Raw genomic sequence first — 72,089 nt, 5'->3', positions numbered from 1 at the left:
TTCAATAAGGGAAAAGCTTATTTATTCTTATAAAATAGTATTAAAGATTAGAGAAATAAGAATATTGAATCCATATTTAAAGTTATTTGATTTAAAATTATATCAATATTAATAATAATTAATAAATTAATATTAATAATAATTAATAAATTAATTAATTGTTATAAACTAATAAATATATTAAATTAATCAATAAAAGTTAATAGATATTAATAGGGTTAAAATATTAATAATACTTAATTAATAAAGTTAGTAAAAATTAATACTTATTTAATAAAGTTAGTAAATATTAATACTTAATTAATAAAGATTTAATAATGAATTAACACTGTTAACATTAATAATAATTAATATATTAATTAATTGTTATATTAATTAATATATTAAGCTAATTAATATAAAAGTAAATGTTAAAATTGTTACTAAATCAAAATTAATGATGATAAAAGATATTGGTAGAGTTAAAAATATTAATAATACCTAATTAATGATGTTAATATATTAAATTAGTAATCACTTAATAATTAATTGACATTAATTAATATTAATAATAAATAATATATTAATTAATTGCTATATAAATGAATTAATATATTAAACTAATTAATATTAATAAATGTTAATAAATCAATATTATTAATGATAATGGAAATTAATAGCGCTAATAAATATCTAATTAATTACTTAATTAAAATTCTCCCAAACACATTGAGCGAATCTAGCCATCTATCATCTTGGATATTAACTCCTGGGTGTATTAGACCCTCTAACACTCCATTCCACCCATCACACACCTTTCCTAAGCCTCCCATTACCTCCAAAACATCACATTTAGCTCTTGGTTGTATTTTGTAGGTTTCTTGTAATTCCTTCAGGATCATCCTGTAGGTTTTGTTGGCATTATGATGTATGTGTTGTACTTGATGGCAACCCACTTGTAGCAGAATAACTCACTTGTATATGGTAACTAGATGAATCTACAAAAGAGATATCAGATGTGACAGAATGCATAACAATAGTGTTTACAGATGTGATGAAATGCAGGGCAGCTTCAAGGAATCATTTAAGAAGGCAGCTCACTCAGATGAAAGATCACAATATAGCAGGTAAACAAAAAAGAATTATAGATCAGTCTTCATAGAATGAAGAAAGAAAGGTATATGCATGTTCACCATTGACCAAGCTGTGTATACATGTAGGTTCATTGTATACAAGTCACATATACATAGACACACACTTTCACAAAAGGAAAAGCAAGTATACCTTGGAAAACTAAGTTTTGGTCCGAAGTATTTGGTGCGTGGTATTTTGATCCATGGTATTGGTCGATGGTATTTGGTCTGAGGTATTGACCCTAGGTATTTGATCCAAGGTATTGGTCCTAAGTGGTTTTGGTCCATGGTATTGAGAAAGGCCTAGAACTATATAAGGAGGACAAGATCATTAGCCCAATGTAGACAAGCATTGAATATTTGATAAAGTGTGAGATCCAGTATGTAGGTTATGGGTTTATGATGCTCTGCTTCATCTGATCCAAGGAGGAACCTTAGAGGTTGATGGATTACAAGATCTAATTGTTAGTGTCGGTATCTTCATCCCTCCATCAGTGATCAAATTCTCTTGTTTCATTGCATGTTAGGTGTCTCATCCGATCAAATGCATTCCATTAGGGTCATGGATCATATAATGGTAGTGGCATATTATAAATTTTCCCTCATGATCTTTACCTGCTGGCCCATTTTCATCATTTAGGTCATTTGCAGTCATTTTTGCCTTTACATCTGTAAAAGTCATTTTTAGGGTTTTAGGTCTCATTAGGTCTAGGGCTTTGTCAATAAAGTCTTGCAAAATCTCAATAATGGTCAATAGGCACATGAGGAAGTCAAATAAAGTCTCAGCAACAAAAATTTTAATAATCACATGCTCAATGATTGATTTTTCCTCAAAACCCTGTTTTGAGGAAAAACAGAGTTTTTATATTTTATGTACAAAATTTCATGTAATTTCATTTTTCCTATATGTAATAATTTCAAGAGGCAGCCCTAGTCACCTTGCCAAGCTCCTGCACTCTAGTTCCTACAAAAGAAACAAAATTTCAAAGCATTTAGTCCATCAAAGGCAAAAAGTAAGACAAACTGCCCAAAACAGAGTTTGAAAAAGCAAGTGAAAGACAAACATTAGGAAAGTGGGGTTTCATAAGTGAAAAATCAAAATCATTTCTATATAAAGTGTTTTCATGTCAATGGAAGCTCATTTGTATGCCAAAGGAGAAGAGAGCAAGTGCAATTTGTGTTTTCGAAGTAAAGGAGCGATTTTGCATTCAAACAGTGAAAATTTGAAGGCACGACGCACCTAGGTTAAGGCGTGGCGCACACAGAGCACAATTTACATTGAAATTTCTAACTGGCACGACACACCAGAGAGGTGCGGTGCACCTGTGAGTGGGCGCAGTGCACCAGTCTTCAAGGCCTGAAATTCATCCAAATATTTCTCTAAAGCTTCAAAATCATAAATTCCTCATTTCAAAAGTAAGTCAACACCTCCATATGGTCAACTTATGAGTTTCCTTTAGTGTTTATGGTGTTTCGATAAGGAAAAAAATAAACCCTAGTTCCTTGCATAGTTAGTTGAAAAAAGTTGCCTAGGGTTTGCAAATTACTATTTTTGTTGTCTAAATCCCACCCCTACCATTTTCACTCCCTCACTACATTTCATTAACCTCTTTTATCCTTCCATTTTCCACTTACACTTACATATTCCCCCTATCCCTAAAAATAATAACCATAATCCCTACCTTCACTTATCCAAAACCCTAATTAATATCCCTAAACCCTAAATATCATTCCCCAAACCCTTCCATTTCCACTAACCCTATAAGCAGCATCCCCAACCCCTCATTCACAATCCCTTCACAGTCCTTATCATCAAATCCTTATTGTTTAGCAACAAATACCTATTGACACTATAAAATCTCTTCATACTCATCTAAGAAAATAAAGCATTTGGCAAACATGAAGTCAGATTCTTCCTATGACAGAAATAAGGAAACAATGAGTGACTCCTCCAAAGAAATTCATGCACCAAGGAGACCTCATAAGAGTGGAAAACATAACCGGGAGGAGCCTACTACACTTATTGACCTGCTGACTTGCCCTCTTGCTGTAACATTCTTCCAACATCAATCTTGTTACCAATTTTATGAGATGGTGGAAAGAGTCAAATACCACCATGAGCTTGCCAGAATTTTTGTCCTTCATCTTCACAATGGCCAGGTCAATTTGGCAAGTGTGACATTCATCTTGACAGCTAAGACTATAGCTCAAGCAACCGGTATTCTGAATGTAGGTGAACAGTGGAATAAGGGGTAGCTGGTGGATAGAGATCATTATGAGCCTTATATCAAGGCTAGTTTTCAGAGGCATATCAGTAGGGTCTTCCATTTCAGGTACCTACAAGACACATATGCTCCACTTATGAAACTCAAAATCAAATATTTCAGCTGTGAAGGCAGATTTTCTCACCTATACACCTATCATATCATATTGCTGATGCATTTTACTAGGGTGAGCATGATGAACCTCCGCTATTTCATTTGTCGGAATATTGAGAAAATGACCACATTGGTTCAAAGAAAGCCTCCTCATAAACATTATAACAGCATCTATCACTTTGCATTATTCAAGATTGTGGTTTTGCACCAGCTTAGTTTACTGAATGTTTCATGGGAAGATTTCATTTCACATGATCTCTTCACACATCCTCAAGTGCCCCCATCAGTTTTTCATGAGGTAGGAGAGCCTTCACATCAGCAAGAGGTGCATGAGACTCAAACCACTAGTGTGCCAATGTTTGTCACTTACCAAAAGGGCACAAGAAGATTATTTGCAGCAACAAAACAAGTACTATCTCCACCTCGGGTGGAAGGGGTCTCGTTTCCTTCAATAGAAAAGTAGGTATAGGACAAGGGTAAGCAACGATTACATGATGAGGGGCCTTAAGAAGGTCAAGTGGCAGATTTCATTCGCATTCAAGATGATGACATTGATTTGGGCTCAAAGCTCAAGGAGATCATTCAGGAGCAGCAAGATGACGTTCATGACTTGTCTCTCAACCTAGAAAGAGCCAAGTGGATAATCAAGTATCTGGAGCAGAGAAACAAATAGTTAGAGGATCAGCAAACCGTCATGGAGCTCCAAAACATAAGGGAAAACCAGCAAGCTACCAAGAGGAGGAAAGTCAAGTTGACACCACTTGAACACGAAAATGAAGTTGATCATGAGTCTTGGCTTGAAAAGGAAAATATGCATTTGGAGAAGCTACTAGAGAAGTCCAATAAAGATAAAAATATGTTGAGGCACATGGCCTATCATTATTTGGCAAGAAACAAAGTTTGCAAAGTGACAATCAGGACTTTGAAGGCCAAGTTGAGGAAAGCTTTGAAGAAGAAGAAAGGGAAAGACAAGCTCAAGATTTTGGTTGAGGCTTCCTTAGCCCAACCTAGCACTTGATGCAGGACACTTAGCCCAAATTTCAAGAAATTTGGGATACTTTTTTTCGATTTTGAATTTTTGAAGCAAAACACAGGTTTTATTCCTGGTGTGCTGTGCCATCTAGCGTGTTTTTGCTAGGGACCTCCTTTGGAGGAAAACTTAGAATTTTTGGATTCCGCATGAAAAAATATGAATCTCTACAAATGGCCAAGAAATTTTGTCAAGTTTTGAGCTTCCAAAAGGGTCAAAAATGCCCTTTCTGCCCCATTATGGCAACATAGGAAGCAGTGTTGGGACAACTCACTTTTGGAGGGGAAAATGGACACCAAATTCAGAAATTCCACCTGTTATGGCAAGTAGATAGACAAACCTTTCTAAAAATCCCACTTGGAGCAAAATTGGTTCACGAGAAGGCCTCAAAAATCAGCTGTAAAAATCCACTACGCACAGGGACAGAGGTGCGGCGCATAGGATGGAAAATTGACTTTTTTGCCAAAAAACTCTTTTTTTGCCTAGTTTTTTCTCAGTTTGACTTTTCTCTCTCATAGTCAAACTCATGATGTAATTTGATGTAACTTGATGGAATTTGATGTAAATATGCTAAAATTTCACTCATGGAGCTAGATACATCATGGAAAGGTAGTTTGAAACTGAATGAATCAGTTTCCTAGGTTTTAGAGGCAAGTTGTTCCACTGCCTACTTTTCAGTTCTTAGTTTAGATCTTGTTGAAATAGCTCCTAAACTCAGGAATTCAACCCCTAAAGCCTAGAATGAGTTTTTTTTGGCCTATATCTAGTAGTTTTTCAGTCATTTGTAAAGGTTGGACTCTAGTGAATGCTTTGAGCGTTATTGTACATTAATCTCTGCAGTTTGGCAAAGGAATAGACCAGGGTTTGCAGCATTTTGTGGGATTCTTGTCACAAGTTTGATTTGGTATTGTTTTTCCTTCTGTAATTTAGAGTTTACATGTGTTTATGTATGCCATCATCTCTCCCTTTTCAACTGAACTAAATGAATCAAGGATAAAGGTAGAATTCATTGATGTTGTAGTGCTCTACCTAGGGTTTGTTTAGTTTTCTATGTTTTCAAAAGTTTGAAGAGGATCCCTAAGACTTTCATGCCCTCTCCAACTCCTCACCAATCTTAAGACTCTCCATCTCATTCAATTTCAAAGTACTAAACCATTTTCCTACCTTGCCCCACAGAAACCTCTGCAAGACTGAGTCCAATCCCCGGAACCAAATCCACCTTTCACATTTGAGCCAGCAAAACATTATAAAATTCAATCGAACTCCTCTGAGCATATACCTAGCCTAAAATTAGTCTTTATATCAATCATCTCAAGCTTTATTAGCCATATTTTTATGAGATTGACCAGGAGAGAGCCCTCTCCCGACTTGATAGGGCTAGCTACCAGGTTAATCATGGTTTGATATTACCCTAGATCTTGCCTTTCTCAGCCTGAGGTAGATTTAGGCCCTAACATAGTGGTGACCATACTAGGGAAAACAATTTTGTTTTCTTGTTATTTTTGTTTGCTTTATGAACTACAAACGTAGCCTGAAGTTAGCCAAGTAGCCTTCAAACTACTCTTGCTTTGCAAGTGCATAAGTAGATGAACGCTGCTTCAGTCAATCTTCGGTTTCATTTATGAACTAAACATCTGACTTGCAAATTTGCCCAATACATGTATCAAGATAGATCTGATTGTTGATGGTGGACAATGATCAGACACCGAAAGGCTGAAATCATTCACCTGGAAACTCTAAATCAATTTCGAGATTAGATCCAAGGAATCCACTGGAGGATGAACCTGACTAGAAGAAACATGAAAGGACAATATGGAAATATCAAGTATTCAAGTTGGAATTTCATCCAAGACATTTTTTTCTTTGTTCTATATTATTTCTTCTCTTTTCCCGAGAATGTCAAGAAGGCTTTGCAAAGTATATTGTATTTGAGAAAATATTCTCGGCTTGCATTTGATTCCTTCCCTTTGAAGATTGTGAATACCAAAGATTTGCATGCCTTTGAGCTTGATCAAGACCCTTTTCCCAAATCTTGTGATGACTGTATTCAAACTGATGAGCCTCAAGATACCAAGACTAATTCTATACTTTCTGTACATGCCCCTATACCTTGTAAAATTCCAGTTCAATACAAGCCTTTGATTTTACCTCCTATATCCCATGCTTTCCCTAAAAATCATGACCTATATCTACCAAGATTTGATGGTGAACGCGAGAACATCACTACTGAGAGACATGTATTGAATTTTGAGTCTTTTCTTGACCTTTTTGAAGTTGATGAAGAAGATGTCACTATTAGGATTTTTGCTCTTTTTTTGCAAGGCAAAGTCAAGATTTGGTTGAAAACCCTGCCTAATGTGAACATCTCAGATTTCCAACAGTTCGTCAATGTTTTCCTCGATAGGTGGGTGGTAAGACAAAACCCTTTCTTGATTATAGAAGAGTATAACTAGCTGAAAAGATTGCTAGGGGAGATAGTACAACAATTTTCCACTAGATTTAACAAAGTTTATTATTCGATGCTAGTTAATATAAGACATCCTCTTGGATCCGCTCTCTTGCATTACCTGGGTGCCTTTGATACAGAAATGGAGTTTCAGCTGAGAGAAAGGAATCTCGCAACACTTGAAGAGATGCATAACAGTGCAGTAGATGTAGAGGGTCATTTTCTGATCCGAAGGGCAAATTTGAAGGAAGAAGAGATGAAAAGCATAGATCCAGATGAATCAACATCTCTAGAGGTAAAGCTTAACATTTTGGTAAGTGCAGTGGAAGAGATGATGGAAATGATCATCACAAGGAATGAGTATAATGTTCAAGCCCATGGCTTGCTGATTGAAGAAGAACAAGTTCTTGATCCAAAACTTCTTCTTTCTTATCCCAGTTGTCATAGATTTGATAATGATTGTTTTATAGATCATCTTGGAGAAGAGAGATCAGTTGATATGACATGTATGCTTGATGATGTGTTTTATACTAATGATTTGCCTCAGTTTGATCAGTATGATGATGATTATGTTCTCCAAATAGAAGCTAATCTTGCAGACAAATCAGCAACTAGTTTGTGGAAGGAGGAAGTTCACTTTCAACAGCTCAAATACATTGATCAACTGATGCATATTAGCTATGGAAATGATGAGGAAAGTGCAGAAAATTTTGAAGTAAGTGAAGGATATTTGCCTTTTTGTTTTGCTTCGTTTTAGTTCATCGAAGACAACATTCATGCAATCAGAAATCAACTGTCGACAAGTCTTGATCCAGACCGTCTTGAGGGTAATGAAAACCTTATTCAAGACTTTTCATATCCAGAGTTGCAGCCTCCAAATGCCATTGATTGTCAAGTTGCAAATGAAGACTTGGAAGCTGGACCATATGATCAAATGATGCAAGATGATTCTGTACCATTTTGATTTGAATCATTTTAGTTTTTGAAGGGAAAATTGCATAGTATATCTTCAAATGAGTAGCTTGTAGGAAGTCATGTAATCTCATCGGAACCAATAGAAAATGAGTTGCAACAGTATTTTTAAGTTTTCATGATCCAATAGCTGATGTTTTGGATGAGATCTATAGTCAAAGTCCTTCTCCATTAGCTACCTATGAGATTGAAACATGTACTGATACAAACTTGATCCGACAGCCAGTTTCTTTTTCATTTTCAACAGGAGTCTTGTCACAAATCTCAGATCAAAGTTTGCATTCATGGTACGAGGAGAAGAAAATTAATCCATTGGATGAGCTAAGTCCCAGTGTGCTTGAATTCTGAGATCCTTATGCAGTGTTTTTGGAGACAAATAGAGAATCCATAGTATTCAATGGATCTGTTCACAAGTTTTCATGGGAGTTCCTTTTTAGTAGTTCTCTCTTGTTGTTCATAAGCAAGCACTTATGGATAATTCAAACAGTAGCTGGAATACTTACTTGGTTGCATTGGTTGTTTTATTTCACTTTATCAGGTGATGAATGGAACAACTAGAGTACATTGTATTGAATAAGCTCCATTCTGAGCATATTTTCCAATTTGTAAGTTGTGTTTTTGTATTGAGTCAGTTTCAAGTCAGTTTGTGTCGTCAAGTCATCAGTTTTTAGTCATGTAATTTTAGCTTGAGTTTCTGACTCCATGCCCAATGGATAAGGAACTGGTCTACTCTTCCAGAGGTCTATAGTTCTGGGCATCTCCAAGGAGCTACCATCCCCATTAGAGCCAATGTTAGTGTCGGTATCTTCATCCCTCCATCAGTGATCAAATCCTCTTGTTGCATTGCATGTTGGGTGTCTCATCCGAACAGCTGCATTCCATTAGGGTCATGGATCATCTGATGGTAGTGGCATATTATAAATTTTCCCTCATGATCTTTACCTGTTGGCCCATTTTCATACATTTAGGTCATTTGCATTCATTTTTGCCTTTACATCTGTAAAAGACATTTTTAGGGTTTTAGGTGTCATTAGGTCTAGGGTTTTGTCAATAAAGTCTTGCAAAAGCTCAATAATGGTCAGCAGGCACATGAGGAAGTAAAATAAAGTCTCAACAACAAAAATTTTAATAATCACATGCTCAGTGATTGATTTTTCCTCAAAACCCTGTTTTGAGGAAAAACATAGTTTTTATATTTTATGTACAAAATTTCATGTAATTTCATTTTTCCTATATGTAATAATTTCAAGAGGAAGCCCTGGTCACCTTGCCAAACTCCTGCACTCCAATTCCTACAAAATAAACAAAATTTCAAAGAATTTAGTCCATCAAAGGCAAAAAGTAAGACAAACTGCCCAAAGCAGAGTTTGAAAAAGAAAGTGAAAGACAAACATTAGGAAAGTGGGTTTTCATATGTGAAAAATCAAAATCATTGGTATATAAAGTGTTTTCATGTCAAAGGAAGCTCACTTGTATGCCAAAGGAGAAGAGAGCAACTGCAATTTGTGTTTTAGAAGTAAAGGAGAAATTTTGCATTCAAACAGTGAAAATTTGAAGGTGCGACGCGCCTGGGTTAAGGCGCGGTGCACCTGGCCTATGTGGTGCACAGAGAGCACAGTTTACATTGAAATTTCTAACTGGCGCGACACACCAGAGAGGCATGATGCACCTATGAGTGGGCGCGACACACCAATCTTCAAGGCCCAAAATTCATCTAGATCTTCCTCTAAAGCTTCAAAATTGTAAATTCCTCATTTCACAACTAAGTCAACATCTCCATATGGCTAGTGTATGAGTTTCCTTTACTGTTTATATTGTTTCAATAAGGAAAAAATTAAACCCTATTTCCTTGCACAGTTAGTTGAAAATAGCTACCTAGGGTTTGCAAATTACTATTTTTGCTATCTAAATCCCACCCCTACCATTTTCACTCCCTCACTACTGTTGGAGAGGTAAATCCCCTCTACGGATAGAGGCGATCCCTACTAGCCCAGTAGGGGTCTAGAAACAATCACACAATGCTGCTATGCATGTTCCTAATTACGATTAAACAAGAGGTAAAGAGCACCTACTTGGATTCCTGCGCTGTCGTTTGACGAAGAGATGTTGCCTTCGCTCCTTCGCTTCGGCTGGTCACAATCCTCCGCGATCTCCGCGAATAGATACCTGCACATACGAAGAGGAAACAAACGCAAGCGTGAAATCTAGTAAAAGCAACCATACATCGGTCAGAAAAGATGTAATTCACATTTAACCATGGCATAGACAAATGAGAATGGAACAATAATAGTAGTCATCTATTATTAATCAGAATAGAGAAGAGTACAACCAAATGTTCTGACGTCGGTAACCTTCTCAGGAGGGGCCAGTCAGCATGTATCTCAAGCATTCACCTTTGAGGATGATTCTCCCAAGACAAACAACTCTCTCTCACAAGACAAGCAACACAAAACAACCTTCCCTAAGCAATCAATCACTTCCACACCTAGCACACCAAACCTATAGTAGCAGCAATCTGAGCACTACAAGCTCTGTACAATCCAAGCTATTCCAAGCTATGTCTAACTAGCTGCTCATGGTAATGGTGAGAGTTTATATAGGAGAAGGAGTCTCCTAAAAGGGTGGAAGGATGAGCTTATCTTCAAGGGAAGTTGTTGGAAAGGGTCGAACAGACATGCCATAGAAGGGAGTCGACATTCACAAAGCTAACAACCAAGCCTGGAATTATCTAGAAGGCTGGTTGTTTGAACAAATTCGCCCAAACTGGATCAGCGCAGATTATTAGGCAACTGTCGTGCTGTCGCCGCGCCTCAATAGCTGGGACAGTCATGTCAGCGCGGAAGCACACGGAAAGGGCGCGCTGTCGACCAGCGCGGAAAAGGGATCTCCTTCCGAGCTGGCAGCACATGGAATACACTACAGGGCGCCAGTCATCACGGATATTTTAGGAACAGATGCGCTGATGAACAAAACTTTTAGAAAAAATGGGTTTTTGGGCCAGTTCAGGAAGCAGGAACTTGGTGATTGTGAATTCTGGGCACAGCAGGGTGACTGACAGGAAGGCAGTGACAAATTACTGTGTAACAGATGCCCCCTAAAGCATGAAGACCGAGAGAGTGGGAGGGGTGAAATGCTTTACAACACACGCCGAACTGGAACACCACCAGGAAGGACCGAAAATCTCTGACAATCAAGTACATGCAGTCTAGGCATGGGCGCAGCCATCCGAAGGACATGTGAAAATGGTCTGTGGAATGGACGCAGCCACCCAGCTAAAGAGACCAAAAGAATGATAAGGTATGGTCGCAGCCATCCATGAAGACTCAGGTATGGACGCAGCCATCCATCAATGAGTCATGTAATGATCATCCACAAAATCGCAGCCTGGACCGTAACAGACAGGGATCCAGGGTCTTGTGCTCCATCTCGACCCGAACAAAGTACAAGTTCAAACATGTGAATACAGGAGTTGAAGTCGAACATGCATGAACATCGTCTAATTACCAATCAATGATGGAAACTATTAACAGACGCGAGAGGTACCACCAATAATGACAATGGCCCTCAAGGTACTATAGGTACAATCCGTGGCGTGTGAGTCAATGAGCTGGGGTCGAACACCCACGGAATCATTCGATCGAAGGCCAGTGATGTAAGCCTTATGTCGAACACGAAGAACCTGCCATTGAGGCATGCAGGCTCCAAGGCACCTGAAGGGAGTCTCTAAGTCACCTTCTCGGATGATGAGTTGGAGTCGACGGGAAAGGACCTTGATCGAAGGTGGGCCATAATTTTTCCCACATCATCGACATGAGATAGAGGTAAAAATATTTGTGTGAGATATAAGGGAAGGTTGTACTAATGCAGAGGTCAACTGCTCTTGAACATATTGGCGGCACGACGGTGGATTTGGAAGTGTTTGACATCAAATGAGCAGAGGTCATGGTGACAGGGCAATGAGCAAATGAGAGGTCAAAACAGGGTAACCCAAACCCACGGAGGCTAATGTGAAACGAGATGAGATATCCCCACCCAGACATGAATGCAGACTAGTGCCATGTTCAAGAGCGACATACTACTGACACGACTATCACAGTTCTATTTTCCCCACCATTTCTGGCAGGTACCCTGGTTATTTTTGGATGACAAGCTTGACGGGGATAGCATATGCTTGAAGAGTGTCATTTCGACGATGCCCGATGTCATCAAGTGTTTAATGAGCCTGACAAAGGAAAAACTCGGCGTCTTTTCTTGTTTAGAGAGTCTGAAAAGACAGCGGAAAAGGAAACTCCAGGGGGTCCTTTTTCGTAAAGTTGTGTCTCTCGAGCCCGAAAAAGTATAAAACAATGCTCAAAAGAACCGCCCGACCATTACGACCGAGGAGTACTTTTCGTGGATAGTGCCTTCGACCCGAAAAAGTAAAAAAGCGGTCGAAAACACGTCGTTTCAGAGCCGATATTGGGTGTGAAACGACAAACACCCGACAATTGTTTTTAGTTCAACGATCGAAAAAAGAGCTTAAAATGACCGCCTTTCGTTCCTTTTAATGAGCTGAAAGGAGGCTCGGCTATCTTCTCTCGTTTAATGTCGGAAAAGAGCTTAGAGACGACATATTTGGGGATCACATGCACGGAGAACCGTCACGACCAAGCTGTTTTATCTGAACCTGCACAAGAGCACTACCCGCATAAACCCATTCGATATGTGCAAAAAACATATTAAAACATGCATTCGACAAATTTAGGGCTAAAGTTATGGCAAAAATGGTAGAAAACCCAAAAATATGGCCATTTTATGAGTTTTTACTATAAATAGGGGGGGTAAGAAATCATTTTTACCATTTTACCATTTTGGGACGTGAAGGACGTGGAGAAGCCAGAAAGTTGACGGAGTGATTTCCAGCCCGTATGGACACCATTTCTCGAACCGTTTCTTCCAAGTATGTTCTCTCTTCCTTGCCCTACATTTTGATCATGTTTAGTAGGTTTTTAGCGGTCGGATTTGCCCAATTGGGCAAATTCTTGGCGCATGGATGCGCTCTCGGTCAGCGTGGATATCCCATGCGGGTCCGCGCTGGCCGAATTAGGACAAAACGCGGCCAACTTCGGGTCAGCGCGGAAAACCCGTGTTCTTCCGCGCTGACCTTGAAAAATAACAAAGGGTTGCCATGGCCAGCGTGACTGTTTTTAAAACAGCCGCGCTGGCGCGGAAAATTTTTTTGTTTCAATATTGAACGTGAAAAACTCCATGCCAGCACTTCTAATTTATTTTCATGGCTTGTGTAGGACGTAATGGCTTTCCAATGGCAGGAAAGAGTGCACGATGTTGAAGATATAGCTGCTTGGGCAAATGTGGATTGCTGCAATGCCATGCGAGCTTGAGATTTTATGAAATTTTTCCTCACACCTCGCCTAAGAGCTTAGCATGATCTTCTCGAGCTACTGATCAGGGCATGGAACCCGGTGGATATGAAATTCACTATCCGGGGCCAGGATATCGAATTTGACCATATGGATATCTTCTTCCTGACTGGGTTGTCACACCGGGGTGCGAGGCCCATCATAGAGGGACAACGACCTGGCGGCGGTCCTCTAGATGATCTCATGGCTCGAGTATGCCCGGAGGCTGAGAAGACGCGAAGTGGGAAAGTAGCAATCCCCACAGTGGGAAACATAGTCCTTCGCACCATCCTGTTCATGGTGACCCGGGCAACGGGAAGCATGGCTAACCACGAGGCTTCAAAGACCCACCTCATGCTAGCTCTCGATTGCCTTGAGCCTACAGTGTTTGATTGGTGCACATCAGTGACCAACAACATGAAGAGGCAGCTGAGCAACTGTCATCGCGGAGAGACGAAACAGTTCAGCTACGGGTCTATCCTGGTCCCGCTCATTCTGGAGTGAGTGCCAGCCATGCGGCTGCAGACGATGGCCGTGGATGCCCCTAGGGATCCTCGGGAGACGAGGGCCTCACGATGGGCTCGCATCATGCCACGTGGTGGTGGTGGCAGGCCACATAGCTGGGGAGCATTCTTCCGGGACTGGCTAGATCAGCAGGTTATCTTCGTGGAGGACTGGCCATACGCGGGCATGGATTACCGCAATGACCCTGATATGGTGCTGCCCCGAGGTGAACAGTGGGACGATGCAGGTATAACACTTTGACTTTTGAGTTTTGCAATGTTTTTGAATTTTTTATGTACATGTCTTAATAAATGTCCTGGTATGCAGATGTGGGGCCCACTAGACCGATTGGCCTGGCTGCCACGGCACGGAGAGAAGGACAGGGAGTTGGGGCTTTGGCCTTAGTCCCTCCAGGGGTTAACACGTCGGAGACTGTGGCTCGCAACCTTGAGGGGTTGCTGGAAGGGGTGCCCGACTACCAGGGGGTTGAAGAGGTCCCCTTAGAGCATCAGATCAATACAGTGGGGGTGGAACCCAGGGTGCACTACCTTCTGAGGCGGGTAGCACGAGCAGCTGTGTACTACAAAGAGCATCATCCAGCTCCATAGTTACTTAGGTTTTATTTCCACTGTTATTTTGAGACACATGACTCAGATGTACTGAGATTTTGGACATGTACACTTATTTTTGAGCGCCTTAGTGCGCCACACGATATATATATATATATATATATACATACCGGTTTTTTAGATGGATCATTGTTACATGTGATGATGTCTTGTTTATGTTATGCAATTGTTCAGTACAATTGTGATCTTATGTATGAATTTGCATGACACATGACCCATGGATTTTATATTTTTTAATGCAAGCTTAAAAGCACACATAGTACGTATGCAAACTATGCTTGAGAAAGTTAACGTATGCTTATTCTTAGATGGATCTTTTACATATGATGATGTGTTTTATATGCTATGCGACTGTTCGACACACATGTGATCTGATGTATCTACTTGCATAACAAACGACCCATCGTGAAATATGCACATATTTTATTTTTATGAAAGCTTGAAAACACACATGATAATCACGTATGCAAACTATGCTTTGAACAATGGATTTTATTTTTGATGCAAGCTTAAAGGCACGTATATACATGCAAACTATGCTTGATGGGAAAGGAACGGGCATGCCCCCAGCGTCGTGTCTCAATTCGAGGTACATGCCCCCCAAGCTTCAAGCCATTGAAAATGGGTTGAAGGTTGACAAAACAGTTATTGCGCTCGAATTGCACGAGCTCATGTTTCATTGTTTTAACGAGGTTGACACAAGTAAAAGAACTATCCTCGGAACGTCGTGTTTCATTTTTTAGCGAGCTTGACACAAGACAAGGAACTGTGCTCCATGCAGACTTCATCATAATGAACGGGAAGTGGAGACCTCCGAGAAAGTGGCTCCGGAGGGAAGGCCAACATCTTGGAAATCAGGACCTAATGCCCCCAGGACACTATGCACGATGGTGTCATCACTAGGTATGGGCATGGGGTGGGTGGCCACGTAGTTGATTTGCGGCGAGGCAGATGCAACTTGTGGATGAAAGCCAGGAGGGAAAGACGAATGCGCTGGAGGGGCTTGTGGACGAACGAACGATAATTGATCGAATGTCACGATTCTTCCGTCGTGTGGAAAGCAGACCACACGGAAAATTGAAGAAACAAGTGTTATAGCTCCAAATCTCACTCTTATGGTTTGTGATGCTACACTTATGGCCTAGGGCAACCCCTCCTTCCAGACCTGGTCCAAAAATTTAAAAAACAGTGTTTTATTCCCTGTACGCGACTTTGCCCTGTGTTAAACGCGTGTACACGCGGGTCTGTCATACCCAACCCGCGTGTATCTATTAAAACACTTAAAAAAATATAATTTCCTCTTTTTCAGGCGGTGATCGCGGGTTTACCTGCTGGATCACCTGTTAGTGCCCGTTGCCCAACTGTTCCCAACCAACTCCTAACTAAAAAACTACTTTGGAGAGGGTATAAAAAGACATCAAAGGGAAGGCCAAGGAGAGAGAAAGGAGAGCAAGATTATTATGCTGAGATTTTTCCCTTAGACCAGGTCTGAAGTCCTTGGTGCATCCTGCACTTCCCCCATTTTGCATAGGAAACCCTTGTTTCCATGTGTATTGGTGATCATTCATCCTTGACATCATCATTGAGTAAGACTTGGAAGGAGCTCTTGTTGAAGGCTGGAGGCTGGAACGAATCCGGGAGGAAGCTTGCTTGGAGCCTGCTGAAGGCGTTCAGGTGATATCTTTCCGATATATGTACTTTATTTGCCTTTATATATAAAGAAACACGTCTTTGTTCCGGAATAATCTTTCTTTATGCTTATGAGATTCTTGTGTTGAATTCTTATGAAAGTGGTTACTTAAAGATTTTTTTTTTATAACTAACTTTATAGCATAAAGATGATTTATACATAAACTTCTATACATGTACTGTTGATTTCTTTGATTTGTTTGTCTTGCAGGTCAGAGAAAGAAGAAGGGAACTCCAAGAAGGGTTTGCACCCTAACGGTCTTCTCGGACGTAGGACCTTAGGTATGTACCCTAAAACATTAGAATTTGCTTAAAAGTAAAAAGATGGCTGTGTGTGTGTGTTTCTTTGTATAAGCAATTTTCAGTCTGGTAGAGTCTCAGCCCAAAGGACTCTAGGGGTACTTTCCCTTCAACCAGAATTGGCGACTCCGCTGGGGACAACACTCTTGTTGTTCCTAGTTTGGGTAGTCCTCAAGCCAATCTAGGCTCAGTCCCTCTGTTTGTTGGTTCTGACTGTTTGATATTTTCTTGAACTCCAAGCTGTTCCAGTTTTTCAGTTTGTGTTTTTTATTTTTCTTGAAACACTTCATATACGCACTTTTTCTGGATTACAGAAGCATATATACGCAAGTTGCACTAAGCAAACCCGCGTATACGCAGGTTTCCTTAGTTACAGTCGCGTGTACACGCATTCTGCAAATAATTGCAGGCGCGTATATCACATAATTTTCAAGATTTATAATTTTTCTTTTGGCTGAATGTCTGTCTGGTGGTTTGGGTCAGTTTAAAGCAGTCAATTCCCAGTGACAGTTCTTTGTTTAACAGGGGGTATCTTGTTTCGAACTCTCTCTAGTTATAAGGAGTGCTAGTCTTGTTTTTCGTTGATTGCAAGCGTCATTGATTTTTGACACACAAGGTTTCTGTTTAAGAATCTTGATTGCTCTGTTTCGGCGGAGTGGGAAGATTGTCTTAAAATCTTTGTGTCCATTTTGTTTTCATGACATTTGTGTTTGCTTAACGAAATCATTTTTATGACCATTTGCTCCTTCGTTTCGGGAAAGTTGTTTGTTACCATTTCCTTGAAACTTGTCTTTTGATTTCTTGGACTTTCATTGCTGCTTTTGATTGTCAAAAAGCAACTTCGAACACATTTTATTTTTGTTGAGTTCTCATCATTTCATTGGTGTCAATTCACAAAAGTGTTTGGTTGCTTGTTTATCAATCATTGGTGTCAGTATTTTTGAGAGTTTTTCCTTTGAAAAAGACTTTTTGGTTTGATTGAAAGAAAATCTTTTGAAAGTTTTTGAGTTTCGCTTTCTTAAAACTTGCTTCTCATCTGATTTCCTTTTTTGCGAAGTGAAAGTGCTTTGTTTTTTATCTTAAAACTTGTTTTTATTGTTTGGACGAAATGATTAGTAACAAATCATCTTCTATCTAAGCATTTCAGTGGCAAGACAAAATTTGGTAAAGCAGCAACTTTCCTTCTTTGTTTTTAGAGTAGTCTTTGAATCGTGCATCCACATTTAGTTCTTGCATTAGCATAGCTTTGCATCCTCTCTTAGGCATGCATAGTTTTGTTAGCTTTTGTGAGTGTGGAGTTTGAAAAGAAAGCAAAAAACTTTGTTTAATTTGAAGTACCTCTGAACCTCATAGAAATTGCTCTTCATCGAAACGAAAAGTGCATGTGCATGTAGTTAGGATAGTTTCTTTTGCGTCCTAAAAACACCACAAGTTTCACTTTCGTTACCTTTGACTTAAAGAACAGCCTAATAAAATCAAGCGCTTAATTAAAATCCACTAGAACTTTTTGTTTTAGTTATTACACCAACAAGTTTAGGATTTTAGGGCCTTGGATTAGGCGAGTGGAGAGTTAACTCTCCAAGGCCACACAAAACGTCAAACATAAGAGTCTGATTAAAGAGAGTAAATCCAACAGCGTTAGGAAGACCAGGAAAGCTCCGGATCTAGGAGTTAAGCACGAGGGTCTGTGAAGACAGGGAAGAGAGATACCCCCTCTCCTACTTGTCCGAACTCACCTCACGACTGTTCCGCCTGGCTTCTGCGACGAGTTGGTACCCATAGTTGCCTCTCCTAGGGATCTGCATAGGTGGCTGCGGAGGGGAATCCCGTGGCACCTGAGGTCGACGTTGTATCACTCTCGACAGTACTTCTGGAGGGCACCCTTGCGAAGCTTGGGGGCTTGCACCGGCGCAGGCTGTTGTTAGGAGGTCAGCGTAACTTCCTCTGATACCTTCGCTGATAGGACTGGGCCCTCATCATCCCAGACTATCTTCAGAAGGCCCTTTGACTCCACTTTCTTGTATTTTGGTGTCCGGTCCTCACCACCCGGAGCGGAAATACTTGGAAGTTGTTTGACTGGCTGTTTCTTTAGGGACTTTATAGTGAGTGCTCTTTGCTCCTTGTATATAGTTGGCTTTAGGTATTTTTGTCTAGTCACATTTGGACTTTGTGTTCTGAGTGACTGGCTTGCCACTCTACCGATCTTGAAAGGCTTTTGGTCGTTCTTTCGGAAGTTGTGGAGTTGCCTCCTCAAGGGCAAAGGTTTTGATTGCTTATCCATATTCTTTGAAGAGTTATTTCTATATTCCCACAAGGGAAGGGTCTTTGGATCAGTTAGATATGGCCAATATTCATGTGGAAACCAACCAAGGTGCCCTCCCAAAAGGGGATCCTTGTGCTTTTCCTTTCTTAGGAAACGTTGGTACTCCCTTGATGGCTACTTTGAATATTCCTGGGTTGAATGTTAGACTACCCGTTTGGCTGTGGTCCACTCCGAATATTCCGAATGCTCTTGAAGCTTCTCAGTTGAATGCTTTATTTCAGGGGCATCATATGGGTGCTAATTGTTCATCTGCTCTCAAAGAGAAATCTGGGATTCCTTCTTCTCCTCCTTCTTGTAACAAGAAATCTAAAAAGAGGAGAAAACGGAAGTCAAAGAAGAAGAATAATTTTAGCACTTCATCTTCAACCTCTGCGAGTCATGTTGGAGATGAGTCTTCAACCTCTGCAAGTCATGTTGGAGATGAGCCTTCAGCCACTGCTAGTCATGCTGGGGGCACAAGTCTAGTCACTGCGAGTCACACTGGCACTTCATCTTCAACCTCTGCGAGTCATGTTGGAGATGAGTCTTCAGCCGCTGCAAGTCATGCTGGGGGCATGAGTCTAGTCACTGCAAGTCATACTAGCAAAGTGTCACCGACCTCTGCAAGTCATGTTCAGGACTCTCCGCAAACCACTGCTAGTTATGTTGGTGGAATGGAGGTTGATAAGAAACCTGGACGTAGAAGTTTTAAACCTAAGTTCCCCTGTAAGATATGCAAGGGAGACCATCTTACTCATTTATGCCCTGGTATTCCAGAGGTTCAAAGGATATGGTCCGAGTCTGAAAGTACTTCTACTCCTACACTTGATATGGTTTCTCATCAATCCCATCAACCATCGGTTGAAAATGTGGTAAAGCCAGTGCAATCGCTGGCCGATTACACTCCTCTTTTGGGGGGTGAAGTGCCTAACAAAAGAGTCTGTTTGATCTCTAGTACAGAGTCTTCTAGTATAGGGGGCATTCCGGTTTCTTCGAACGTCCCCCCTCCAAGTTCTAAGAGTGTTTCCTTTGATTGGGATAGTCTTGTTGAGCCTCGTCTTCCTTCCACTGCACCTTTCCAAATAAAGGTCAGGGTTAATTCCACAAATGTCTATCGATGTATGGTGGATGAAGGGTCCTCTACAAGTATTATATCCTCTTTGACTTGGAAAGCTTTGGGTTCTCCAAAGTTGTTGACAGCTCAGAGTCAGTTGTTAGCCTATGATAGAAGGCCTGGTGAATCTATGGGTGTTCTTCCTCAAGTGCCTATCACTTTAGGTGGGAAGACTGTCTTAATCGATATGATGGTGGTTGATAGCCCTTTAGACTTTAATATGCTACTTGGGCGTGATTATGTCTATGCTATGAATGCTGTGGTGTCTTCACTCTTTCGAGTAATGTGCTTTCCTCATAATGGGAATATTGTCACTGTTGATCAGCTTGCATCTGACAATCACCACCCTAATTCGACTTTACTGCAGGATGCCCCTTGGTTTGTTCCAAGTGTTCAAGTAGACTCTACCCCGCCACAGGTGAATTATGTGGCATTGAGTCCTCAATGTTCAATCGCTTCTAAGAAGGATCCTTTGACTTATTATTTTCCTTCTTGGGACTTGGTCCCGGCAGTTGACCGAGAGATTCTTCCTATAAGGACATGGGACCCTTTAATTCCCTCTTTTGATCCTTGTAGTTCTCATGATTTCTTAGAACTTGTTTTGCCTTCACAGGAGGAACTCTTTGAAGCCATGAGTTATGACTACCAAAGGAGCACTTGGCCTGAGCCCTGCAAGGGGTTTGTTCAGCAGAACTGTTATGCGTAAGCCGCAAGGCTGCGTGGTTCCCTGTACCATATTGTATATATGAGGTATGCATTTTCAAGTTTTGTATTCTATAACACAAAGATCTTATATGAAGTTTATATGTGGGATGTATTAACTTCGTGTCTAGTGTTCCTATTTATGTCTACAGAACTTGGAAGATTTCTCCTTTGGAAGTTTATGGTTGGTCCGTTCTGACAGGTATTGGTTCTCGAACTTGGCATATAGGTTAGGTTTTTCCGCCTGCATTGTGCATTTATCAGTTTCCTTTTCCATTTTGGCCTTAGGATCGACCCCACCAAGTTATGATGCGGAACCTTCTCATTGCTTAGAAGTATCATGACTTGTGTGGTAGAGCCTACCTTATCATGGGTGCCCTAGTTAGTACCTGATTGTCACTTGGCACTCATGCTGATTTTTTGTCACTAGGCTCGGGAGTCCTCTGTAGTCCCGCCATGACTTGTGCGTTGAAGACTCATTCTTCCTTGCTTCTTCGCTTCGTTCTGGCCTTATACCCTAGAGGCTCCTATGTGTGTTGAGTTGTACTTCTGCATTGCATGTTGACCATTTGCACCTTTTGGCCTATAACCGGCTTCACTTGGACTCGTGTTTAAGCCCACTTTTGACCATGACGTCTGCAAAAAATCAACCTTGCATACCCTTGACCTCTGCAGCTTGACATACCCAGATCCGTGGAAGGGACATACCTCTGAGTGTCACTCACCAGTTTTTCACCTCCCTGCATTGAGCATAGGAACGTTCCTTTCCCAGGAACTAGAGCATCTGTTTCACCGACACTCGTTCTTTCCACTGTACCATAGCATTCTTTTATTCTTTTTCCGGCTTATCAGAAAAAGACAAAAAAATTAAATATTCCAAAAAGAGCGGGAACAGGGACATTATTTCCATTTATTGTTGGCAGCTAGAGTCAGTCGTGTCGCCCTTGAACAAAGCACTCAAAACAAAGTCTCCTCCGCATGGGTGGGATTTAGTTTGACTTAGGTAAGCCATAACCTTGTTATCGAGTCAGTTCTCCCCCGATTGGTTATCTCTTCCAATCATATGGAGGGTTCGTTCGTGCCTCCTGCATGACGAACTTATACAGATTCATTATATGCTGCCACATAGTCACATTGAGTCGTGCTTTTGTTCAAGGGAAGTTAGCCTGAGTCGGCCTTTCTGCGGTGTCTCTTGACTCATTTTTCAGTCGGCCATCCCTGGTTGTCAGTGTCATGTCTATCATCACATCAGTTATATTGGTCCTTCACTCGTGCCGGTTTGAGAAGGTCCCCATTGACTTCTTGCTGGCGGGTCTTGTCCTTATCGACGACGACACATTGCTCTGAGGGCAGACCTAGAGACTGCACCCTGGCCCTATTTTCATTATTGATAGGTCACCTTGTGCTCAGCATCGATCAGTATCATGGGTCTTTGACTGAGTGGTTTCCCTTGTGTTCGACATCAGCATACATTATCACACATTGGGATTCGTGCAGTACCTTGGTTTCCATTTGACCCTATTGGTGGATACCTCGCCTCTGTGTCAGCTTTCATTATTGGTTGGTTCAGAGGGTTTCTGCCGTGCGCTAGCCACATCTTGTGTACGCCGGAAACGTACTTTCGGTTGGGTTACTACATCTTTTTCGTCCGATTCCTTCCACATTATTGGCCTACGGGTTACACTCGCGCTAGATTGATGGAGGATGCCTTAATGCCTTCCTTCTAGCGGATCTTTCCCTATCGACTCCGACTCATTGCTCTGGGGCAAAGATCTAGAGTCCATTTGGCAGTACCTTGGGGTTTGCAGTCATTAGTGGCAGATTCCTCGCTATCGACAGTGGGAAACCATCATTGTCTCCTGATTGATAGATTCTTACAGGTGTTCGACTTCAGCTCATCTATTCACACTTGTTAGATTGTACTGGGTACCTTGACGCTCATTATCATTATCGGTGGGTAGTCTCGCGTTTGTTAACGGTATACATCAATGACCGGTAATCAAACGATTTCTCACATGGTCGACTTCAGATCATTTATTCCCATGGTGTAGAAATGTACCACGGCGGTCGGTGAAGACCTCAGGTTGTATCAGCATTCATTGGTTCACTTGACAGTTGCTCCTGTTACTGCTAGTTGATACCATTCCACCTTATATGTTGCAGTCAGTCATGGCGACATTCTATATGCTGGCACCTGAGTTTGCAGTGTAGTACCATCCTATTCCATCATGTTCAGTTGGTACCTTATGGGATCAGTCTTTGATTTCAGTGATCCGTTGCATCTTTCAGCATCATTGACAGTTTTATATGTGATATTCAGACATGTACTTACTCATTATGATCAGATGATCCATTATGTATTTTTACAGTCATTTATACTTGTATACTTAGTGGATCCGCTTGTACTTGATATGCGGACATGCTTTACTTTTCCTGAGCATGGGTATGCCCGCCTCAGACAGTGTTTCTTTCTGATCTCCTTTCGGTGGCTTGGTAGGCTGAATTCCGGTGAAGTCCTCCTCGGTTTTTTCGGCAGAGTTCTTTTCCTTGTACTTACTTAATGTATTTCGGCCATCATGTTCCCCTTCTGACCTCATACATTAGGGGGCATCTGTTATAGCTCCAAATCTCACTCTTATGGTTTGTGATGCTACACTTATGGCCTAGGGCAACCCCTCCTTCCAGACCTGGTCCAAAAATTTAAAAAACAGTGTTTTATTCCCTGTACGCGACTTTGCCCTGTGTTAAACGCGTGTACACGCGGGTCTGTCATACCCAACCCGCGTGTATCTATTAAAACACTTAAAAAAATATAATTTCCTCTTTTTCGGGCGGTGATCGCGGGTTTACCTGCTGGATCACCTGTTAGTGCCCGTGGCCCAACTGTTCCCAACCAACTCCTAACTAAAAAACTACTTTGGAGAGGGTATAAAAAGACATCAAAGGGAAGGCCAAGGAGAGAGAAAGGAGAGCAAGATTATTATGCTGAGATTTTTCCCTTAGACCAGGTCTGAAGTCCTTGGTGCATCCTGCACTTCCCCATTTTGCATAGGAAACCCTTGTTTCCATGTGTATTGGTGATCATTCATCCTTGACATCATCATTGAGTAAGACTTGGAAGGAGCTCTTGTTGAAGGCTGGAGGCTGGAACGAATCCGGGAGGAAGCTTGCTTGGAGCCTGCTGAAGGCGTTCAGGTGATATCTTTCCGATATATGTACTTTATTTGCCTTTATATATAAAGAAACACGTCTTTGTTCCCGAATAATCTTTCTTTATGCTTATGAGATTCTTGTGTTGAATTCTTATGAAAGTGGTTACTTAAAGATTTTTTTTTTATAACTAACTTTATAGCATAAAGATGATTTATACATAAACTTCTATACATGTACTGTTGATTTCTTTGATTTGTTTGTCTTGCAGGTCAGAGAAAGAAGAAGGGAACTCCAAGAAGGGTTTGCACCCTAACGGTCTTCTCGGACGTAGGACCTTAGGTATGTACCCTAAAACATTAGAATTTGCTTAAAAGTAAAAAGATGGCTGTGTGTGTGTGTTTCTTTGTATAAGCAATTTTCAGTCTGGTAGAGTCTCAGCCCAAAGGACTCTAGGGGTACTTTCCCTTCAACCAACAAGGGCTCCCATGGCATAAAAATAATCACGACCAAGGAGAAGACTGAAGTCTAAAGAACCTTGGGTAACTGAGATGTCTATATAGACAGTCTTGCCCCCCAAAGTAATAGGAAACTTCGGGAGGATCCCTAATGGCTGACTTGTTCCTCCATCAAACGAGGTGAGATGCGGCGCGACAGGTACGAGCGATGGGGAACCCAAAGCTCGCCAAGTAGTAACGGGCATGAGACTAACCGATGCTCCTTCGTCTAACACAGTGCCAGGCAGCGCCTTATTGCAAGCATAGGCGGTGACCCAGAAAGGCACATGGGACGGAAGGGGAGGGGCAGTCAAACGACTCCAATCAAAGGAGATGACCGAACTACTTGGTGGGGGAACCATATGGTTGCCCCCCTGCTCGGAAAGAACCGAATCTAAATTCTCTGGAGAGGTTTCAGGAGAACCTTTATCAAACTCGGGAGAATCTGAGGAGACGAGAAGAACATGAGAATTTTGCTCTTCCGAAACAGAGTGGTTGAGAGGAGGTGAACTCGAATCAACACCCTTTCCGACCAACGGCGGGTCTGGAACAGGCTGGGAATAGCCAGGTTCGGGAAGAGGGGCCTGGATGAAAGGAGAATCTGAAGCGATCTCTTCGTGAACAGGGGCGCGATCTACAACTGCAGAAAGGCGCTGATAACCAGCGGGAAATGGATTCGGAGGAGCAGCAAGACTTTCCAACACAGCAGAGGCTTTGTTCATGAGTGGACAAAGGTGAAGGGGATGTTTGCCTTCACAAAGTCAGCAGGGGATTCGAAGCTTCCCTTTCTCCTTACCATTCCCAACTGATGAGGTATCATCGCCATGATCATCAATGGACGATGGAGGGTGGGCTGGATTGTGAGACCAAACTTATAATACCCTGGGAATGCCGGGGCAATCACGAAGGAGATGGTCCTCCTTGCATAATCGATAAGGAAACTTAACCTTCCGCGGAGGAGCAGAAGGTGATCCGACTTCAGGTGTATTGGAGTGGATAGCTGGACTTGAGAGGGGGACTGTGTGTGTAGGCTCTCCCTTAGGGGACTTCTTCTTCTTGGTCTTCTTCTTCTTCTTCTTAGCCACCTGGTTAGTCGAGTCAATACTTTCACCAGGTGAAGTAGAAGATGAGGACGTAGAAGTAGGCGTCGAAGGGGAGAGGTCCACCTTTGGATCAACATGATGTTGTTCAGGTGGAGGGACTGATGGACTAACAGCCGATACGGTGGAGACCAAAGAGGTTGAAAACAACCACACAGGCAACCCGACAGTTAACCCTGGCAGGGACAACGTCGCCATGTACGGAGCGCCAACATTCCCAAGAGGAGGGAATTGTCCTGGATTCCCATGAGAGGGGGAACCTGGGTTAGTGAAACCTAGGAAAGTTGCCATAGCAAATGAAAACAAAACCTACTCAAGCTAACGCACACAAGATCTAACCAGGTGATGTTATCGTGGCCGAATAAATTTTAAGACACAAGAACCAAACTTGACCTTTTCATGTTTCAGGAGTCGAGAAAAGGACGAAAAGATGACTCCAGTCTCCTTCGAATGTTTAATGAGCACGAAGTGACAAGACGCTCACAGGCACCTTTTCATTTAGGGAGTCCGAAAAGGATCAAAAGTGACTGCTCTGGAGACTCTAGGTATAAGGTTTACCAAGCAACCTGTAAAACTGCTTATACACCTCAGCAATCGTATGAGAGCCAAGGACTTTCCGTACTGCAGTCAATCTTCTCGAATGCTGTGTTCGGTGCGTTACGGTTCACAAGGCGGCAGACTCGGCTTCCTATGGATAAAGGATAAAAGCCTAGTGGGGTCTCCCTATATACGCGACGGTACGTGGGAGCACAGTCCGTGTTAGACCACTATCGAGTCACAGAGGGAGGAATCACCCAACCTAATCTGAAACAACAGTGACTATGTTTAAAGACGCCGGAACACGTCTCTAACCTAGACCTCTAGATATTTGCGTTTAGTTCCAATGCGTTTTTAGATTCATTTGGTTCATTTTACAGTTGATCTTGAGATTAAGTTTCGATTTCAAGCTCTATCGTATGTTCTCTCACAATTACCTAGATGCAAACTATATGCCAAAGAATTTCATTTTGTTCAATGAGTTCTAGCTATTAGAGGGCAAAGAATTTTGACCAAACAAAACAAATATAAGCAAACAAGCAACTTAATGCAACTAAAGCGAGGAAAGGAAACTTTTCTTTTGAAGATGCAAATCAATGAAATGTTCTTTTCCTTTTCAATTGTTTAAAACAAAGCTACTAGTTTGATTTCCTTTCAATGGCACAAAGCATCTAAATGAATTTGGAGGAACCGGAACACCAAGCAAATTACTTAATGAAAGCACACAAAGTTCCCAAAACACTCAACAAAAGCTTCCAAATCAAAGGAAAAACTAAGTTCTGCACGAGCTATGTGATCTAAGCTCGGCAAGACAAGCAAGGATTGCAAGCAAGGAGGAAGAGAAAAACCACTCGGAAACATAAACCAAAACACTCCAACAATCACTGAACAAGTGCATAAACAAATCTGAAATCGGCTGGTCAAACAAGCAAACAAGATTCCTACGGTAGGCTTGACACGCACACGACCTCTAGATGTCCTAAGGCTAGAGTGCGAAATCAATAGAGAAAAGCAAAAACCCAAAGGATAAGAGTCACAACCAGTCAATTAGAGACTCAACACAAACCAGCGACTATAAGAGTAATGATGAAACCACGAACCAAGCAGCGAAAGCGAAAGGGAAGGTATTTGCAAGTTTAACAAACTGAGCAAAACGGAACCCTATGGAACCAAGCTCTGCAATCAAGTAGTTCAGAGTTCAGACAATGAAAAGAAAGTCATAAAATAGGTGGAGAGAAGAAGGGATAGTCACAGCAAAAAGTTCAGGAGGCCAATTTGGTCAAAAATGAATTTTACAGGATCAGCGCGGGTAGCCTTCAGGAACTCGGCGCTGACAGGAGGAGGCCTGTAGCCACTTTGCGACGTCCGCGCGGAAGGACAGGTATAAAGCGCGCTGTCTCAGAAAAACGAGGTCAGCGCGGAAAGAAACCACACAGACACGATGACACAAATCACAAAGAAGTGGCGGGGCGATGTCAGCGCGGAAGGACATGAATAAAGCGCGCTGTCTCTGAAAACGAGGTCAGCGTGACTGTTAGACGTACAGGCGCGATGGAAAGAATACCAAAGGAACAGGGCCACGATATCAGCGCGACTGTTCTGAATTAAAACGCGCTGAGAGTAAAAACAAGCAAGGCCAAAACAAAAACTTCCCAAACCAAAGGCAAGAGTCTTGTAACAATTAAAATACTTCCCAGAAGCACCCAGAAAGTTTATAAACAGAGAGACAATCCCAAAATCTCGAAAAAGAGACCAATCAAAGTCAAACACAAAAGTGGACTCAAGAGACAAAAAGGCTGATCCCCAGTGGAGTCGCCAAATTGTTGGAGAGGTAAATCCCCTCTACGGATAGAGGCGATCCCTACTAGCCCAACAGGGGTCTAGCAACAATCACACAATGCTGCTATTCATGTTCCTAATTACGATTAAACAAGAGGTAAAGAGCACCTACTTGGATTCCTGCACTGTCGTTTGACGAAGAGATGTTGCCTTCGCTCCTTCGCTTCGGCTGGTCACAATCCTCCGCGATCTCCGCGAATAGGTACCTGCACACACGAAGAGGAAACAAACGCAAGCGTGAAATCTAGTAAAAGCAACCATACATCGGTCAGAAAAGATGTAATTCACATTTAACCATGGCATAGACAAATGAGAATGGAACAATAATAGCAGTCATCTATTATTAATCAGAATAGAGAAGAGTACAACCAAATGTTCTGACGTCGGTAACCTTCTCAGGAGGGGCCAGTCAACATGTATCTCAAGCATTCACCTTTGAGGATGATTCTCCCAAGACAAACAACTCTCTCCCACAAGACAAGCAACACAAAACAACCTTCCCTAAGCAATCAATCACTTCCACACCTAGCAAACCAAACCTATAGTAGCAGCAATCTGAGCACTACAAGCTCTGTACAATCCAAGCTATTCCAAGCTATGTCTAACTAGCTGCTCATGGTAATGGTGAGAGTATATATAGGAGAAGGAGTCTCCTAAAAGGGTGGAAGGATGAGCTTATCTTCAAGGGAAGTTGTTGGAAAGGGTCGAACAGACATGCCATAGAAGGGAGTCGACATTCACAAAGCTAACAACCAAGCCTGGAATTATCTGGAAGGATGGTTGTTTGAACAAATTCGCCCAAACTGGATCAGCGCGGATTATTAGGCAACTGTCGCGCTGTCGCCGCGCCTCAATAACTGGTACAGTCATGTCAGCGCGGAAGCACACGGAAAGGGCGCGCTGTCGACCAGCGCGGAAAAGGGATGTCCTTCCGAGCTGGAAGCGCATGGAATACACTACAGGACGCCAGTCATCGCGGATATTTTAGGAACAGACGCACTAATGAACAAAACTTTTAGAAAAAATGGGTTTTTGGGCCAGTTCAGGAAGCAGGAACTTGGTGATTGTGAATTATGGGCACAGCAGGGTGACTGACAGGAAGGCAGTGACAAATTACTATGTAACAACTACATTTCATTAACCTCTTTTATCCTTCCATTTTCCACTTACACATACCTATTCCCCCTATCCCTAAAACTAATAACCCTAATCCCTACCTTCACTTATCCCAAACCCTAATTAATATCCCTAAACCCTAAATATAATTCCCCAAACCCTTCCATTTCCACTAACCCTACAAGCAGCATCCCCAACCCCTCATTCACAGTCCCTTCATAGTCCTTATCATCAAATCCTTGTTGTTTAGCAGCAAATCCCTATTGACCTATAAAATTTCTTCATACTCATCTAAGAAAATAAAGCATTGGAAAACATGGAGTCAGATTCTTCTTATGAAAGAAATGAGGAAACAGTGAGTGACTCCACCAAAGAAATTCATGCACCAAAATGACCTCATAAGAGTGGAAAACATAACCTAGAGGATCCTACTACACTTACTGAGTTGTTAGCTTGCCCTCTTGCTGTAACATGCTTCCAACATCAATCTTGTTACCAATTTTGTCAAATGGTGGAAAGATTCAAATACCACCATGAGCTTGCCAGACTTTTTGTCCTTCATCTTCACAATGGCCAGGTCAATTTGGCAGGTGTGACATTCACTTTGACACCTGAGACTATAGCTCAAGCAACCAGTATTCCGAATGTAGGTGAACAGTGCAATAAGGGGTTGCTAGTGGACAAAGATCATTATGAGCCTTATATCAAGGCTAGTTTTCAGAGGCATATCAGTAGGGTCTTCCATTTCAAGTACCTACAAGACACATATGCTCCCCTTATGAAACTCATAATCAAATATTTCAACTGTGAAGGCAGATTTTCTCGCCTATACACCTACCATATCATATTGTTGATGCATTTTACTAGGATGAGGATGATGAACCTCCCCTATTTAATTTGCTAGAATATTGAGAAAATGACCACATTGGTTCAAAGGAAGCCTCCTCATTAGCAGTATAATAGCATCTATCACTTTGCGTTAATCAAGATTGTGGTTTTGAATCAACTTAGTTTACCGAATGTTTCATGGGAGGATTTCATTTCACATGAGGTCTTCATAGGTCCTCAAGTGCCCCCATCAGTTTTTCGTGAGGCAGGATAGCCTTCACATTAGCAAGAGGTGCATGAGACTCAAACCACCAGTGTGCCAGTGTTTGTCACTTACCAAAAGGGCACAAGAACATTGTTTGCAGCAGAAAAACGAGTACTATCTCCAACCCGGGGTCGAATGGGTCTCGTTTCCTTTAACAGCAAAGCAGGTACAGGACAAGGGTAAGTAGTCATTACATGATGAGGGGCCTCCAGAAGCTCAAGAGGCAGATTTCATTCTCATTCAGGATGATGACACTGATTTGGGCTCAAAGCTGAAGGAGATCATTCAGGAGCAGTAAGATGACATTCATGACTTGTCTCTCAACCTAGAAAGAGCCAAGTGGATAATCAACTATCTGGAGTAGAGAAAAAAATAGTTAGAGGATCAGAAAACCATCAGGGAGCTCCAAAACATAAGGGAAAACCAGCAAGCTTCCAAGAGGAGGAAAGTCAATTTGACACCACTTGAACAAGAAATTGAAGCTGATCATGAGTCTTGGCTTGAAAGGGAAAGTATGCATTTGGAGAAGCTGTTGGAGAATTCCAATAAAGAGAAAAATATGTTGAGACACATGGCCTATCATTATTTGGAAAGAAACAAAGTTTGCAAAGCAAGAATTAGGACTTTGAAGGCCAAGTTGAGGAAAGCTTTGAGGAAGAAGAAAGAGTAAGACAAGCTCAAGATTTTGGTTGAGGCTTCCTTAGTCCAACCTAGCACTTAATGCAAGACACTGAGCCCAAATTTCAAGAAATTTGGGATGCTTTTTTGTCATTTTTGAATTTTTGGAGAAAAATACATGTTTCTCTGGTTGGTGCACCACACCACCTGGCGCGCGGTTTTGCTAGGGACCTCCTTTGGAGGAAAACTCAGCATTTTTGGATTCCTCATGCAAAAATATGAGTTCCCATAAATTTCCAAGAAATTTTGTCAAGTTTTGGGGTTCCAAAAGGGTCAAAATCACCTCATAAATACCCTTTCTGCCCCTTTTTGGCCACACAGGAAGCAATGTTGGGAGAACTCACTTTTGGAGGGGAAAATGGACACCAAATTTAGAAATTCCACCTATTCTGGAAAGTAGACAGACAGAACTTTCTAGGAAGCCCACATGGAGTAAAATGGGTGCAAGGGAAGGCCTCCAAAATCAGCTGCAAAAAGCCACTATGCACAGGGAGAGAGGCACGACGCACTGGATGGAAAATTGACTTTTTTGCCAAAAAACTCTATTTTTTTGCCTAGTTTTTTCTCAGTTTGACTTTTCTCTCTCTCATAGCCAAAATCATGATATAATTTGATGTAAATTGATGGAATTTGATGTAAATATGCTAAAATTTCACTCATGGAGGCAGATACATCATGGAAAGGTAGTTTGAAACTGAATGAATCAGTGTCCTAGGTTTTAGAGGTAAGCTGTTCCACTGCCTACTTTTCAGTTCTTAGTTTAAATCTTGTTGAAACAACTCCTAAACTCATGAATTCGACCCCTAAATCTTAGCATGAGTTTTTTGTTGCCTATATCTAGTAGTTTTTCAGTCATTTGTAAAGGTTGGACTCTAGTGAATGCTTTGAGCATTATTGTACATTCATTTCTGTAGTTTGGCAAAGGAATAGACCAGGGTTTGCAACATTTTGTGGGATTCTTGTGGCAAGTTTGATTCTGTATTGTGTTGCCTTCTGTAATTCAAATTTCACATGTGTTTATGTATGCCATAATCTCTCTCTTTTCAGTTGAACTAAATAAATCAAGGATAAAGGTAGAATTCATTGATGTTACAGTGATCTACCTAGGATTTGTTTAGTTTTCTATATTTTCAGTAGTTTGAAGAGGATCCCTAAGACTTTCATGCCCTCTCCAACTCCTCACCATTCTTAAGACTCTCCATCGCATTCAATTTTAAAGTACTAAACAATTTGTCTACCTCGCCCCGCAAACACCTCTACAAGACTGAGTCCATTCCCTAGACCCAAATCTTCCTTTCACATTTGAGCTAGCAAACCATTATAAAATTCAATAAAACTCCTCTGAGAATATACCTAGCCTAAAATTAGTCTTTATATCAGTCATCTCAAGCTTTATTGGCCATATTTTTCTGAGATTGACTAGGAGAGAGCCCTCTCCCAACTCGGTAGGGCTAGCTACCAGGTTAAGTGTGGTTTGATGTTACCCTACCTCCTGCCTTTCTCAGCCTGAGGTAGATTTAGGCCCTAACACTAATGATGGATTGGGATCTTAAGGCTTGGAATGAATTATCTTTATATGGTTTGATCATGTTCATTCTAGATTTGTATATTGATGCATGTGTTGTTATGTAAATATTATGATATGGGTATAACTAAAGTCGGGAATAGCTGCAAAATTATGAATGAATATTTACAGATGTATACATTGGTTGACTTTGGTAAAAGTGCATATACACATAGGTTCGACACATAGAAGTAGTGTATACCTTGTGAACTATGATGTTTGAAGTTACAATTGATTTCTTTTGTTGATGCAAAGTTCTAGGTTTTGCTTTATGTTCTGGTGACTGCATTCTAGTAACAATGTTCATATTGATTATGATTTGTTTCAGTGGTGATGGATGATGGATTGGGATCATAATGACTTATCATTATGTGATCTAATGGGCTAAATATACTTTCTAACACATGTATTATCCTTTATATGTGATGATCTAGGTATGTCTAAAGTCAGGAAGTGCAGCGAAGTTATAAGTAAGTATTTGCATATCTATACATTGGTTCACTTTGATGAAGTTGCATGTACATGCTATTTCAGCTCTTCCAAGTTGTGTATACATTCTAATTCATGGTTTTTAGGTTACAGTTGGTTCTGAATGATGTTGCAGTGTTCTGGGTACAGATCTGTATACTAGTTACAGCGATCTCTCTGTTTCATTTGATTTGTCGAAGTTGATTAAGTATGAATGAATGATTGATTCAGTTGTGTCAAAGGTTCATAGGTTGTTAGTGATTGATTGAGTTTGGTTGATTCATAAAGTAATTATTGAGTTTCAGCGATTGGTAGATGCAGATGTATTTGATAGTTGTATTGTAGTGGTGATTGATTTTGAGCTTCAATGTTGTTGATGGGTCCAGTATGGAAATTGGATGAAACATGGCTTTCAGATTATGGTGTTGTGTTCCAAGAGTATCCAGTCTGAAAATTTATGAAACGTGGTCCCTGGAGGAAGAAAGAAGGTTGTAGCCTTCTGTAGGTTGGCACCTATGTGCTAGTAAATATATCAGCTAGTACAAGAGCTAGGGGGTTGTAGCTCCCTTCCAGTAGAAGCTGGAGGACGAGAGAAGGTTGTGGCCTTCTGTAGGTAGAAGCCTACGTACTAGTATGAGTTTTCACTAATACAATGTTATAAATAGATTTTTCTTATTATTAAAAGAATACAGAGACAACAACAGCATCTGGTTTTCACCCACATTGGGCTTCCACCTTAAATCTTGGTGTTCATGTGTGTTGCTTATGTGTGATGGTTCACTCTATTATTAACTGCATATGGTTAGTGTCTAACGTTTAATAGAGTACTGATGCATAGAGTAAAGATCAACATATGATGAATTAACTAAATCATTAGCTTGTTGGATATACGCTTGTTTCCTTAAACATAGTTGTGTGTACATGCATGTTACCCACATGGAAGTAGTGTACATAAATTTGAGTATGAAGAGAAAAATATTATTGAGTTGACTAATACTGATTCACCCCCCCCGCTCTCAGTATTATTTCCAACAATTGTTATCAAAGTAGGTCATTTGGTAGAAGCTTGATCGCTTGAAGGAGATCTGTCAACAATGGGAAAGAAGCTAAAGAATAAAGTGCCTAATAAGAATAAGACATCTTAAAGGAACTATGACAATGGGAGAATCAATTGGGGATTATATGGACGGAACTCTTTAGATTCAAATTCACCTTAGAATGAATATGAACAAGCAAAATAACTATCAGGTATGAATTTTTTATCCTCTGGTGATACATTTCTCCATCCATTTGAAGATGATGAAAGTGATAGCGAAACAGCTGAATTTGCTCTTATGGGTGAGGAAGAAAGATTTCAAATAGAGGCAGAATTTAAAAGGCTTGCGGACAAAATTAGAGATCAACAAGATCTATTAGACAAAAGGGAATGTGCCTTCAAAGAAGAAGCTACCAAACTAAAAGCTCAAGTAGAGGAAGGAAACAAAGTAAGGAAGCAATTCAAGGAAAAGGAAGATCAATGTCAAAAGTTGCAAGATAAAGTGACATCATTAAGAAATGAAGTAAATGAAAGGAGCACAACAATCAAGAAACTCAAAATAGATCCTGTTACTATGAAAAACTTGAAGCTAAGATCCTCTCGCTAAAAGAAGATCTTGAAAAATCAAATAAGCAGAATGAATAACTACTCCAAGCTTTTGAAAAACAAGAAAACGAAGTTCTTGAATTAAGGCAATAGATGGAATAAGGAATAAAAGCTAAAGGAATCATGAAGAAATAGTATCTTGAAAAGGAAGAGCAACATCAGGTTGAAGTAAATATTCTAGAAGATAGATTAGAAGAAAAGGATAAGCTCTTACGATTTCAAGATAGTACTAACATCTTGGATGATATTCTTAGTAGTCAAAGGTCTCCTTCCATCAAAATTGGTATTGGTTTTCATGAATCTGTTGAAAGTGAATCTAGCTCACAAAGAAAGACAAGGAACTCTAATGCAAAATCTGAAATTCTCAACAAGGAAATGAGAGGTCAATCCCATCAACAACCAAGGAAAGAAATTCTTCAAGGACAATCTTTTACTCCTAACTATGCAAGTGATAGTCCGTCATTTCCTCAAATGAATAATGTTGAATGTTTTATATGTCATAATCTTGAACATGTTGCAGCAAGATGTGGAAGGAGAATGGTTCAAGACCATCACACAGAAAGATCATCACCGTCCATGTACTTTAACAGATATTGTTTTTCTTGCAATGTGTTTGGTCAGAAAGCCATTGACTGCTATAGAAGAAATATGAAACATGTAATATGTTATGAATGTAACAAGTTTGGACATATAGCAAACGAATGCAGGAGGAAATTTCGGGCACCATACCAAAAGGAGAAAAAATCATCACACTCGAATATATGGAAGAAGAAGGAAGTACAGTTAGAAAAACATTGCATGGCATAGTGTATAGACATAATAGACTCAGGGGGAGCTGAAAGTGTGAAATTTCAATGTTCTAAATCTCATACGCCAGTTTCATGAGGACAAGTCGTGTATATATGTGAATTCAAAGTTGCACAAGCGCATATATGTGGTTTGAAGAAAAGCAGTGGGCCAGACTCAAGAAAAAGGTTTTTGCTATGGTTCTATCAATTATCTGATATAGTTGATGATGATTTCAATCTACTGACAACATGTGGAAATATATTGGTCCTCATAAAGTTGATGATAACTTGATGTATATTTGATTGATGATGATACTTTGATATAACTTACTAACGTATGCAATGATCAGATCTGACAATGAACAGGTGGAACAGGTTTAGGGGGGGAACATGCTATGCTTCTAATAAAGCATTGTTGGCATTATGTTTAGAAGTCTTTTCAATGATGATGATGCTTATGTGGCTAAAGTGTTTGAATTGATACATCTTGCTGAAATCTCAGATGATACTTATATTGATTTATGGATGACTGTGGATGAATTTTTGATGATGTATATATATATGTTGTATCTATATGCACACATACTTTGTCACAGGTTGATGATATTTACATTGTCATATCTTAATAAACATATACAAGTTGCTGGTTTGGATGCTGACAGATGCTTATGGTGCAGATCATACATGGTGTATGATAGTTGTCAATGACTATCATGGTCTTGTTTAGACATTTGGTCTCTGTTATAAATGTCATGTATATCATTCGATGTAAATGAGATATAAAGACCCATGATGTAATAATTTGTCTATGTCTATCATAGTCTTTTGATGAGTCCTTTTTGGTCATATGATGTAATTTCTATCATGTATAAACAATTGGTATATCCCCACTTGGTTGGGAGGATGAGTCAAATTTGGTATATCCCCACTTGGTTGGGAGATGGATGTATGTATGAGTCATTGGTGATAGGAAGGTCAAACTCACATAGTCGAGTGATAGAGTCATGTTATTCTTTTGGAAAATATTTGCAGACTCTACATGTGCTTAGGGGGAGCATGGATGATATAGTGCATCTCAGCATGTACAAAGGGGGAGTTTAATCAGAAAATTCAGCATGTGCTTAGGGGGAGCATGATCAATGTTTATATTTAGCTATTCAGATATGGAAGTCTTCTTTTAGTCAACCCTTTGCCCCCGATATCAAAGAGGGAGAATATCTTGGTCTGCCCTTTGCCCTTGATGTCAAAGGGGAAGAGTATTTTGGTGTTGCTTGTTATCTCTAACAGTTTCTACAGCTTGCATTAATCAACACCAACATGGTTGCCATCAAGTCCAAAGGGGGATATTGTTGGCAATATGATGCATGTGTTGTACTTGATGGTAACGCACTTGTAGCAGAACAACTCATTTGTATATGGTAACTAGATGAATCTACAGAAGATATATCAGATGTGACAGAATGCATAATAGTAGTGTTTACAGATGTGATGAAATGCAAGGCAGCTTCAAGGAATCAGTTCAGAAGGCAATGCACTCAGATGAAAGATCACAGTATATCAGGTAAACAGTAAATAATTACAAATCAGTCTTCAGAGAATGAAGAAAGAGAGGTATACGCAGGTTCACCATTGACAAAGTTGTGTATACACACAGTTTCACTGTATACAAGTCACATATACATTCACACTGTTAACACCCAGGTTGTTCCCTATGACTCCCAAGGGAATACGGCCGGGGTAACCACTAACCAATCTTTGGATCACAGTTCCTAGCCAAACTGTAATCAGAGAGGGCTCTCTCTTTATAATTTGTCTCTGTTTTGAGGGTGTTTTAGGCTAGTTATTATGCTCAGGTTTTTGGTTTATATTTTGGTTGAAGGATATCTCTCTGTACTTGAAGTGTGCAATCTGCAGATAAGTTTATTTCATTGGGCAATGGAGTCTGTGGCTACAAGTGTTTAGAAACCTTGAGATGATTTACTGAAATTACAGGGCCATTTAAATACTTCATATAACAAAATTAGATTATGATGGTGATATGTGAACAACCAGTGAAAAGCATTTAAGAATTTTTCACTAAAGCTGGGGTGTGGGGAAGAGATAGATGCCTCAGGAGCAAACTTGAATTCCTGAAATATTTATCACAGTGAGAGATATAGCTTGAAAGTGTAGCAATTAAGAATTACACCTTATTTACTCTATCTGGAAGAAAACATTTATAACAGCTTAGATTGAGTTCCGGGTAATCTGTGATTAAATCCTGGAACTATTCTTTTACTTTGCCATTAAGAGTAAAACATAGAAACATGAAAGAACATGAAAGACTAGAAAACATATAACACAGAGGTTAAAAGAAGACTTATTGTGCTATGAAACATGCAGGAATCCTGTAACAATCAGCCAGCCACCACAGTGCATCAAGGAACACAGAGCTTTGGAAATTCCATCCACCTTTTGTATTATTTTTTTGAGGGTTATACAGCAACGAAAGTATAGAAATGAAATCAACAACAACCCTTGCAAACTCATGCGAAGGGGACTTTATAGAAACGATTATACAAAATATCTCAGGCATTGAGTCATCTGAGAGAGAAATATCTTCATTAATTCGTACAGAAAAGTAGAAAAGAAGTTATTGCAGCTTTGAATGCAACATAACTGCTCTTTAAGTCTGTCAGAGGATATTTTGACCTTTGGAGGTCACTGAGTCGGTTGGAACGCTTTGCTTTAATGCTAGAAAATGTGCCTTTACGTTTGCTGCGCTGTATTTTCTCGGCCCTGCCACCTGTGACTGTGCTTGCTGCTGTGGTGACCGAATAGCCCTGCTGAGTTGGCTCAGCCTTTCATCTTTCCTATGTATGCTTATATACCAAAATTTTCCCTCTGTATGATCATTTATAAATTGGACAAAACATAACATTACAGGTTCTGGCTTGATAATATTATCTGTGTCAATTTATTCCAGACTTCCTATGTGGGCAATTGGTGCTTGACAATTGCCTCTATGGTTTCATCTGCTTCTGTATATTTATAGAAATTTGGAGGCACATCGAACAGATGATTGATCTCGTTCATAATGAAAAACAGGTTTTCCACCCTATTATATAGAGTCTGCCCTGATGCTGGCCCTGATTCTGCTGAAGTGTTGGGCTGTCCTGCAATTTGACTTGCAGCAAAGGCATTGACCCTTTTGGCATAGTTTTCATGGGTAAGCAGTCTTCCCACACTGCTTGGTAGGTTGGGGAGGCCTCTGTTTTGCAATACCTGAAACCTGTCCATGAACTTGTTGATTTCGGTCTGCATGTCTTGGGTTCTCCTTTCCAATGTTCCAACCAGGTTTCTTAATGTCAGGACCCTTTTAACCATTAAGATTGTCTCAGTCCTGTGAGCAATTCTTATGGTGGCCAATTCTGAGCCTGTCCTGTTATTCAATATGTTGATCATTCTATTGGCAGCATCTGGCATGTTGCCAAGGCTTGCTCTTGCTCTATGTATTTCCCTATTTGCCTTTGTAATGAGTACTGACTGTTCATCTATGGTCTCAATGAACTGCCACTGATCAGTAATTGACTGGCCAATATTGGCCCACAGGACTATTTTGAGCTCTGTTGTCACCTTATCTAGTGTGAGCTCTTTCTCAAGCTCAGTTATTCTCTTTTTGAGAGCTTTTATATCTCTTTCCTTCTTAGCCACATTCTGTTTGATCTTGTCATATCTTTCATTTACTTTAGCCAAAGATTCTTTGGCTTGATTAAGCTCTAACATTTGAGCTTCCAGGACTTGAATTTCATTTTGAAGCTTCTGCATATCTAGACTATGAGTCTGCTCTGTTGTTGGTGCAGCTGTCGATGTAGTTGGTGTTGTAGGCTCTGTTTGCTGAGGAGGAGGGGCAGTAGTTGGAGCAGTTTCCTCAAGGTTGATTACTTTAGGAGGAGGCTGGGAGGTTTGCCCTTCTTCTCTTTGTTTCAAGGCTGCCCGCAGTGCTGCTTTTGCAGCCTTCGATTCTCCCAGCTTTTCCTGAGTTTGGATTAGCTGCTTATACAGAGATATCAACAAGGTTGTGGCCTCTTGATCATGTCTTTGCTAGGCAACATCATCTGTTTGAGGGTGAATTGTGGCTGGGAGTTTGATCTTTCGCCTCAAGGCTGCCATGTCTGCATCCCTCAATTTTAATATCTCTTGTATGCCCTTGATATCTTTGGGATCATGCCCAATCTCTATGATGATGTCCTCTAAGGACCTTATTCTGTTGTCCTTTGCCTGGGATGATGCTCTCTCCAACTCTAGCTGAGAGGCTGTATTGTTAAGGCTATTTTGTAGCCTGTAGTTATCCAATGTTTGGTCTGCCAAGGAAGCATAGACCATCTCACTCGTTTGCTTATGCAGTTCTATCTTGTCCATTGGGTGGATATCCTTGGCAAAGACTTCCAGGTTAGTCCTCAAGTAGTCAGAGGAAGATTGGGGCTGCATTGCTGTTGGCATAAAATGACTCATGATCATTTTGCCTTCCTGCACATCATATGCAGACACGAGTCTTTGTTGATTGGTGGGAGCCATGTTTAACAGATGGTTATACAGTTGTATCTTGATGGGATCATTTCTCCTCTTAATGTCGATGAATTGATGTTTGATGTTGGGTCCACCTTCTCTTTGCTGATTTGAGGAACTCACTTCTCCTCCCATTGCTCTATCCTGTTCCTGTTGAAAGGAACTTGCTGATGCTTCCCTGCTGGGTGGGACCATACCAAAAGACTGTCCTATTGGCATTTCTTCCTCTGAGAAGGGATTAATTTTCTGTCTTTTCTCCCCATGAGTTGCTGATGTTGTAAGGGGAGTCTCTCTGTCCCTTTTCCTGCTTGTATCCTCCTTTTGTGGAGTTTGGAGGATTGATGCCTCAGCTGAAATTTCTTGCCTTGGAGGCACACTTTGTTCAGTGGATTTAGGGGCTTCCACTGTTTGCTCTTGCTGGACAGGCTGTTCCTGCCTTTGTTCTTCCTGTTGTTGCTGTTCTTCTTGCTGCTGCACTTCTCCCTGCTGCTCCATCTCTTCTTGTTGCTGCACTAGTGTTTCCATTTTCTCTTCTGTCATAGGAGGTGGTTGTTCCACCTACTTTTCTTTGCCTTTGTTGGATGTCTGTGGAGTATTAACGGCAGCTTGCTGATGTTTTGTTGAGGATGAGGCAGCTGCTCCAAGTTGTCTTTTATATGAGAGGGGGACCTGTCCACAAGTTTCTAAGTCAGCTTCTTTTTTAATATTTCTAGCCTCTCTTTCTAGCAGCTCTTCACTAGTAATTTCCTCTTCTAGGGTGCCCTCTTCCCAGCTCAATGCATTGGCATATTGCTCAATCTTAGGCTGCCTCACATGTGAATAGGTACCCAATTTGTATCTTATCCTCCTGAGGGAAACAAAATGATTAGGGTCATAGGGTATCCACTCAAAACTAGTTTGCAGTTTGAGAGTCTCTAGGATACTATTTGCCTCTTTCCATCCCTCTTCTTTTTTGTTATATAGGAAAGGGCCCAGCTGGCTCCTTACCTTCAACTGTGCCTTCTTGTTCTTACTTTGGAAGTGGAGGTAGTCAGCATTCCCAAATTGCCTGAAGTATTCTAGGGCAAAAAGTCTCATAGGGACATACCTTGGCAGCCTATAAGGCTTCAACTCACATCCATATACTCTAATGACTGTGTGGTCTTGGTAAAGGTACCAATTACCAATGTTGTAGGTTTTGTTTAGATGGAGAATTCTCCTCATGTCATCAGTTAACCTTGGAGGAGGAACACCATACAATAATGTCATAGCTGGATGAATGAATAAGTCTATGAACTCACAGTATGTGTATGGTGACACAGAGGTGCAATGAAAACAGAGGTCCAAAACACAACTGACCTTGGGTTCCCATGGGCATTAACTTGCTTCAGGGGAATGAGGAAGCTGCCTGGTTGATAAAACACGAATAGATGGTAAATGTAGGAAGTGTATCTGAACAGTCTTTCCCTTTGCAGATTCATCAGCTGGTCATGGATCCTATCTGCAATATATGTGGCATAGTCATAATGTACAGGTGGAGGCTTTCCAGGAGAGAATATAGACAACATTGCCATTATAATATCATCAACATCCTCCATTCCCCTGAACCCTAGGACATAGCTGATCAAATCCACTAGCATTCTGCCCAATTCATTTAAGTATGCATATCCAATAGGAGGAGTTCTGATGGCTTCAGAGCCTGGTTGTACAAACAACTGGTTGATTTTGATGATCTGGTCATTTGACATCTTAGTCCCCTTCTTTATCAAGTTCTGCATGTAGAGGGGGGTCAATGGTTTTGCAGTGTGGAAACGCAGCATCTCATTTATGCTCTCTGGGGTGATATGGAACAGAATTGAGCCTGTGGGGTGTCACACGGAATCAGTCAAGGGTGCAGACACAACTGACCTTCCTAGAAGTCTATGACATTCTAATGACAAACAAAACAAACTGGAGCTATCCTTCTCTAAACATACATTATGATATGAGAAATCAAGTGTTTCGTTCTTACCTTTGTCCAAACACTGTTGTAGAAGTCCAAGCTTTGTTGATCTGGACGAGCTCCTCCTTTTCTCCAAAACCTACAATCACCAACAATAAAACAATTAAATAGCACCTGATTATAACATAAAACAAAGCATATTCAACATATAGACCAAGGAGTACATGAAATAACCCATAAACAACAAGTTATTGAGAAGAATGGACCAATTTTCATTAAAGGTAATCAAAAGGAACCATTACAACCTGACCCTTGGTGTTGTGCAAGTTCCTTCCAGGGTCCACAAGAGTCTTCCTCTACTTTGACAAAGCTCACCCACTTCCAAATAGAACAAGTAAAGATGGCAATCTCTCCTCACAAGCTTCTAAATGGGAGTCCTAATTCCTGCAGCATTTACCCTTAGAAATGTATAGCTTTCAACCTCCCTCCTTCTGGCCCAATGCCTGTATTTATAATGTTCAAGAGGAAGTTAATCAGGTCCACCATCAATGGGATAGTCCCCTCTTTGGATGGGATCACTCCCTTATTGATGGGATAAGTTCCTCTTTGGTAGGAGTGCATGAACCATCTGGAGGCGCTCAATACACGTCAAACAACCTTCTAGAATGCTCTAGAAATGACCACAAGTAAGTTTTTGAAGATAAAACTTGCGCATTTTAACCTTTTCAGAGGGACGCACCTGCCCCTTTAGATACAGAGCGTCCTTGGACGCAGACCTCATGAACAATAGGTGCGTACCCGCAGGCAAGGTTTGAGAGAACCTGCGTACCCAGAGATAAACACATTTATAAAGACTTTCTCTCTTTCTTAGAGTTTGACATGGATAGCAGAGGCATAAGACTTTCTTAAGAGGGTAGTATGACTGTTGATAGAGCCATACCAACTGTAAATAGCCATGGTGACATTTTTTAGTGTAACATGGGGCTGAGGACATCTCTTTGGCATGGATCATAGCACTCTTGGCATCTGTGGATCAATTCTGGCATAGGATTTACCTGGGGGAGGTTGTAGATGGGCAAGTTTGAGTCCCAAATCCCTAGGATATCAGCTCCACTAAGGTGCTGGGCTTTCAACTCATTTAGCAACTGAATATTGTATTTAGAGCCTAATGGAAACCAATCCAACATTTGATAATCCATATCTCCCAGAGCTTTCCATTCTAACTCCCTATGAGGGGTATTGAGAGGCTTGATGTTCAGTGCAATTGGAGTTTCCATGGCCTATTAAGCTTCTGACTTGCAGGTGAACTGGTTGAAGTAAACAGAACAACACAGAGGTGATTACTTGCAATGAAAGTGTGAATTTCAGGGACCAGAGGGTGAAATGAGCATACAGTAATTGAAATACTATTTGAATTACGAATAAGACCAATGTCTAGTCTCACTCTGTCTTTTGTGGTAGGTTTTTAATGGATTGACCAACTGTCTCACGATTGCGCGAGTAGTTTACAGTTTTTGATAAGAACTCGGGAAATCAAGGTTCAGCTGGTGGTTTTCGAGCTTGCAGTTGGAAATAGAGGCTTTGCAGAGGGAATTTTCCAGTAAAATGATGAGTTTTAGTGTCCTTTGAGCCTTCTGAGTAATTTAGAGACAATTTAGGCATATGGAGGATAAATGATGAGAAATACCTGGCAAACAGCGAGAAGTGGTCGTAAATGTGGGCAAAATTGGTGCTCTGGAGGTCTCTAGGTCGATTCCAGCGGGGTGGCGCAGTTTTGGACGTAAAAGACCATGCAGCGGAAACAATAGCGAATGAGCGAAAAAGTATGCAAAACGTGATTTTTGGCCAAAATATGGACCTTTTGGCAATTTGGCGCCTTTTCTCGGATGACGTCAGCATGACGTCATAGGGTGGGGTCAAGCTCGGATGACGTCAGCATGACGTCATCGGGTGAGGTGGTGAGCTGCTATTGGTCCACGGGGATGATGCGGTGGCAGACACGTTGGCACAGAGGCGGACAGAAGTGCTGATGTGATGGCGGCGTGGTTTCGACGTGGGCATGACGTGGGACCAGCAAACCGGGCGGTAATTTCAATAGTGGTTACGGTTTTTCTCGGACCGCTTACGATACGACCCTGGTTTTGTCAGAGGCCGCTCTGAGAGAATCGAGAGGGTGATGCGTGGCCGAGGACTGATGTAACCCTTCGTCATTTTCTCGGGCGCTAACTGTCGGGCGTGGGGGCCGCTCTGATATCAATGAGGGCCGTCGGATCACTTGGGTCCGATCCGACGGTTGACAGAAGGGCGATGTGATCAGTGGATACGGACGTGGGCGGAGGAATAAACAATATTTCTTTTGGGACACGTGCTCAGCGGGAAAGATTCAGATATGGTATTTTTCAATGTTTTTCAATATATTTTGAAAAATCAAATATATGCGCCAACTTTGGTTAAGCGGCAAAAGTGGGTTTTTTGGGTTTTTTCATAATTTCAAAGGGGTTATGGGTAGGAAGGGGTTTTTATAGGGTTTTTCTTTGCAAATGAAGGTTTAATGAGTGGAATGACTTGAAATAAGGGAGAGCGGTGAGGTATAGGTTCATCAAAGTGACCCGATGTCATTTTGATTCCTTTTTAGAGAACATATGGCTATAATGCCAAGGGGAGGGATATTTATACAATGTTTGGGGGTTTAGACACCATGGTGTTAATAATAGTAGGGGAAGGGTAACATAGGGGAATTACATAATAGAGTTAGAGTTAATATGGATGAAAGAGTGAATGAGGGGGAAATCACTAAGTTTATTTGAAACTTTCTTAGTTTAGGGAGTAGATCAAAATGAAAAGAACTTTAGACAAGAAATGTGGCTTCTTGAAAGATTAAGAACCACCATAAAACCATAATTCTCCCATGAATCTCAACTGATGAGGGGGAAGTTAGTAATGAAAATGGGAAAGGGGAAGAAGGGAGGTTAGACATGCTTCTTTGCTTGCTGCAACTTGATGAAGAATGACACCTTCTCAATTTATTGATTTTGCTTTGGTAAACAAAGTTAGCACACATGCAACTTATAAGAAATGACCCTTCTGCAACCCCAACTGCCTACCCATCTATTTGCCTAACATTTTTTGTTTCTTCTTGGAGGGTGCACTTAGGCTTGCAGACCCTTATTTGCCTTTTCTTTCCTTTGGCTTTTTTCTTTGATTGTCTATCTAGTTCCACCCTTATTTCTTCCAAGGTCCCAGATTAAGCTGTTGGGAGCCTTTTTTCTCTACCTAAACTACTTGTCTGCCAAGATTAAACAGTTTGGACAGACTCCTTTCTCTATTCTACAACTGGAAATTTAAAACATGACATGGTCCAGATTAGACTGTTGGACCATCCATCAAAATTTGAGTCTATATCAAGCTATAATCACAGATTGTATTCTTATGGAAATATGTGATCTTTGCATCATCAAAGCAGAGCATATTTGGACTTTTTCCATAACCAATCATGAAATATGAAACCTATTGGTATAGGTAGCTAATCGTGGCTCCACATGGGGATGGTGTTTCATTTGAAAGACCAAGAACAGGAGGTCAGATTGCCTTGCTCCTTGACTGCTCTTGCCAATCTTGAAGTTTGCTGCTTTGAAATGCCAAAATTGTGTGCTTCTCTTCTTGGTAGACCTCTGATTCTATTTACCTTTTGCTAGCAGTTTTAAGAAAACTTTGAGAAATTTCATATTTACATGTTGACAGAAAATAATACATACATATGGATATGTACAAGGGAAAACTCAAGCTGCGCTCATGGGTGATATTCAAAATAGTGCTTCAGCATCCTGCCATTCACAGGACCTTCATCCAAATCAGTTTCATTGAGACTCTTAAGGAAACAAGTGTTGTTTCCTTGTACTGCTTGGACAACAAATGGTCCTCTCCAAAGGGAGTCAAATTTTCCATGTTTTCCCTTATCCTCTCTTCTTGAATCCCACTTGAGGACTTTGTCACCAATGTTGAAATCTTCTGCCTTAGTTCTTCTATCAAAGGCCTTCTTTAATTTTTCTTGTAGAACTTGAACTCTGCTGAAAACTTGGTCTCTAGTTTGCTGTAAACATATGATCTGATTGATTCTTCTTTGCATATCATTTGGTTCAGCTTGGCTTTCTTGAAGAAGTTTCATAACAGGCACTCCTAGTGATGAAGGAAATTTGGCCTCTACTCCATAAACCAACTCATATGGGCTGGTCCCAATTGATCTTTTGGTTGTTAGTCTATCTGCCCATAGGGCATTCACAAGCTTCTTATGCCAATTCTTTTTGTTCTCTTCTAGTACTTTCTTTATGATGTTTACCAGACTTTTATTTGATGACTCAACAAGGCCATTACCTTGGGGATAGTATGCAGTAGAATGGCCCAAGGTGATGTGAAATTTATGGCAAAAGTTCACCATTTTCTTGGATCTGAAAGCAACAGCATTGTCTATTATTATTTTGTCAGGACAGCCAAATCTAGCCAATATGTTTTTCTCCAAGAACTGAATGATAGTGGAATCATTTGCTTGTCTGCATGGAACAGCTTCAAGCCACTTGGTGAAGTAGTCTGTGGCTGTCAAGATCCATCTATGTTGGCCTGAGGATGAGGGGTGAATTTCCCCAATTAAATCCATGCCCCATTGTTGAAAAGGTCTCTCTGTTGCAATAGGCCTTAAGGGAAGTGGCAGCAACTGTCTCTTTCCCTCAAACACTTGACATTTATGACATGAGGTGGTCAATTTCTTGACATTAGAGAACATGGTGGGCCAGTAGTACCCAACCCTTAGTATCTTATCCACAGTGGACTTCCAGTACAAGTGTCCACCACAGTCACCTGCATGAAATTCCTTTATGATATTGTCAGTTTCATTCTCAATTAAGCAGTTTAGCAATATTCCTTCATGGTTTTTCCACAATAAATTTCCATCCATAACACAAAATTTAGAAGCTTTCATTTTTAAAAATCTACATTTAGTTCTGGACAATCCCGGGGGAGCACACAAGTTTTGCAATACATAACATATATCAGAGTACCAAGGGGATTGTTCAAAGGCTACATTGATCTTTGGAGTCGCCAGCTCCGGTTCACTGTCCAACTGGTTAATGTCCATGGCTTGGAAATTTGTTTCTGTCATTAATTTGGCCAAGCCTTTCCCTTTTATTAGTTTTGTAGGTTTTATCTCAATATCAAATTCTAAGATGTTGGCAATCCACTTTCCTCTTCTGCCCTCTAAATTTTCTTGGGTGAGAATGTCTTTGACAATAGGACTTGGCACATATGCTATAACATGGGAATAAAGGATATAAATCCTAAAGTCTTTAATGGCTTTGACCAAAGCGTAAGCTTGCTTTTCCATGATTTGATACTTTAAAGGTGCATCTCTAAGAGCTTTGCTAAAGAAAGAAATTGGCTTCTCATTTCCTTGGTCATCTTTTTGCAATAAAACAACAACAATAGTATGCTGGGAGGCAAAAGAGAAAATGATAAAGTCCCTGTGAAATTGAGGATTGGTCAAGACTGGGGTTTGGGTAAGGGCCAATTTTATGCCTTCAAAGGCTTGATTAGCTTCAATAGTCCACTTGACTTTTGAATCTTTCTTTAGCATGTTATTTAATAATCTGATTAGTTCTGCTAAGTTTGGGATAAACCTTCTTAAGAAATTGATTTTTCCCAAGAATCCTTGCAACTCTTTAACATTTCTTGGGTGGGGCATTTGTAGGATAGCCTGTATCCTATCTGGGTCAATTCTAATGCCATCTTTAGAAATGATGAGGCCTAATAGCTTACCTTCCTCTAAACTAAACAGGGATTTCTTGGGATTCAAGGAAATTCCATATTTTCTGCATTTTAGGAAGATCTGTCTCAAATGTTTTATATGTTCTTGGTCTGATTTTGAGAAAGGTGTAAGGTCATCTAGGTAAATGACTAAAAAGTCATGAATCTCCTTGGCAAAAGCAATATCCATGGCTCTTTGAAAAGTTGCCCCTGCATTTTTCAATCCAAAAGGCATCTTTACATATTTGAAAGTTCCCCATGGGGTAGTGAATGCTGTTTTATCTTGATCATCAGGGTGAACCAGGATTTGATTGAAGCCTAAAAATCTATCCAGTAATGAGATCCTTGAGGCCCCTACCACGCTTTGGAGAATGTGATCCATCTTGGGTAAGGGATAGTTGTCTTTGAGGGATACTTGGTTCAGATTCCTTAAGTCCACACACAGCCTAATTTCACCAGTCTTCTTTCTTGTAGGGACTAAGTTGGAAATCCATTCAATGAATCTGATTGGTGCTATGATGCCTGCCTTGAACATTTTCTGTACTTCTTGTTCCATTGCTGGGAGAAGCATAGGATTGATTCTCCTCAATTTTTGTTTAAAGGGCTTTTGATCAGGTTTGAGAGGGATTGTATGTTGGATAACAGAGGTGTCATAGGACTTTAGGTCCTCATAACTCCATGCAAAGACATCCTGGAACTCTTTAAAGAGGTCAATGTACTTAGGCTTTTGGTCAGGAGGTAAAGAAGCAGACAATTTAATTATTTTGGGTTTGTCAATTGTACCTATGTTGCATTCTTCAATGGCTGCATTTAAGGGCTGCATTTTTGGTTTTCTGGGGATATCATTTGAATCAAAGATGTCCTCTAGTGGAGTTAGGCCTGTTGGTAGAAAATTGTCTTTCAGCTCTATGATTTCAGTTTCAGCATTGGCCACTTCCTCACAGTTTATTGATTGAATTTGCTGAATGTTGTCTTCGTTGAAAATAGTTGGATTTAGCATTTGTTTTGCTATTATAGGTGATATTGGGTGAGTAATCTGTTGAAACTGTATTTGTGATGGACTTTCTCCATCAAGTATTTGTGATTGACTTGCTGTATCAAGTATTTTTGATTGACTTGCTGTATCAGTGTCAATATTTAATCCTGCAAATTCTTGCTGCAGAGTTAAAAAATGGTTTATTTGCTTGTCATCCTCAAATACTTGCCAGTCATTAACATTGTTTGGAATGGAGGGTCTATGTTTTACCTCAGCTGTAAAACAATGATGGGGCTCAAAAGGCAGTTTGCAGGTACTTGCAAAGGTGGCTAAACTATGAGCATGCAGATTGTGGGTTCTAGGAATTTTGGTGATTTGGAATTCAGAGAAAAAGTTTAGTTCCTCAGCAACAGCAGACCTATAAGTCCTTAGTCTTTTGTCATTGGTGACAAAATTTCCCTTCACTTGTTGGATAACTAAATCTGAATCACCCATGATTGAAACCCTGGCAACTTGTAAGAACTTTACTAACTTGAGGCCTAGTAAAAGAGCTTCATATTCTGCCATGTTGTTAGTACATCTGAAATTCAATCTATAGGCTCTGCCTTCTGCATGAATATTTTCTTTATTGTGTACCCAAACTCCATCTCTTGACCCTAATTTGTTGACTGAGCCATCAAATTCAAGGAACCATAGAATATCCTGTTGGGAAGGAGATTTGATGATCTGTTCATGGGCTGGCAATGTGAGTAGAAGTTGTGGTTTTTCATCTAGCTTGTCTTCTAGGACAGTTTTATCATTTGATTGGGTATGTTTGATATTTTGAACAACAGCAGTATCTAGTGTTTGATTGACTGTTGTCTCATGGGTGATAATTCTTTCATTTGAGTCTTCCTCCTGTATGAGTATCTTGGTTTCAACCTCACCTTTTGAGGGAGTTGTGGTGTCATTGAAGAGAATGTATGAGTCTATGTCTGAATGGACAGCATATATGGGAAAGTTTTGAGACTTTTCTTCACTGCTGACCATGTATTTCATGAGTGTTTCTCTGTACAGTCTTTTTGGTTGCCCAAAAACAGAGATGGTGGCATATGACATGTCTAATTGCAGGGAACCTTGGAGTTTAGCTCCCCAAGATCTTGATAACAGCATCCCATACTTAGGTGAAATATGAGCAACTACCACATCCATTAGGATTGTCTTGTTTGGGTATTGAACCAGAGACACACATAAATCTTTTATGAGACCTAGACACTTGACTTGGCTGGAGTCAAAGGAAAACAGGTCCTTGTATGGTCTTGTTATGTCTAGATTCAATCTCTCCATGACTGCTTTTGGCATGAGATTGTGAGAGGCACCTAAGTCAAACATTGCATTATGTAATATTTTATCATGAATATGTAAACTGACATAGAAAGGTAATACCCCTGTGACCACCGTTTTTCCATCCACTTCTGGGCCAAACAGGAGTTTTGGGGTGTCATCCAGCACATTGACATCATCTTTGTTGCTAGTGAGTTGAAGGGACTTTTTTATCTGTAATTTATAGATGTCATGTTTGGCTAGTTCTGAGAGAGGAATTGCTATTTTTAGTTTGCCAATTTCAGTTTCTAGGTCAAAGGGTTTTTCAGATTGGGTCTTGGGGTTATGGATAACAGTCCTTTCTTTGTTTATTGAATCTTCTTCTTGATTTTTATCTTGACTTTGGGACTTGCCTCTTTTACTCATCTCTTGGGGAGTATCATTCAAATTAGGCTGAGAAGGTGAAGTGGCCACAGGGTGTTGTTTTAAAGATAGTGGTTCAGTGATCTCTTCAATAATCACTTCTTCTGTAGGTTAATTTATTTTTTCATTAGGCTCTGTGACTATGACCCTTTCAGGCTGCTGATTATCCTTCATCTTTTTAGGTCGGTTTACATTCAGAGTTCTGCTCCTCAGCTTGTATTATTTATGGACTTCATAAACAACAGTGTCATAGCCTTGTTTGAAGTCAAAGGATTCACCTGATTTAGTTTGGAACAGTTTGATTTCATCATCCTCATGATCTTCTTGTGTTAAGAAAACTTGACTTTCACCATCTAGACCCATTAAATTAATCTCAGGATCTTCATTGGGCTCTATTGATGTGGAAGTTTCTGCATAATTTTCTTGGAAAGGGGGTCTTATGTCTTGGTCAGCACTGGTCTTGCCAACATTTGGGTTTTGAGTTCTCCTAAAATTTGGATTCCTAGGAGGGTTGTTTTGTGGTGGTTCCCATGATGATTTTCTTTCAACCGATTCCACTCTATCACCCAATCTTTTCATTCCAGTGAGAATTGCATCTAGCTTTTGATCAAAGACAGAGGGTTCCTCTTTGAAAGCAGTCCTCTTTTCCAACCTTGCCCTGTTTCTTTTGGCAATTAGGTTGGCTTCCACTGTGACAGCAACCCTTTGGGCCCCTGCAAGGGATTGAGGGTCTCTTTCCTTCAACTGATAGGCCATGTCAGGGTCAAAACCATCAGGGAATTTGTACAAGGACAAATAAGGAGGAGCTCTTAGATTTTGTGGAATCGCGTTATATACATTGTTAAATCTTGCACAATACTCCAAAACAGTCTCTTGGGGACCTCTTTTGATGGTGTCATATTCCCCCAGTATGTGCAGAGGATCCTTCTTCTTCTCCCATCTACTAGTAAAGGCTTGATACAGTTCATCAGGAGTTGTAATAGAATTTGCATTCAGGGATCTAAACCAAGTTCTTACATCCCCAGTTAGGCTTTGAACAAACATCCTCATTCTGACACTGTCATCATCTATTTCATAGGTCTCAAAATGGTCTTGCATCCTCTTAGCATGCTGGACAACTGTCAGAGGACCATTGGAGTCAAAATATGAGATTTTGGTTTCGTAATCTTGGGGTAGAGCTGCAACATTAGCTGGTATCTGGAAAGGTGCATATCTGTTAGCCATATTTACAGGGTTTAGAGGATTAACAGGGGTAGTTGGGATAATAGGAACAGTGGGTGCCACAGGGGTGACAAGTGGGGGTGAACCTAGATTGTTGGTCAAGGGGATTTGTGCAGTGGATGAAGATGTGAGAGGAGGAATTTGAGATGTGGATGGTGAACTAGGGGAATTAGGGGTAGACCGGAAGAGGACTTTGCATGGGGTAGAGATAAGGCTGGGATGATCTGACTCTGAAGTTAGATCAGCAGGCTGCTCCTGATTTTGCTGCCTCCTAATGTTTCTAGGGATGGTATTTGGATTATCAACAATGATGGGTGGATTAGGGTCAGGATTTTCCCTAGTATGCCGCGGATTTTTCTTGGGAGCCAGCTTCTAGCTGTTTTTTGGATTTTATAGGAAGTTTTTATATCTGTAAGGACTGGATAAAGATTTTGGAATGGCTATATATATTTCAAAGCTGAGATGAAGATTCACTGAAAGAGCTCTTCCCTAAAACTGTCAATGTTACACAGAAACAGTTTTGAAGTTCTCCTGACTTGTTTCAGGCTTGATTTCAGGCTTTGAGGGATGTATAGAAATTGGAAAATCCTAAGCATTTCCCAGTGGAGTCGCCAATTATGTTAACACCCAGGTTGTTCCCTATGACCCCCAAGGGAATACGTCCGGGGTAACCACTAACCAATCTTTGGATCACAGTTCCTAGCCAAACTGTAATTAGAGAGGGCTCTCTCTTTATAATTTGTCTCTGTTTTGAGGGTGTTTTAGGCTAGTTATTATGCTCAGGTTTTTGGTTTATATTTTGGTTGAAGGATATCTCTCTGTACTTGAAGTGTGAAATCTGCAGATAAGTTTATTTCATTGGGCAATGGAGTTTGTGGCTACAAGTGTTTAGAAACCTTGAGATGATTTACTAAAATTACAGGGCCATTTAAATACTTCATATAACAAAATTAGATTATGATAGTGATATGTGAACAACCAATGAAAAGCATTTAAGAAATTTTCACTAAAGCTGGGGTGTGGGGAAGAGATAGATGCCTCAGGAGCAAAATTGAATTCCTGAAATATTTATCACAGTGAGAGATATAGCTTGAAAGTGTAGCAATTAAGAATTACACCTTATTTACTCTATCTAGAAGAAAACATTTATAACAGCTTAGATTGAGTTTCGGGTAATCTGTGATTAAATCCTGGAACTATTCTTTTACTTTGCCATTAAGAGTTAAACACAGAAACATGAAAGAACATGAAAGACTAGAAAACATATAACACAGAGGTTAAAAGAAGACTTATTGTGCTATGAAACATGCAGGAATCCTGTAACAATCAGCCAGCCACCACAGTGCATCAAGGAACACAGAGCTTTGGAAATTCCATCCACCTTTTGTATTATTTTTATGAGGGTTATACAGCAACGGAAGTATAGAAATGAAATCAACAACAACCCTTGCAAACTCATGCGAAGGGGACTTTATAGAAACGATTATACAAAATATCTCAGGCATTGAGTCATCTGAGAGAGAAATATCTTCATTACCTCGTACAGAAAAGTAGAAAAGAAGTTATTGCAGCTTTGAATGCAACATAACTTCTCTTTAAGTCTGTCAGAGGATATTTTGACCTTTGGAGGTCACTGAGTCGGTTGGAACGCTTTGCTTTAATGCTGGAAAATGTGCCTTTACGTTTGTTGCCCTATATTTTCTCGGCCCTGCCACCTGTGACTGTGCTTGCTGCTGTGGTGACCGAATAGACCTACTGAGTTGGCTCAGCCTTTCATCTTTCCTCTGTATGCTTATCTACCAAAATTTTCCCTGTGTATGATCATTTATAAATTGGACAAAACATAACATTACAGGTTCTGGCTTGATAATATTATCTGTGTCAATTTATTCCAGACTTCCTGTGTGGGCAATTGGTGCTTGACAATTGCCTCTATGGTTTCATCTGCTTCTGTATATTTATAGAAATTTGGAGGCACATCGAACAGATGATTGATCTCGTTCATAATGAAAAACAGGTTTTCCACCCTATTATATAAAGTCTGCCCTGATGCTGGCCTTGATTCTGCTAAAGTGCTGGGTTGTCCTGCAATTTGACTTGCAGCAAAGGCATTGACCCTTTTGGCATAGTTTTCATGGGTAAGCAGTCTTCCCACACTGCTTAGTAGGCTGGGGAGGCCTCTGTTTTGCAATACCCGAAACCTGTCCATGAACTTGTTGATTTCGGTATGCATGTCTTGGGTTCTCCTTTCCAATGTTCCAACCAGGTTTCTTAATGTCAGGACCCTTTTAACCATTGAGATTGTCTCAGTCCTGTGAGAAATTCCCATGGTGGCCAGTTGTGAGCTTGTCCTGTTATTCAATATGTTGATCATTCTATTGGCAGCATCTGGCATGTTGCCAAGGCTTTCTCTTGCTCTGTGTATTTCCCTATTTACCTTTGTAATGAGTACTGACTGTTCATCTATGGTCTCAATGAACTGCCACTGATCAATAATTGACTGGCCAATATTGGCCCACAGGACTGTTTTGAGCTCTGCTGTCACCTTATCTAGTGTGAGCTCTTTCTCAAGCTCAGTTATTCTCTTTTTGAGAGATTTTATATCTCTTTCCTTCTTAGCCACATTATGTTTGCTCTTGTCATATCTTTCATTTACTTTAGCCAAAGATTCTTTGGCTTGATTAAGCTCTAACATTTGAGCTTCCAGGACTTGAATTTCATTTTGAAGTTTCTGCATATCCAGACTATGAGTCTGCTCTGTTGTTGGTGCAGCTGTCGATGTAGTTGGTGTTGTAGGCTCTGTTTGCTGAGGAGGAGGGGCAGTAGTTGGAGTAGTTTCCTCAAGGTTGATTACTTTAGGAGGAGGCTTGGAGGTTTTCCCTTCTTCTATTTGTTTCAAGGCTACCTGCAGTGCTGCTTTTGCAGCCTCCGATTCTCCCAGCTTTTCCTGAGTTTGGATTAGCTGCTTATACAGAGATATCAACAAGGTTGTGGCCTCTTGATCATGTCTTTGCTGGGCAACATCATCTGTTTGAGGGTGAATTGTGGCTGGGAGTTTGATCTTTCGCCTCAAGGCTGCCATGTCTGCATCCCTCAATTTTAATATCTCTTGTATGCCCTTGATATCTTTGGGATCATGCCCAATCTCTATGATGATGTCCTCTAAGGACCTTATTCTGTTGTCCTTTGCTTGGGATGATGCTCTCTCCAAATCTAGCTGAGAGGCTGTATTGTTAAGGCTATTTTGTAGCCTGTAGTTATCCAATGTTTGGTCTGCCAAAGAAGCATAGACCCGTTTGCTTATGCAGTTCTATCTTATCCATTGGGTGGATATCCTTGGCAAGGACTTCCAGGTTAGTCCTCAAGTAGTCAGAGGCAGATTGGGGCTGCACTGCTGTTGGCATAAAATGACTCATGATCATTTTTCCTTACTGCACATCATATGCAGACATGAGTCTTTGTTGATTGGTGGGCGCCATGTTTAACAGATGGTTATACAGTTGTATCTTGATGGGCTCATTTCTCCTCTTAATGTCGATGAACTGTTGTTTGATGCTGGGTCCACCTTCTCTTTGCTAATTTGAGGAACTCACTTCTCCTCCCATTGCTCTATCCTGTTCCTGTTGAAAGGAACTTGCTGATGCTTCCCTGCTGGGTGGGACCATACCAAAAGAATGTCCTATTGGCATTTCTTCCTCTGAGAAGGGATTAATTTTCTGTCTTTTCTCCCCATGAGTTGCTGATGTTGTAAGGGGAGTCTCCCTGTCCCTTTTCCTGCTTGTATCCTCCTTTTGTGGAGTTTGGAGGATTGATGCCTCAGATGAAATTTCTTGCCTTGAAGGCACAGTTTGTTCAGTGGATTTAGGGGCTTCCACTGTTTTCTCTTGCTGGACAGGCTATTCCTGCCTTTGTTCTTCCTGTTGTTGTTGTTCTTCTTGCTGTTGCACTTCTCCCTGTTGCTCCATCTCTTCTTGTTGCTGCACTAGTGTTTCCATTTGCTCTTCTGTCATAGGAGATGGCTGTTCCACCTGCTTTTCTTTGCCTTTGCTGGATGTCTGTGGAGTATTAACGACAGCTTGCTGATGTTTTGTTGAGGATGAGGCAGCTGCTCCAAGTTGTCTTTTATATGAGAGGGGGACCTGTCCACAAGTTTCTAAGTCAGCTTCTTTTTGAATATTTCTAGCCTCTCTTTCTAGCAGCTCTTCACTAGTAATTTCCTCTTCTAGGGTGCCCTCTTCCCAGCTCAATGCATTGGCATACTGCTCAATCTCAGGCTGCCTCACATGTGAATAGGTTCCCAATTTGTATCTTATCCTCCTGAGGGAAACAAAATGATTAGGGTCATAGGGTATCCACTCAAAACTAGTTTGCAGTTTGAGAGTCTCTAGGATACTATTTGCCTCTTTCCATCCCTCTTCTTTTTTGTTATATAGGAAAGGGCCCAGCTGGCTCCTTACCTTCAACTGTGCCTTCTTGTTCTTACTTTGGAAGTGGAGGTAGTCAGCATTCCCAAATTGCCTGAAGTATTCTAGGGCAAAAAGTCTCATAGGGACATACCTTGGCAGCCTATAAGGCTTCAACTCACATCCATATACTCTAATGACTGTGTGGTCTTGGTAAAGGTACCAATTACCAATGTTGTAGGTTTTGTTTAGATGGAGAATTCTCCTCATGTCATCAGTTAACCTTGGAGGAGGAACACCATACAATAATGTCATAGCTGGATGAATGAATAAGTCTATGAACTCACAGTATGTGTATGGTGACACAGAGGTGCAATGAAAAACAGAGGTCCAAAACACAACTGACCTTGGATTCCCCTGGGTATTAACTTGCTTCAGGGGAATGAGGAAGCTGCCTGGTTGATAAAACAAGAATAGATGGTAAATGTAGGAAGTGTATCTGAACAGTCTTTCCCTTTGCAGATTCATCAGTTGGTCATGGATCCTATCTGCGATATGTGGCATAGTCATAATGTATAGGTGGAGGCTTTCTAGGAGAGAATATAGACAGCATTGCCATTATAATATCATCAACATCCTCCATTCCCCTGAACCCTAGGACATAGCTGATCAAATCCACTAGCATTCTGCCCAATTCATTTAAGTATGCATATCCAATAGGAGGAGTTCTGATGGCTTGAGAGCCTGGTTGTACAAACAGCTGGTTGATTTTGATGATCTGGTCATTTGACAACTTAGTCCCCTTCTTTATCAAGTTCTGCACGTAGAGGGGGGTCAATTGTTTTGCAGTGTGGACACGCAGCATCTCATTTATGCTCTCTGGGGTGATATGGAACAGAATTGAGCCTGTGGGGCTGAGGACAGCTCTTTGGCATGGATCATAGCACTCTTGGCATCTGTGGATCAATTCTGGCATAGGATTTACCTGGGGGAGGTTGTAGATGGGCAAGTTTGAGTCCCAAATCCCTAGGATATCAGCTCCACTAAGGTGCTGGGCTTTCAACTCATTTAGCAACTGAATATTGTATTTAGAGCCTAATGGAAACTAATCCAACATTTGATAATCCATATCTCCCAGAGCTTTCCATTCTAACTCCCTATGAGGGGTATTGAGAGGCTTGATGTTCAGTGCAATTGGAGTTTCCATGGCCTATTAAGCTTCTGACTTGCAGGTGAACTGGTTGAAGTAAACAGAACAACACAAAGGTGATTACTTGCAATGAAAGTGTGAATTTCAGGGACCAGAGGGTGAAATGAGCATACAGTAATTGAAATACTGTTTGAATTACGAATAAGACCAATGTCTGGTCTCACTCTGTCTTTTGTGGCAGGTTTTTAATGGATTGACCAACTGTCTCACGATTGCACGAGCAGTTTACAGTTTTTGATAAGAACTCGGGAAATCAAGGCTCAGCTGGTGGTTTTCGAGCTTGCAGTTGGAAATAGAGGCTTTGCAGAGGGAATTTGCCAGTAAAATGATGAGTTTTAGTGTCCTTTGAGCCTTCTGAGTAATTTAGAGACAATTTAGGCATATGGAGGATAAATGATGAGAAATACCTGGCAAACAGCGAGCAGTGGTCATAAATGTGGGCAGAATTGGTGCTCTGGAGGTCTCCAGGTCGATTCCAGCGGGGTGGCACAGTTTTGGATGTAAAAGACCATGCAGCGTAAATAATAGTGAATGAGCGAAAAAGTATGCAAAACGTGATTTTTGGCCAAAATATGGACCTTTTGGCAATTTGGCACCTTTTCTCGGATGACGTCAGCATGACGTCATAGGGTGGGGTCAAGCTCGAATGACGTCATCATGACGTCATCGGGTGAGGTGGCGAGCTGGTATTGGTCCATGGGGATGATGTGGTGGCAGACACGTTGGCACAGAGGCGGACAGAAGTACTGATGTGATGGCGGCGTGGTTCCGACGTGGGCATGACGTGGGACCAGCAAACAAGGCGGTAATTGCAATAGTGGTTACGTTTTTTCTCGGACCGCTTATGATACAGCCCTGGTTTTGTCAGAGGCCGCTCCGAGAGACTCGAGAGGGTGACGCGTGGCCGAGGACTGACGTAACCCTTCGTCATTTTCTCGGGCGCTAACTGTCGGGCGTGGGGGCCGCTCCGATATCAATGAGGGCCGTCGGATCACTTGGGTCTGATCCGACAGTTGACGGAAGGGCAATGTGATTGGTGGATACGGAAGCGGGCGGAGACATAAACAATATTTCTTTTGGGACACGTGCTCAGCGGGAAAGATTCATATATGGTATTTTTCAATGTTTTTCAATATATTTCGAAAAATCAAATATATGCGCCAATTTTGGTTAAGCGGCAAAAGTGGGTTTTTTGGGTTTTTTCATAATTTCAAAGGGGTTATGGGTAGGAAGGGGTTTTTATAGGGTTTTTCTTTGCAAATGAAGGTTTAATGAGTTGAATGACTTGAAATAAGGGAGAGAGGTGAGGTATAGGGTCATCAAAGTGACCTGATGTCATTTTGATTCCTTTTTAGAGAACATATGGCTATAATGCCAAGGGGAGGGATATTTATACAATGTTTGGGGGTTTAGACACCATGATGTTAATAATAGTAGGGGAAGGGTAACATAGGGGAATTACATAATAGAGTTAGAGTTAATATGGATGAAAGAGTGAATGAGGGGGAAATCACTAAGCTTATTTGAAACTTTCTTAGTTTAGGGAGTAGATCAAAATGAAAAGAACTTTAGACAAGAAATGTGGCTTCTTGAAAGATTAAGAACCACCATAAAACCATAATTCTCCCATGAATCTCAACTGATGAGGGGGAATATAGTAATGAAAATGGGAAAGGGGAAGAAGGGAGGTTAGACATGCTTCTTTGCTTGCTGCAACTTGATGAAGAATGACACCTTCTCAATTTATTGATTTTGCTTTGGTAAACAAAGTTAGCACACATGAAACTTATAAGAAATGACCCTTCTGCAACCCCAACTGCCTACCCATCTATTTGCCTAACATTTTTTGTTTCTTCTTGGAGGGTGCACTTAGGCTTGCAGACCCTTATTTGCCTTTTATTTCCTTTGGCTTTTTTCTTTGATTTTCTATCTAGTTCCACCCTTATTTCTTCCAAGGTCCCAGATTAAGCTGTTGGGAGCCTTTTTTCTCTACCTAAACTACTTGTCTGCCATGATTAAACAGTTTGGACAGACTCCTTTCTCTATTCTACAACTGGAAATTTAAAACATGACATGATCCAGATTAGACTGTTGGACCATCCATCAAAATTTGAGTCTATATCAAGCTATAAGCACAGATTGTATTCTTATGGAAATATGTGATCTTTGCATCATCAAAGCAGAGCATATTTGGACTTTTTCCATAGCCAATCATGAAATATGAAACCTATTGGTATAGGTAGATAAGACACACACACTTTCACAAAAGGAAAAGCACGTATACCTTGGAAAACTAAGTTTAGGTCCGAAGTATTTGGTCCATGGTATTTTGATCCATGGTATTGGTCCAAGGTATTTGGTATGAGGTATTGACCCTAGGTATTTGATCCAAGGTGTTGGACCTAAGTGGTTTTGGTCCATGGTATTAAGAAAGGCCTAGAACTATATAAGGAGGAGAAGATCATTAGGAAAATGTAGACAAGCATTGAATATTTGATAAAGTGTGAGATCTAGTATCTAGGTTATGGGTTTATGATGCTCTACCTGATCTGAGCCAAGGAGGAACCTTAGCGGTTGATGGAGGACAAGATCTAATGATGGATCGGGATCTTAAGGCTTGGAATGAATTATCTTTATATGGTTTGATCATGTTTATTCTAGATCTGTATACTAACGCATGTGATGTTCTGTAAATATTATGATCTGGGTATAATTGAAGTCGGGAATAGCTGCAAAATTATGAATGAATATTTGTAGATGTATACGCTGGTTGACTTTGGTAAAAGCACGTATACCATGTGAACTATGATGTTTGAAGTTACAATTGATTTTTTTTGTTGATACAAAGTTTTTGGTTTTGCTTTATGTTCTAGTGACTGCATTCTAGTAACAATGTTCAGATTGATTGTGATTTCCTTCAGTGGTGATGGCCGATGGATCAGGATCATAATGACTTATCATTATGTGATCCGATGGGCTAAATCTAGTTGCTAACACATGTATTATCCTTTATATGTGATGATCTGGGTATGTCTGAAGTTTCGAAGTGCAACAAAGTTATAAGTAATTATTTGCATATCTATATGCTGGTTCACTTTGATGAAGTTGCATATACACTCTAATGCATGGTTTTGAGGTTACAGTTGGTTCTGAATGATGTTGCAGTGTTCTGGGTACAGATTTTTGTATTCGTTGCAGTGATCTCTCTATTCCAATTTATTTGTTGAAGTTGATTAAAGTATGAATGAATGGTTGATTCATTTGTGTCAAAGGTTTAGAGGTCGTCAGTGATTGATTGAGTTTGGTTGATTCAAAAAGTAATGATTGAGTTTCAGTGATTGGTTGATGCAGATGTATTTGATAGTTGTATTGCAGTGATGATGGATTTTGAGCTTCAATGTTGTTGATGGGTCCAGTATGAAAATTGGATGATACATGGCCTTTAGATTATGGTGTTGTATTCCAGGAGTATCCAGTCTAAAAATTTATGAAATTTGGTCCCTAGAGGAAGAAAGAAGGTTGTAGCCTTCTGTAGGTTGGCGCCTACGTGCTAGTAAACATATCGGATAATACAAGAGATAGGGGGTTGTAGCTCCCTTCTAGTGGAAGTTGGAGAACGAGAGAAGGTTGTAGCCTTCTGCAGGTAGAAGCATGCATACTGGTATTATTCTACACAGGTACAATGTTGTAAACAAATTTTCTTATTATTAAAAGAAGATAGAGACGACAATAGCAAATGGTTTTCACCCACATTGGGTTTCCACCTTAAATCTTTGTGTTCATGTGTGTTGCTTATGTGTGACGGTTCACTCTGTTATTATCTGCATATGGTTACTGTTTAATGTTTAATAAAGTATTGATGCATAGATTAAAGATCAACATATGATGAATTAGTTGAATCGTTAGTTTGCTGGATATATGCTTGTTTCCTTAAACATAGTTGCATGTAAATGCGGGTTTCCCACATGGAAGTAGCATATATATTATTGATTTGACTAATACTGATTCACCCCCCCCCCAGTATTATTTCCAACAAGTTTCTAGTACATCCTGTATGTTTTCTTGAAACGGCCTGTTTTGAGGGAGAATCGATGGAAAACCTCTAGGAAGTCATAAAAAGCCTCCTAGGGACCCTCCACACCATCTAACCACTTCATAAACCTTCTATCCATCCTCAAACACCCTTAATCTACCTGTCACATCCACAAGGAGAATTAGTTTGCATACTTGATTTTCTATAAAAAGACCAAAAAAGTGAAAACAGATTTAGTTTAGTTTCTTTACTTACACATTAGTATTTTTTGATGCTTCTTACTTTTTCACTTAGATAGTAGCATTTGTTTTATGTTGATTTAGCATTTCTGCTTAGCATAACTTCTTAAATGGTTGATTAGGGTATGGTGTGGTTTAGCATTACATGTTGACCTTCTTCATTACCAAAATAGAGTAACTCTCTTAGAGTAGATTTACCTTTCTTCCATCAAATAATCAAGCTTCTTCTGACTCCATAAAATTCTGGCTTGGAACCCCAGTGGTCTCTCGTCAGCTGAACAGTGACAACAGGAAAAACCATCACTTTTACATTTGCATACAGAACTGCCACCCCCAATTTTGTATGAACATTGGGGTTGATAAGTAAAGTTGGTAGCCCAGGAGTTGCAGCATCCTTGCTCCAATACTAGCACTCATCACTTTTTGGCATCGTTGTCAAGGAGGTGTTTGAGTAGAATGTGATCACTGCTTTATTTCCTTCTATTTCTTGTCTTCAATATTCTACCATTAGTTTATTTCTACAAAAGTAATCTAGTTTTGTTGGGTGTGGGATCCCCCAAGGTAGGTTTTGGGGCTTAGAGCCCAAGTTTTGACTAAGTCCAATGAAAAGACTCTGCGATTTGTGGGCATGGAGCGAGAAGATTATAAGTGGGTCAAAGGGTTCTTCACCCTCATTTTTGTTATGTAATGTCGGCTTGATAGATCTACCCATGGTCCGCGGACCATAGGATTGTATAAATAGAGCGAGGCTCTAAGTTGTAAAAAATATCTTATAGAAACTAAGTGTCGATGAAGATGAAGCAATGAGTTTGAGTTGAAGTGTAAAGTCATGTCTTTGGGTCATAGAGTAGGGGAAGGATTTGTAGTTGAGTACGCAGAGGCCTAGTAGTCTATATCTGAGTGCTTGAACCCTTGCAACTAAGTGCACAGGGTGAGTCGAGTCTGTAATCGATTGAAGAAATAATAAAGAGAAGTTTCTTATCAGTTTGTGTGTATTTTTCTTGTTTTATGCATTGAAGTATATTGGGTATGAATTGAAAATTTACTATTTAATTTTTGCGCAAACTTATATGAACATGTTGAAAAAACAAATATAAGATAAGTATCTATTTAAGCGAAGCTAACTAACAGTTATAAGAGAATAAGTAAGATCTGCAGTGTAACTTAGCAAATTAGCACCGATTGTTGCCTTAGCAGTGTGAAAGCACCACAGTCCATGGTTAGGGCTACGTGAAGATAATTATAACAAATCGCGAAGGTATCACAGGTCAAAAGAGTGCACAAAGTAACCTGCATGAATCTAGTTCACATTTGGACCAAAGTGACACCTCAGACATCTCAAGGGTGTAATAATTGGTTCTAACATCCCCCTATACTACTTCGGGTGAGACCTCAGTCCGCGCTCCACGGGCTATTGCTGAAAGGGCCAGTAGTACATGGATTTGTTTGGCTAACTAACTTTGAACCTGGGTCAAGCCCCAACAAGCCAACAAATGGTTCCATTGTCAGAACCAGAATTTGCATAGAGATGTCTGATGTTGCATCACTAGAATCCAACTAAGAAGGATATTGAAGGGTGGTTGGACAGGAAAATTCACAAATTCATAGCACAAGAAAACAAGAATCGGCGATTATCAAAGGAAAATTGATTAGATTGCTACCTGTACATAGAGATCCATGAAATTGTCTTCGCGTTGTTCCCCATTGAGCTATAGGAGTGGATCGTGAAGCTAGTAGATAGCCAAGGAACGCGAAAGCTCGACGGACCTATTATGTGGACCCCAAAGTTGGTGCACAGATTGGAAGCATCAGAGGATAAGATCACGTGCACTGTTGATCACTAGCTTGATTGGATTATAGGAGGATTCATTACTGAGTTTGTGGTATATACTTCGGTCAACTATAGCGATGCAGAGTGACGCTTTCTCAAAGGACCACAACATAAGTATGTAAAGTCTATGAACTCTTGGATTAAAATGCTACTATGCGAAAAGAAGATTATGTAGTTACATTGATGTTTGGGGCTACATGAAGTGGGAGAATTTACAGAAATGAAGGAAGTGTGGAACTAGAGACTAGCCCCTTGATTTCACCTCCACGAGGGGATGAGAAGGAGCTCGCGAAGGTATCTCCATGAAGTGTGATCAATTTGATAATATAGAGGATTCCACACATAACACCCCCACCCAAACCACCACCAGTTTCATTGTCATCACCTCCATATTTGCCCATACCACCTCCACCACCACCGCATTTTAACATGGCGAGCTCGATAAAGTTTCTTGTGTTTAAGGGAGTGGGAAATGAAGATCCAAACTAATTTTGGTTCGTTGTAAAAGCCGTATGGGAAGCACAAGGATTTACATATGATGTTATCAATAAATCGACATTGGTTAGCACTCTTTAGGATCGTGCGCTAACCTATTACATGAAGCACTCAAGTGATAATCTGAATGCGGTAATCATGGTTATCCAAGCTGCGCTAACTAGGGAGTTCACCAGGCCAAAGTCAGAAGCGCAATCAATCATTGGGTTCTAAGAGATCACGATGCTACCAGGTGATACACCTTGGGAGCTAGATCAAAGGCTAAAGTGCACAATATGCAAAGCTAACATGACTCTGACAGATGGGCAACACTGCAAATGGTTCTTAGCATCACTATTACCGCACTTGAGGAACACATTGTTGCAACAAAGGTTAACAACTCAGGAAGAAGCTTTAGATATTGTGATGAGCTTGTATGAGACCCAAATAGAGGATCCTAACTTGGGAGTTCAGTAGAGACACCCACAGTTGAAAAACTTATGCCTCGAGATGCAGAGTCTGAAACAAGACAGAACAATCTGACCAGAATTGCATGAAGAGGTGTGGTGTGTGAAATGCATGGGTCAGGGTCATGATAAAGACCATTGCCCAGTATTCACAAATTACCTCGCAGGAGGAGGACTGTTGTCATTAAGACTAGAAGCATAAACAGGACTGAGCACAGCGCCTGCTCTATCTTGCGTGATTTGTCAAATAGGAGGAAAGCATGCTATAGACAACTGCCATTTGTTGAAAAAGTACACAAAGAACTCACAACAGTTGTTTTGTAATTTCTGTAGATCGGTGGGAAACGATGAGTTCACATGTAGAAGTTATGAGATAATGATGGATAAGACTCCCACCTATAGGCTTCAGGCTAAAATGTGGTCCCTAGACCAAGGTGCAAGGATGGTACGAACCAAATTCCTAGGGCGCGAACGAGGTCGAGGTGGAGGAGGACCTAGGAGAGATCGCAAACAATTGATATGCTACAATTGTAGGGGGCCAGGGCATTATGCCCGCGATTGTACGAATCTGACATGTCCATCATGTTTGTATTGTACCTTATTTTATCATGAGATAGAAGATTGTCCTACGCTGATAGCTAGGATACGCGACAAGGGAGCACTACAACCTCCCCTGACTCAAAACCTCCAAATGATGAGGTCTGAGCCATGCAAGGAACAACCTAATGTGAATATTATGCTCTGAAGTGGAATTACGACAGGAGATGATAAAGGAAAACAGCCTGAAGAAAGTAATTGGGTTTGCAAGGCTCCCGCCAAGGAAGTATAGTTTGATTTAGAGCATGCTCGAGAAACTTTTATGGGACCTAAGAAGAGCTTCATTGATGCCTCCACTTCAGGAAGCAAAGAGAGACCGGCGATAGAAATGGACCCATCGATGCTCACGATGTTCCTGGAAACATGTATGAAGCTACTGCATGATAGTAGGGCGGTAAAGGGATTATAGGAACTCATTAACAGATGCGGTGGGACTACAACAGGAGAACCGCACGTAGTCTATAATATCAGAAAGAATAAGACCAAAATATGAAGAGAAATGAGGTTAACCACACAGACTGGGGAATACGAGATGGACCAAGTAATTCTAGATTTAGGATCAGACGTGAACCTCTTATCGAAGCAGATGTGGGAGCACATGGGGAGGTTGATGCTATAGTGGTCTCTTATCCAGTTGTGCATGGAAAACCAACAGAAGATAATACCCCTGGGGCGATTGCAGGGAATCACAGTGAATATTGAAGGGCGAGTGCACTAGCCAACTTTGAGGTGATAGAGACTGTTGATAACAAAAATACCTACCCTACACTCTTAGGAATCGATTGGGCCACTAACATGAATGGGGTGATTCAACTAAAGAATTGCAAGATGATTTTGAAAAGAAGTCTATGCATGTAGTGATATCTTTGGATACTGCTAAGGGATCGCGCTACACTGAGCTAGTGCTTGACTATGAAAGCAACGATGACTTAGATTGCATCTACAAGATAACTGCATGAGAACAAGACTGGGTAAATCCCACTATAGATGGATGATTTTCATGGGAGCGCGAAAGCTCCTGTACTTCAAATTTGGAGGAAGAGATAGAGCAATGGCAGAATAGGTTGGATGAGGTAACCACACTTAACTATAATATGATGATAAGATCACTGCGATGCGTATCTACGGAAATGAGATATTTTCCTACGTACGATGGATTAGGTGAGGTAGATGCTTTCTTGGATAGATTTGAGGGAGAAGTGCCAGAGAAGAAGCATTTCAAAGACTTGAATTGGGTACTGCGTGCTACACCCGCGAGATGGTGGGGTACACACAAAGGAAACTTTGATGACTAGCATCCATGTAGAAGGATGATGCGGACATGGTTTCGGAAACATATAGGGTAGTCGGCTGATAGATACCATGACCAGGATGGTATGCATGTGCATATGTCCAAGTGGGTACATGCATATGGTAAACAACCAGCGTGGATTTGCATGAACTTCGCGAGGGGAAATACGGTCAATAAATATGTGTGTGGGGGGAAATGCGCAACTAGCTCCTCAAGTTGGAATGACAAAGTGTGGAAAGAATGAGCACACAGATGAGTATCCACTTGGAAGCCTTTACTGAAGTATGAAAAGCATTGAACAAGGTATGTAATGCACAACGAAGTGATTGGGACCTGTGCGTACTAGTAGTCCTATGGGCTTATAGGGCGACGTGCAAGAAACTGATGGGATAGGTGCCTTCTAGGCTAGTTTATGAAGTGAACGATGAATTACCGATAAAGTATATCATGCCTAATCCACACATAGTAGCACCTGTGGATAGGATGGATCGCGGAGCCTTGAGAGAAGGGATCAAACAGTTGGAAGAAGAAGAATTCTTGGGACCTGATGAAGAGATCTAGCAGGGTAGTCTTAGGCTCCAAGGACTCATGAATGAAAAAGTTCATTTAAGGGAGAAAAACACCATGGCAGAAGAAGTCAAGAAGCTGGAGGAAGGGATGAGAAAGGATTTTTTTGATAAGAAGATTGTGGTGATAAAATAGGATGCGCACGATTACGTTGATAAATTTAGAGACTACTGCCAAGAATTGATCAGTTTGATGCCTTGGATTGGACCGTGTATTACTAAGAGAATCATAGAATATCACATGATGCAAACAACAAAATGCATGATACCAGTAGTGAAGTTAAAAGACAAACTCTTTCTACGAAGAGTAAACGATAGTTGGTCAAAGAGACATACAGGTGGCGCAGCCACCTGACTCGCCGTGGGAAACATAGTCTTAGTGCTCCAGGGAGTTGAAAGGAGGCACGGGACTATATACTACTCTGCCCAGGAACGGTACAACGACAGAAATGCATGCAGGAGTGAAGTGTCACAGGGTCCGCGACAATGCAAGGGTAGTTGCACTGCCCCCGCGCGGGTTGGCTGGAAAGTTACCTTTATAGTCACTATTCAAGATGTGATGCTTGGTTTGAGACTAGATGGAGAGGGTGAAAAGAATTTAAGGCGAGATTTATGGGCAAGATTTGGGAAAATATGCCGCCAAGGGAGCATTAATGGACTAGATTTGGGGGGAACGGTCGAATCGAATTCAAAAGGCTCTATAAATTACAAAGGGTTGCCCAACAAACAAAACTTGGGCATTTGAGAATTGTGCTGTCAGGTATTCTGAGACGACGCCTATTTAACTTATTGTGAGCATTTTTTGAGCATCTGATTGACCAGTTGAGAGAATTCTAGACAAAGATAATTGCAGTGTCTGAAGAAGCCATGGAAATCATAGAAATGACAGCTGAAGAATCCGCACAAGCCATGACAATAGAAGATGCCCCTGAGAGTGCTAGGATAGTTGCAAAAATCCCTAAATCACCACACACACTGAGACCGAAGAAATATAAACAACCCATGATTCTGGTGCACGTGTCCCCCAAAACTCGCTACAAACTAAATTGACCATGGAAGAAAAAGGGAAAGTGATTAACCTGGAAACCGATGAGGAGGAAGAAGACCTTGAGGACATCATAATAGAAGAGGATGAGAACAAAGACATGGAGAAAGAAACTGAGGGCGTGGCCCCTCTAACCAGGCTACATGCATATGTCCCTCCATAGAAGGGGAAGGCAAAGCTGCCCAAGGACCTTGATGACAGTAAAATCCCTTTGTAGACTCTGATGTTACCCGACGATATCATCTTTGAAGGAGCGCACTTGGGAAGGGTGCCGAGTTTAAAGTCGAAGATTGGGATCTCGCTAACCATGATTAATTCCCTCACTTAGTGACCACGCACCTCATGAAGCCAAAGAAACACACCGTAGCAGGAGTCATAGAATTAGATCCGCACAAATGGTTGCACGGAGTCGAAAAGGTAAGGTTGTTGAACCTGCTTTGGGTGTCACATTACCATCACACCCCAGTGACTATCTTTGTCATTAGGAAACTGCTCTGCCTGGTGCATGATGGGTGTTTGTGGTTGGAGGAGCCCATCCCCATCATGGACCACCTGATCCATTGAATTACCTGGCTCCCTTATAAAGGAGAAGACCCAGCAAACATTTCGGAATGTAAAAGCAGTGATTTGGCCATCGCAGAGGCCATCAAAAAGAAGTATTAGCTAAAGAAGAAAAAGAGGGGCTACACGATCTCCAGTATTAGCAACAAAGCAGTCATAGTTGTGATTTAGATATTGGTGAGTAAGGTCATGCGGAAGTGCCGCATGGATGAGGCACCCACGCCAACGGTAGCACTTGCCAAGCAGCGCAAAGAGGGGGTCCAATTTGACTAGGTTGAATACTTGTGCAAGGATTTCCTAAAAAATTGTTGCGGTGCATAGGAATAGGGAAAAACCTTCCATTATGCGTGGCTTCTACTATCCATAGTGTTTGTGGCTAGGGAATTACTGAAGGACAGCCAATTCCCCACACTTATGTGGGATCTCCGGGAGGCCGCGAAGTACGATTCACTATGGGCCACTAAAGACATGCATAGGATCTGAGACAATAAAATATTCTCGGTGTTCATGGAGATGAACCTCAGAATGGGGATCAACCGCAAGCCACAGCTATCGCCCACTATCTATAATAGCTTGCAAAGCTTCGCGGAGTTCAAGGCAGACTTCCATCCCATCTACATTAGGGTGCGCAAATACCCCACAAAGAAGTGGAATGAACTACCTTACATGGCCATGGATGATGTTATCTTCGATGTACTTGATGCATGGCTACCAGAGTGGTGTGCTCCCAACATCTTCGAGATGGAAGCAAACAAGTCTGCTACACAAAAAACAAAGGAGGAGGAAAAACTACTGGTCGTGCAGTTGGCAGAGAAAAGAAGGAAAGAGGTAGTAGCAGCAAAGGAGCAGGAGGCGCGGGATGTTGTGAAGGCAACAACAGAACAAAAGAAGGTCACAGCGAAAGTGCAGATGGTAGTGGAAAAAGAGAATGAGGGTCAGAAGTCATTGTCTCTTGAGCAGGAACAAGAGTTCGACATAGAGACAGAGGAGGGTGGCGCAGACCCGTAAATAATGTCGACATAGTTAAAGTGATAGTTCCCACGAGAGTAGGTAGGGTCGAGAAAGAAGTCAAAAGCATCCAAGACTTCTTACGAACCAATCACACTCACTGAGGGATATCTGCATGACATAGGGGAGACAGTGTGCGATGTCACCACAGAGGCCCTCCAGCAGTTCATGGAGGAGAATAAAACTATTTTAGGGGCCCTCTGAGCACAGGTTTAGGAGTTGCAGGTGCACACTCCTCAGGATGGTACTCTCTCGACTAGCCTCGCAGTAGGAATGGCAATAGTTGAGGAGATGTTGTGCACTCACATGACCAACACAATAGTGTTGCCAGAGTGGGCACTGGTTCCAGCAAATGAGGCTGACAAGCCTACAATTAGTGTGCTAAAGGAGATAGGAATCAACATGGTTGTGCTCCCTCGAGAGACGCTCTATGTTCTATAGGACAAAGTTACTTTAGAACTGCAGGCTAGGGAGATCCATGCGCTGCAAGTTTTGAGTGAACAAAGGATCAACATGGAGCAGTTGAGCTTGCAATGTGATGAGGTCATGTCCTAGAATAGGCAGATTGTCCAAGTACTTGAAGAAGCCTACTAGATAGTCCCTGAGTTTTCCATTCCAACCAAGGCGCCAACAGAGGCACGCATCTAGAGGTTAGCAGTAGGGGTGCACGAATCATGAGAAGAGATGGCCAAGGTTCAGCTAGAGCTAAACCTCCAGATAGGAGAGTTTTAGTTGAAGGCGCAACCTTCAACTCCTCCAGAGGTGAGGGAACAACACACCAGTGGCATCACAGCGAGCATTGAAGAGATCAACAGTGCAGTGAAGGGCTGTAACAAAATGTTGGAAGAGTCATTCAAGGTTCTCACCGCTTTGCAGGACGACCCAAACATATAGCACTTAGAGACATAGGCATGTGAGCTCCAACAATAGTATGATGACATAAAAGAGACCACACAGATGGTGGCCCTTACATATAGTCTTGCGCGAATGCAATAGGCCAAGGAACTTAAGGAGTAGGTAGATGTGGCACGACACAAAGAAGCTGTTTTGAAGGTATGTGTCTAACCATGGATTGATAAGGCCTTCATCATCACAGAAACAATTAAAGGCAAGCTCACGTAGATGTAGGGGATGCAGGTGAAAATGCATGAAAGTAGTTATGAAATTTCCAAATAGCGCATCCATGAGATACAAAAGGAATGGACTCAGTGCACTGCCGACCTCACAGTGGTACATGTAGAATTGAGAGGTCTCTGTACGAAGATCTCCACACTGACCAAGTGACTTAAGGGCAAGTCACGATGTTTGTGTTGGGGGTTTTTTGGGCTCCGGATCCCCCAAGGCAGGTTTTGGGGCTTAGAGCCCAAGTTTTGACTAAGTCTAATGGGAAGACTCCACAAATTGTGGGCGTGGAGCACGAATATTGTAAATGAGACAGAGGGTTGTCTGCCCTCATTTTTGTTATGTAATGTCAACTTGAGAGATCTACCCATGATCTGTAGACCATGGGATTGTATAAATAGAGCAAGGCTCTAAGTTGTAAAATATATCTTATAGAAACTAAGTGTGGATGAAGATGAAGCATTGAGTCTGAGTCAAAGTGTAAAGTCGTGTATTTGGGTCATAGAGTAAGGGAAGGATCTGCAACTGAGTGCACAGAGGCCTAGTAGTCCATAACTAAGTGCGCAGACCCCTGCAGCTGAGTGCACAGGGTGAGTCAAATCTGTAACCGATTGAAGAAATAATAAAGAGAAGATTCTTATCATTCTATGTATCTTTTTCTTGTTTTATGCATTGAAGTATATTGGGTAGAATTGCAAGTTTACTATTTAATTGTTGAGTGAACTTATATGAACATGTTGAATAAACAAATATAAGATAACTATCTCTTTAGGCGAAGCTAACTAATAGTTATAAGAAGATAAGTAAGATCCTTGGAATAACTTGGGGAATTAGCACTGATTGTTGCCTTAGCAATGTGAAGTACTACAGTCCCTGCTTAGGGATGTGCAAACATAATTATAATAAATTGCGAAGGTATCGTAGGTCAGAAAAGTGCGCAAAGTAACCTGTGTGAATCTAGTTCACAGTTGGACTAAAGTGACACCTCAGACATCTCAAGGGTGGGGAAACTTGGTTCCAACATCCCCCCATATTGCTTCGAGTGAGACCTCAATCTGCACTCCGCGAGCTGTTGCCAAAAGGGCTAGTAGTACAGGGATTTATTTGGCTAATTAACTCTGAACCTGGGTCCGGCCCCAACAAACCAATAAGTTGTTTCCTTTCTTTCATTTTGCATTGTTTTATTTCCTTTCCATTTTGCAAGTAAGATCTCAATTCAGCAAGTAGCTTTTTTATTCTGTCAAATATCTTCATTCAATCTGCAATTTCAATTCCACAAGTACTTTCCAATTTTAAAAATATACAAAACCAAACCAAAAATATTTCCTTTCATGGCTCATAGGAATAAGGACAATTTAGGGAAATTTTTTCCAAATACCCCCACTGCATCTAATAGCCAACCTTCTCTCTTCTTCGATGAGCAACCTGGCATATTTGAAGAACCTACAGGGGAAGAAGAAGAAGAGGAACCCATTCCTACTAAACCAATGGCTGAAAACAGAAATGACAGAGAGAATAGAGAGAGAGTTTAGGGTTCCTTCTTCATTAGGGAAACTAATGGGGACACTAAGATGAAAAATATAAGCCCCTCTACCCTACCTCATTTCCATAGCCAGATCACAGAGGGCCCCAACACTTTCCTATTTGAGTTCGTTGTTATATGTTGAACCTATGACTATGTAGATGATGAGAAAAAGTTAAAACTATTTCCATCTACCCTCAAGGATGCATCATTGCATTGATTCATGGGTTTATCTGTAGATAGCATCACAACTTGGGCTTAGATGCAGCAGTAATTTAACAACAAATATCGAGACCACTATCAGTCAAAGGATACTAAAGAAGAAATTTTCAGGCTGACCATAGGCAATGATGAAGCCTTAGAGGATTACAAAGAAATATTATAGCTTAGTTACAAAAGGGCCAGGTACACACTTGACCTTGAGTCACTAAAGCCGGTCCTACTTAGGGGAGTAAGAGAAGATCTTCTAGATACCTTAGATTTGTTA

This window comes from Pinus tabuliformis, chromosome 1_1 (genome assembly GCF_031772625.1).
Source record: "Pinus tabuliformis cultivar Carrire ecotype Pingquan chromosome 1_1, CPIR1, whole genome shotgun sequence".
Taxonomy (NCBI): domain Eukaryota; kingdom Viridiplantae; phylum Streptophyta; class Pinopsida; order Pinales; family Pinaceae; genus Pinus; species Pinus tabuliformis.
This window is presented reverse-complemented; position numbering follows the sequence as displayed.